The 71213-nt window shown below is 49.3% G+C and overlaps 2 protein-coding genes across 3 annotated transcripts; both read right to left on the reverse strand.

The window, feature by feature from the left end:
- Positions 1 to 4810: 4810 nt before the first annotated feature.
- Positions 4811 to 30305, reverse strand: BIRC2 (baculoviral IAP repeat containing 2). Of its 2 annotated transcripts, XM_080814936.1 has the most exons (10): positions 29956 to 30105; positions 27124 to 29242; positions 26932 to 27031; positions 23026 to 23104; positions 21951 to 21999; positions 7052 to 7294; positions 6353 to 6607; positions 6048 to 6089; positions 5705 to 5938; positions 4931 to 5474 (listed from the first exon to the last, which is right to left on the reverse strand). In XM_080814936.1, exons 2-9 carry the CDS (start codon positions 28019 to 28021, stop codon positions 5745 to 5747), a joined length of 1860 nt encoding a protein of 619 aa, XP_080671062.1. In that variant the 5' UTR covers positions 28022 to 29242; positions 29956 to 30105; the 3' UTR covers positions 4931 to 5474; positions 5705 to 5744. The 2 variants fall into 2 exon arrangements, with proteins under 2 accessions (XP_080671063.1, XP_080671062.1); XM_080814937.1 differs by having other exon boundaries at positions 4811 to 5938; positions 29956 to 30305.
- A 5643-nt stretch (positions 30306 to 35948) lies between these two features.
- On the reverse strand, positions 35949 to 54818 carry LOC308349964 (baculoviral IAP repeat-containing protein 3-like). Its single transcript, XM_080814938.1, has 9 exons — positions 54532 to 54818; positions 48989 to 51255; positions 48803 to 48902; positions 46507 to 46585; positions 43559 to 43607; positions 41751 to 41993; positions 37551 to 37805; positions 37109 to 37150; positions 35949 to 36597 (listed from the first exon to the last, which is right to left on the reverse strand). The coding sequence occupies exons 2-9, from the start codon at positions 49839 to 49841 to the stop codon at positions 36404 to 36406; spliced, it is 1815 nt and encodes a 604-aa protein (XP_080671064.1). The 5' UTR covers positions 49842 to 51255; positions 54532 to 54818; the 3' UTR covers positions 35949 to 36403.
- Positions 54819 to 71213: the final 16395 nt, after the last annotated feature.

Raw genomic sequence — 71213 nt, forward strand, 5'->3', positions numbered from 1 at the left:
TGTCGTGAGTTTGCAGAGAAAAACCCTCAGGTATTTACCTCCGGACTTGGAAACGCAGACCTCCGAGGCCTGCCGTCCAGGCACGGGGTACGTGGAGCGTGAGCGCGCGCACACACTCGCACGGGGCGCGGTCAGCTGGTGGGGTCCCCACTGGAGACGCTGCAGGTCGTGGCGGGGAGCCAACCCCGATGCAGTCTCCGTGTCGATCCACACTCCACCTGCGAGACACGACAGCAGCCCCGCCAGAGGGGCCGCGCAACGGCTCCGGCGACGCGGCTGGGGGACACGACCGCTGCCCCTGCCGTGAGCGGAGCCTGCTGAGGGAGGGGGTCCCACGTGCAGACCCACGTGCGACCCTGCTTACCCGGGAAGGGCCGACACGGGCCCTGAGAGAAAAGCTGAGGGCAGAGGGAGAAAGGGCCCGCCAGGCCCTCCGACTACAGGGAAGGCCCGGCCCTGCTCCCCTCACACCGAGCAGCACTGCCACGCGGCTGGCAAGACGCGACCACGACTGGGTCGTGGACTAAAAGCTCCGAGGACTCTCAGCGTGAGACCTGTCGGACACCATCACCACCAGGAAGACGCCAGGACCCCGCACAGGTATCAAGGGTCGTGGTTCTCCGCTTCTGCTAAGCCAATCGCCCGGACCCGCCCACCAGCCAGACCGGGGGGGGGGGGGGGGGGGGGGGGGGGGCGGCCGCGGGCTCGGGCGGCCCAGTGAGCAACCCCCACGGTACCCGAGCTCAGGACTGAGAAGGGACGAAGAAGTCCTCACACAGACAAGAAAATGTCACCTTTATCACCGAAAAAGACTGGACGACCACAGAGGTGGAAGCCTCCGCACGCCGGATCCCGGGAGACTTTTCTCCTTGGTGACGGAAATACCGACAACCCGAGGCGGGCAGCACCACAGAAGCGCGCGCAAACGGCAGGCCCCTCGCTCCCACAGACACAGAAGGGGAAAGACGGGGCGCAACTCCCCAAGTCTCCCTCCCGAAAGTACTAAACCGCAGCCGGCTGCACCGAGCCGACTTCCCCGACGGAAGGACCGCCGGCAGGACGGCCCGCCCCCCACCCCGCCCGGCCCCGGCTCGACTGCCCGCTACCATTCACGGGCACTCGGGGCTCTGACGACTCGCACGAGTCCCTGCCACCGTCGCCGATGTGCGAAGACCGCACGGTCACGGCCGACGGCTGGCCGGATCTGCATGCGGAGGTCACGGGCGCCCCGCCCGGACTCTGTGAAAAGCGAACACTGTCCCCCGCGTGGCAGAGGACGAAGATGCGGTCAAACTCCTTCATCAAACGGACCCCCAGCGCTCCGGCTGCGGCGTTACGGGCCAGAAAGGGAAGCGCATCGAAGCGCCTCCCTCCACGCCGACCTGCGGGACGGCAGGGCGGGCGCGCAGCACGTGCACTTAGAAGGGGGCGGACACACAGGCAGACACAACCAGCCGTCCGCTTCTGGAAGTGTGAGCAGCACGGGCTGCGGCTGCCACTACTGGTGAAAACCGCTCCGAAGCGAACACGGACACCTCACGGAGCTGCCCCGACCACAGCGATGAGCGGCCCCAGACGGGACTTTTGGGAAGGAGCAAGGAAGTGGGTCAGCAGCAGAGACGGCTGCACGACTCAGTCAAGGGCTATTTTCCAATGACTAAAGCATCATGGTTCGCGATTACACGCGGGTTAAAGATCCATCCAGAGTGCAGGGTTCCCCAAGGAGTCTTAATGCATTTGACCCTTAAACAACACCAGTTTGATTGTCGTGGGTCTACTTACAATGTGGATTTTTTTTCAATGATTACATAAACGTGTAGTATCGATATACTACAATAGTATAACTGTTTTATGGGTTTTTTTTTTTTAAGATTTTATTTATTTATGTGACAGAGCGAGAGCAGGAACACAAGCAAGGGGGTGGCAGAGGGAGAAGCAGACTCTCCGCTGAGCAGGGAGCCCCATGTGGGCCTCGATCCCAGGACCCTGGGACCATGACCTGAGCCGAAGGCAGATGCTTAATGACCATGCCGCCCACGTGCCCCTCCTTATGGTTTTTTAACTGATTCTTTCTTGCTCTAGTATGATTTAAGAATACAGCATGTAATACATAGAACATACACAATGTATGTATTAGTCAACTGTTTATGAGTTATTAGTCAACTAATAGTGGACTCTTAGCAGTTAAATTTTGGGGAAGTCAGTAATTACATACAGATTTTCACCCGTGTTGGGGGACTGGTGCCCATAACCCTCGTGTTGTCTGAAGGGTCAGCGGTGTAAGAGAAAACAAAAGCTCACCGAACAGTGAAAGGCTCGGTGGTTGCTAGGGGTCGGTGGGCAGGAAGGGATGAACAGGAGGCACAATTTTTAAACTTAAATACTTTAAGACCACTGATAAAATTTTACATTCCACACTCCAAATACCTTTCAAAAGTTTTGGTGTAACATCAAAAAGAATATCCACAATGATTGGAAAATTCTCCTTCCTTTCGTAAATACATCCTCTGAGATGCTGAACTTTCTTCATGAACTGCAACAAAAGCCAACACATCACAGAAGATTAGAAGCAGAAGCAGACACAGAGTCCAGGCGTCTCCCATCAGGCCAGACAGCAGAGCTTTGCCAGAATGTAATCGATGCCATTCTTGTGAACTTTATACACAGTGATTTTTCTCGGGAAGTGCTATATTAACATGTAGTGTTCGCTGTTTTTTAAAAGGAATACTTGTTTCATTTTCAATGAAGTATTAGGTATTGTAGAGATCCGCTGTGATCTCACGCGGCAGCTAAGGGCAGGCAGACACAAGCTGCGTGAACACGAGCTCTCGGGGCCCTCGGGACCATCTGGGGCCATGAAGGGATTCGGAGACCAAGATGTTTGAAACCCCCCCTCTGCATCAGGAGGTCTCCTTCATACAGAACGCTTCCAGAAAGCAATGTCCGTCTTCAAAGCTGACAGCCGGCTGTCCTCGGACGTACAGGGCAGCAGCCCACAAGGGAGGGCCGGGGCGGCCGGTGGGGCCGGGAGCGCCCCGCTCCGCTCCGGCACGTGGCTCTCCCCGGCCAGAGCGTGCGGAACGGCGGGGCACCGGCGGGCCAGCGGACGACGGGCTGCGAGCTCCCCCACTTCCATCGAGAAGGTAAAGAAGAGCCGCACGTTACTTTTCAAACGGAAGTGAAATAAGCCGAAGGTGCAGCTGAACGGGAGACGCCGGAAGTCTCGGGCCTCCCCTCCGTCCGGCCCCCGCGGCCGACCCCGCACACGCTCCCCCCGGCGCAGCCGAAGCTGGCAGAGAACCCCGCGCTCCCGCCAACGGCGCACGGCCTCCGGCTGACCAGAAGCCTTCCCGGCGACGTACCACGTAACTTCGTGTCGTCTACGCCGTGTTGCTACCGTAACGCTTCTCTTTTGGTATTTCTAGACTACAGTTGGCAAGGTATTTCAAATTGTCACGAATCTCAAAAAAACCGTCCAGTAAAACCTGAAAACCTGCTTGCGGTGGCCCCACCCAGCCACGCCTGCGCTGCCCGGGGCTCGACCGCAGCCAGACCGCAGCCGCGTGCGCCACGTCACCGAGCCCACGGCTGCCCATGTACCCGACGCGGCTCACTTGCGTGCTCGGGCTTCAGGGACAGAAAACACAGTCAATACGCAGAACGGAGCATGTGACACTGGCCTCTTGGTCCGACGCCACGAGTACTTGCTACGACGGAAGCTCTGCGTGAGGAGCGACAGAGACCGCTGCAGGCTCAGAGGACTCGGCAAGGGGACGAAATACGACATCACCGCTTACCTCTATTTCATGCAGCATTTTCACTGAATGCAAAAACCTAGAAGTTCTTACACATTATGAAAACCCACTATCTAATCTTTCAAATAAACGAAATTCAAATAATTTGAGTTCTTATGTTGGAGGAGAGCTCATGCAATTTTTAAAAACATCAATACGGCTTCCTAGGACAGTCTGTCCACAAAGCACAAGCTAGAGGGCCAGGTAGACCCACGTTCGAATTTCACTTCGTAGCTGCTCAAGGGATCTGGGCTACCGTGCTTAAAGCCGCCAGCACCTGGTACTGTCAGGCCCGCCCAACTCAGCACCAAACTGACTCGAGCAACGGAAATTTCTTTTCTCACCATGTCTGGTGGCCAGGAGTCCGGAGATCCAGATGCTGGGAGACACAGTTTCTTCCGAGGTGCTCCCACGGCTTGCTGACGGCTGCCCCAGCGTCTCCACGGGCTCCTCCCTCTGGATCTGTGACCTGAGCTCTTCTTAGGAAGGTACCAGTCCTCTTACATTTGGACTCAGAGGACCGCATTTTGCCTCAGTTACCTTTAAAGGCCCGATCTAGAAAGGCAGTCATACTCCAAGGTACTAGGGAGATCAGGACTTCAGCATACGGATTTGGGGGACACAATTCAGCCCATAACCACAGTGGACCCTCAATCGAGCAAAAAGAAAAGAAGACAAGTTTCTAAAATGATTTCATTCCCTCTTTAAATTCCTTCTCTAGAGCAGGGAGAAGCCTCTCACCAGCAGGAGGCCGTGGAGACAAGAGCCTGAAGGGTGAGGAGACTCCCACTCCCCCCAGGGTGGCCTGTGCGGAAGGCACCTAAAGGAGCTACCTGACAAGAGGACACATGGCGTGTTCATGGTCTGCTCCTTCCCCGGGGCCTCAGCGGTCTGCCGCAGACCCAGGTCTGGGAAAGCATGGGGATGCTTGGGCCCAAGGAGGAGACAAGGACCCCTGCCTGTGTCCTCCTCTTCCCTCCAACATCTCTGCAACAAAGCCATCACACGATTTCTTTCAAATCCCAATGCAGATCGGCCTCATTTTACTTCATTTTTAACATGGATTTTAATTATAATACACAAAGCAACTAGACAGATACTGTCCTCCTAAAAGAATTTCAAAAATCACATTATTTAAGAACACTTTTTTAAAGATTTTATTTACTTGCGAGAGCAAGAGAACAAGGGAAGGGTCAAAGGGAGAGGGAGAAGCAGGCTCCCCACTGAACAGGAAGCCTGATGCGGGGCTTGGCCCCAGAACCCCACGATCATGCCCTGAGCCAAAGGCGGAGGCTTCACTGACTGAGCCCCCTAGGCGCCCCTAAGAACACTTCTTAGTAATTTGTTTTATGAATTCCACTTTTAACAGCTAATATCTGAGTGCTTACAATGGGACAGATACTACTGTACAGTCACTCATTTAACCCTGATAACCCTATTAAGTCATGGAAAAAATACTTTCTAAGTCAGGAGAAAAAAAATGATGCAGTCTTCTTAAAGAATTTTATTATGAGGTTTCTCAGCAGTTAGGGAAAAGCTTATTTACCAGTAAGAAAAAGTCCTTATTTTAAAACACAAGTGGAAAAACACCGAAAAGAATGTGGCACAGTGACTGTGGTGAACTCCAGCACTCCCCTGTCCACTTCCTGTCAACAGCACTCCCTCGGGTCGCGCTCAGAGCTGCCAGAAAAAACACCAAACACGCCCTTGTCGCGTGACACCTCAGGGCACCAAGGCTCCCCCATAAGCTCTCCCTACACGCACATTAACACAGCCCGTCACGCGCAAACCCCCTCATCCAGACGGAGATTACACGGGACTCAGGATATTCACGTTCTGAAACGAGCACTAGTAGCGAAGCAGAAGACAACACAAACGTCCTAATCTAAGACCCAGTAATTCTTCCAGACCTCAGACGGCTTCCAGCGTCCGGCCGTCTTCCGGAGACTCCTACGAGAGGAAGGTGCGCACGGTGCCCTTAATTATGCCCCTACAGATGGGGCACTTTCTCAGAGACGGGGCGCACTCCTGGCACACGACCAGGTGGCCGCAGGGAATGAACACGACGGACACCTCCTTGTCCATGCACACTTTGCACGTCCTCTCCTCCTGCAGCCGCCGCAGCTGCTCCTCCAGCGAGAGACCTGGTAGGAACAACGCACTCGGTCACACCGGGTTTCTACTTCACCTCCCGATTGAAAAAAAAAAAAGAGTAACATCTCCTTTTGGTCTTAAGTCTTCATTTGGTTTTACCTGAAACGTCTTCTGCTGGAATATACTTCATGTTCTTGTCCACTGAGGAAAGAAACACACCAAAAGGCATTATTCCCCCAAATACCAGAGTGCTTCCCCCACTCCTCATCTCCTGGACCACCACGGAGGCCAGCTACAGACCGGGAATCACCCAGTCACACCACTCGGGCAAGGAGAGGACGTCCCTGTTCTAGAACTAGTTAAACGTACACACTAGAGTCGGCTAATTCCATTTACCTTGTTTGTTAAACAGAAACACAAACATAATCCCACAGATTTCTGAAATAATCTTACCAAAAACTCACCAAATAAGTTCTTGTATAACGGAGAGTCGATTTCTTTTAAGCAACTTTTGAAGATGTTGGCCGCAGCATTTCCTTTAACTAAAACGGTATCAATCAATTCTCTTGCTTGCAAAGGTATCTGTGTTTTTTGTTTAATGATATCATGTTCCTGTTTATTAATTACATTGGCCTTTAAAAGATTATCCAGGATAGGAAGCACACAAGTCAACTGTTGAAAGAGAGCCATTCTATTCCTCCGAATTAGTGACAAATCATCTTCATTTAAAAAAGAAAAAAGAAAAAAAATCCATTAGATTTTAAAGGGCTCCAACTATACACACATAGTCACTAACAACCAAGTCTACAAACAATTTAGGCACTAAATAAAGAGGAGCTTGGAAAAGCAGCATAAAATGACTGGTTTGCACTTAACCTTATGCCTGTCGTTCAGGAAACTTCTGCAAGACTTAGCTAAGGCATATCGTACAGTACATGTAACACAAAGGATCTCTGTTTCTGTCATCTCTAAAAGTCCTCAAACCCTGCTGTTCCCCAGAAAGCAGAACTGTAAAGGACACCGACACTTACAATCCCTGTACCTCCCCCCACGGAACGAACGCCGCCGCCTTCCACTTGCATCCCATCACGTCGGTTCTACAAGCACTTCCGTCAAACTCCCTTATCTGACACCCACGATCTGTCACGAACATTCCCAAGTACCTGACGCCATTTCTTCAGTTTGCTGGTCCTTCTCTTCTTCTCGGGACTCGTCTTCCGCATTAAGCAGCGCTACCACGAGCTCGTTCACGGTTCTGTAATTCTCCCCCGTGCTCAGGATCTTGCTCTGCACGGTCTGCCTCACCAGGCTCCTGCTGAAGCCCATCTCCAAGGCGGCCGTCACCACGGGCGTGTTCATCATGACCGCGTCTTCCGAACAACTTTCACCAGGTCCAAAATGGACAACTATTTGAAAAGACATATACCAATGCTAAATTCCGCAAATGTGAAAATACACAGAAAAATCATGACAATGGCACAGTCTTTACTCTCGTGTGCTCATGTACTGGTAAGGCACACGAGCTTTATGCACCAATTACCTGGAATTCCAACAAAGGTGTGAACACGAGAGGATCGACGAGAGTGGAACAAGGGGATATCCTGTTTCAAATATCACTTCCGACACGCCATCTTGGAACCCACTTAGGGAGAGACTCTCTAAGGACAGGACTTAGGAATCCATGTCTTTTTCAATTCCCAAAATGATTCTGATGTCCGGTCCTTCTGGGGAACGAACACGCTGTAGGACGGCGGGTCTGCCCCCGGAAAGCAGGGGACATCAGCAAAGACTTTGCTAGGCTGGCAGCAGTTGGGACTTGAGGGGAAATGGGACCCAGAGAGGTGGACGGATGACCTGGAGTAACCCGGATGGGAAGGAGGGCGAAGTGGAAGAGAGTTCACGCAAAATACACCTAACACCGCAGTGACAAGACGGGAATGCGCTCACAGCGCAGTCGGGAGGACAGAGAGCTGCGTCGGGCGGTTACAACGAACTGCACGGATGAGGACCACGGACGCGGGCGATCGGGGAAGCACCTTCTGGGAGCAGGGTCGGTGCTGACCCGTATGGCACTTGGGTGGAAATCACAAAAGACGTCATCCTTCAAGACGCTTGACCGCCCTCTGCCGAAGAGTGTTCTAGTAAACACGAGCGCAGCACGCCCGCAGCTCAGAGGCACGCGGCAGCCCGCCAGAGGCGGCACCACCACCACGGGGACAGCGTGTGAATACCGCGAAGGAGGCTCAGGGGAACTTCTGACAGAAACCTTCTGGGCAAGACAGCAGCAGGCCTAAGAGCCCTGAGACAAGTTCCTGACGTTCAAGAACTAGAAAGAGGGGTGCCGGGCGGCTCAGTCGTTCAGTGTCTCCATTCAGCTCAGGTCATGATCCGGGGTCCTGGGAATGAGCCCCTCGTCAGGCTCCCCGCTTAGTGGAGAGCCTGCTTCTCCCTCTCTCTGCCTGCTGCTCCCCCTACTCGTGCTCCCTCTGTCAAATATTTTTTAAAAAATCTTAAAAAGAGGGGCACCTGGGTGGCTCAGTGGGTTAAAGCCTCTGCCTTCAGCTCAGGTCATGATCCCAGGGTCCTGGGATCAAGCCCCACATCGGGCTCTCTGCTCGGCAGGGAGCCTGCTTCCTCCTCTCTCTCTGCCTGCCTCTCTGCCTACTTGTGATCTCTATCTGTCAAATAAATAAAATCTTAAAAAAAAAAAAATCTTAAAAAGAAAATTAAAAAGAACAAGACAGTGGTGGGTAGCAGTGAGGAGGGCAATCCCCAGACCGTGTACAGCCTTGCCAGTTTACCTTGCGCTCTAGGTGTGCTAGAATGTTCGGCAGGCATTTGAGGTAAAGAACGGTAAAACCCGATTTGTGTTTTCAGAAGATGATTCTGGCAGCTTTGTAATAAACGTTCATGAGATTCGATGAGGAGACTAGCCAGGTCATCAGGAAGACAGGGATGGCAGCGTGGACTGGGCTCACAGTACCCTGTGGACATGGGGAGATGCACGAAGATTCTGGGCTGTCAGGAAGGCAGGGATGAAAGGGCATCCGGCGGATGAAACACACCAAGAGAGGAGCGGGGAGGATGCCTGGCTTGAGTCAACTTTCTGACCTCAGCAAGTGGCTACCATTAACTGAGATGGGGAAGACCAGACAAGAATAAATCTGAGGGATCCAAGACGAGAGAAAAGGTCTACTCTGATCATATTAACTCGGAAACACCCATTATAATCAAGTAGAGATTTAAACATGTAGCTGGACATGCCAGCCTAGAGCTCAGGAAATGAAGAAGTGACTCTGGGCCAAGTGTTGAGAAATTCTCCATCATTTCTGGTTCGAAAAAGGAACCACTAAAGGAGACTGTTCATGACCAACCAGAGAAACAGAGGAAAACCGAGAAAGTGGCGTCCAGGAAGCCAAGCGAAGAAGGTGTCTGGAGGAGGATGCAGGAGAGTCACGTGAGCGAGACTACCAAATAAGACGTCCCCCACTTGTACTGTGACTCAACAGCAATTTGGAACCCACCAGCGAGCAACTGCACCTCTGGGAAAGCTTTGAGATCCAGGCAGAAGACTGTGAAACCCCAGCGGAGCCCGATGCCAAGGAGAATGGTTGTAACAAGTCAGGCCTGCACCCAGACGGCTGGCTCGCCAACACTGGGCCTGGCTACAGACCCATGAACAGCTCCACACCCTCAGGATTTGGCTACAGGCCCATAAGACTTGATCCTGTCCCCAGCACCCTACAAAAAAGAATGAGGAGGACCCAGGCCTACCCGCGCTTTGGCATACGGACATACAGACCCCAGTTCTAGCTCTCGACGCTGAAACTGCCTGTGAACTGCATCCCACCATGGTCCGGGAGCCACTGGAGGTAAACCGACTAAGTCCGGTCAGAATGCAGAATCCGACCAACCTATCCCAGCGTCAATCTGCGAACAGTCCTGCTAGCACAGGGACGCAGCAGGAGACGCTGCCCAGTGCACACCTGCAGCTCCTGAAAGGCCTCAGCCTCAGTCCACAGCAGCACAACCAGCGCTGGGACCCAGGGAGGGACGCCCCTGTCTGTACCTCTGGAGATCCTGCAAAGCTCCAGCCTCTCCGAACACCATCAGGAAGCAGTCCTGCCCACCAAGAGACATGGCCAGAGACATGCCCACCTGTGCCTCCAAAGCCAGGTCCGCAGACCTCAATCTTGGCAGTAGAACCAGAAACAGCCCCGGGCTCAGTTCCGACCCCTCTCAGCCAGGGCCCAGGGTCCCGTTCTGCTCCAGAAAGGAGCCCTTCCACAGACCTAGAGGGGGCCACACCCGTCTGCACATCTGGTAATAGCCCTGCCACCTGAGGACCCAACTGCGGACCGTGCAGCAGACCCACATCCCAACATCCTGCAGGACGGTGGACTGTCCTCCATCAGGGGACCACCAGGGGACCAAACAGAATCCACGCCAGCCTGCGCCACTGGCAGTAATCCCACCAACCAGAGATCCCCCCACAGACAAAGCAACAGCGTCACAACTGGTCCCAAGCAGGTACCCGCCAAGGGAACGGACAGGAAAAGGTCTCTGATCTGCCAAAACCAGTCTGTAAAGACGAGAAGAGATGTTTCTTTCCTCCAGTGCTCAGACACCAATGAAAGGCTCCTCAAATCATGCAAAACAGGCCACAGGACAACACCAAAGGAAACCAAGAAATGGAGACCTAGGATTGCCTAACAAACTGAATATTATCATCTTATACTCAACGCCATTCAAGAAAACAAAAGTAGGCAACTAAAAAAAATGAACTACATTTCAAAAGTTTAATACACAGAAACCACAAAAAAGAACCAAAGAGAAATCCTGGAACAGAACTGGAAAACTGAGTCAGGAGCTTCAACAAGTGACTTGACCACACCGAAGAAAAAAATCAGAGAACCTAAAGGGACATTATTTGAAATCAGGCAGTTAGAGGAACAAAAAAGAAAAAAGAATCAGAGAGTGAAGAAAGTCTGTGGAAGTTACAAGACACCAGCAAACAAATGAGCCTCTACATCGCAGGAGTCCCAGAGGAGAAAAATGCATCAGAAGTTTATTTAAAGACAAAACAGCTGAAAACTTCCCAAATCATGGGAGAGATTTTCCAGTTGTTACTGTATTTTCCAGCAACAGTAAAATCAAAGAACCACAAGCACGATCAACCCAAACATCATTCTCAATGTGTAAAAGTGAAAATATGAAAAGACAAAGCTGAAGAGAGAACTTTGAGAACAGCAAGAAAAAAACATCTGCTCACATACAAGGGACACCCTCAGCCTCTCCACACCTTGGTCTGCAGAGACGGTACAGGCCAGCAGAGACAGACTCGGAAAAACAAAACCACACCAAGAACAACGACAAAACCATCCTTCAGAAATGAAGGAAAAAAAAAAAGACAGACGTTCCAGAAAACCAAAGTTGAAGGTGTTATTCAATATTAAACCTGCCCTAAAACCAATGCTAGCAGGTTCTCTGCAAGCTGAAATGGACACTACATAGCAACACGGAAACGCGCGCCAGTGCGCACAGCTTTTTGTAAAGGTAAAAATGGAGTCAATTCAGAATACCCTCTCCTGTTACTGTACCTCTGGCATGGAAGTGAAACAGTAACTTTAGTAACTACAACGGAAATAACTTGTTAGACGGACCCGTATCAGAAGTCGGACATCAACAGTGCAAACGGCGCGGTGAAGAGAAGTGAGCTGTTACCAGCATAAAGCACACGAGTCCGTCTCTTAAGACGCTTTACGTGCACATCCAGGTGAGCACAAAGACAAAACCCAGAGCAGACACACAAGACGAAAAGCAAAGCAACCAAAGCACACTACTACAGACGTCAGTCAAGGATTACAGCGTGAGTGGAAGAAATGAACAAAGAACTGGGGGAAAAATCGTAGTCAGTCTCCAGAGGACCAGTAATTACTTTAAAACGTAAATGGACCACATTCTCTCATCAAAAGACACAGAATGGCTAAATACATTTAAAGAAATGAGACCCAACAATAAGCCTCTAAAGGAGACTCCCTCTGGCAGGATGAAAAGAAAAGGGATGAAAAATTCCATGCAAACGGCAACCAAGAGATGAAGAGTGGCCACCTAACAAGTCAGACTTTTGGTCAAAAATCGTTGGGAGGAGACAGAGAAGCCTGCCACAGAGGGACAAAGGGGTCAGCTCTTCAAGAGGACCTAACAGATGCACAGGTGCGTGTGCATGCACCACCAGAGCGCCTTAGCATTTAAACCAGGGGCAGCCGGGCGGATCTGTCAGTTAAGCCAACTCTTGATTTCAGCTCCCGTCACGATCTCAGGGTTGTGAGATCGAGCCCCGCATCGGGCTCTTGCTCAGGGAGGCGTCTGCTTGACATTCTCCCTCTCTCTCACACACAAATAAGTAAGATCTTAAAAAAAAAAATGTTTAAAGCAAATATTAACAAAACTACAGTGAAGAAAAGACTAATACCTACAAGCAGGAGGCTTTAACAGCCCACTTTCGGCGCCGGCCAGAACACCCAGGCGCAGTGTTCATAAGGAAACCACAGACCTGCACAATACTCCGCCGAGGGGACCTCACCCGGCAGCACCCAACACACACGCTTCTCAAGCTCTCGCCCAGCAGTCCTCAGGCCAGATCTCAGCCTCTCCTCAAAGCTGGCGTTAACAACCCGACAAGATGGAAATCGCATCAAGTATCTTTTCCACCTACGATGGCATCAAACTAAAAATCAGTAACAGAAAGGAAACTAACAAACTAACGGAGTCACAAATACAGGAGATTAAACACACTCCTGAGCCACCGACGGACCCGACGGGGTATCAACCAGCCATCAGCAAGTACCTGAGACGGACAAAACCACGACATACCCAGACTGGGCAGATGCAGCAAAAGCAGTTCTGAGAGGGAAGTTTTTAGCAAGAAATACCAAAATTAGGAACACTGAAAGCTCTCCGGGGCGCCCGGGTGGCAGCTGGATAAGCATCCAACGCTTGGATTTGGCTCAGGTCATAGTCTCAGGGTCATGGGATCGAGCCCCAGTCGGCCTCCCTGTGCAGTGGGGAGAATGCTGGAGATTCTCTCTGCCCCTGCCCTGCCACATGAACTCTCCCATGCACGAAAATAAGCAAATCTTAAAAAGAAAAAGAAGAAAAAAAAAAGGCTTAACTTTGTATGTCCAGAAAGCAGAAAAGTAAGGTGGGGAGAGATGGAGTAAGCAGGGGAAGGGGATTAAAATGCACCCATCTTGATGAGAACTGAGTAACATATGGAATCATTACATCGTACCGTTGAAATTAACGTAACAGTGTATTAACTACCCACGAATTTTAAGAAAACTTACTAGTTTAAAAATTAAAAGTGAAAAATACAAACAAACTAAGCCTATGGTGAGCAGAAGCATGAAAATATTAAAGATTAGAACAGACGTAAGTGCCACAGGAACTGTAAAAACAAAAGCAAAAACAAAACAAAAAACAATGGAACACTAGGATTTTTTGAAAAGATAAATGAAACTGACAAACCTCTAGCTGGACCAACCTGCAGGAGAGAGGAATCGTACACAGTGAGAGACGTTACGGATGGTGCACCAAACATCCAGACGGTCCTAGGAGACTACTGTGAGCGACTACACGCTAAGAGACTGGATGATATATACGAAATGGATGAATTCCTAGCAACCCACAACTTAACCAAGACTAAATCAGGTAAAAATAAAGTATCTGAACAGAGCAGTAACAACTATGATAACTAAATCAGTAATCCAAAATCTCACAACAAAGAAAAATATGGAATCTGATGATTTCCCTGATGAATTCTACCGTTGTTTTTTTTTTAAGATTATTTATTTATTTATTTGACAGAGATCACAAGTAGGCAGAGAGGCAGGCAGAGAGGGAAGGGGGAAGCAGGCTCCCTGCTGAGCAGAGAGCCTGATGCGGGGCTCAATCCCAGGACCCCGAGATCATGACCTGAGCCGAAGGCAGAGGCTTTAACCCACGGAGGCACCCAGGCGCCCCATCTACTGAAGATTTTAAAAAGAATTAACACCAACCCCTCTTAAACTCTTTCAAAATAGTTCAGAGAAGGAAACAATCTCAGAATCATTTCATGAGGCCAGATCACCCTGAAACTAAAAGACAGATTAAGGACATTTCAGGCCAATATCCTTGATGAACACAGTCACGAAATTGGGGCGGGGGTGGTGCGCGGCAGGGACAGCTGAAATGGTGGTGGAGTGGGGGGACCTCAGGCTCACCTCGTCCCTTGAACTCAGCCAGGTAACTATCAAGTCATCCTAAATACCCCAGAAATGACCCTGAAGACTGACAGAACAAACTCCACAGTTACAGGGAGACACGAAGCCACACTGAAGAAGGTACAAGTGTGGAAATGTGGTCTGGGAGAAGAAATGGACACAGGGCTGTGGAGGGGAGGGAGCCCTGGTTGCAAAGAAAGGGGAGAGAGGAGCACACAGGAGAACGCACAAGGAGTGTGTTTCCCCAAAGGCACAGTCTGGGAAGATGACTGGGGCTGAATTTCCTGAGTTCCTGCAACCAGCCAGGATTAAAGCCTGGAGTTTCCAAGGTCGGCAGGCAGGGCTTGAGGCTGGAGGGTGCTGCCCTACCACTGGAGAGGAGGTGGGCAAACAACCTGGAGGTGGACAGTGTGGAAACAGTGACTTGAAAAACCTGAAAAACACCTGGCGTTCACAGCGGGGGAGATTACTTGCTCTTCTTGGAGGCAGCATTACAGAGACGCCTCTCTGGGTCCAAAGGCACCCTCTGGCCCCATTTCCCTCCCCACCCCTCAGCATAAACACAGAACCACCTGCGGTAAACAGCACAGCGCCCACACTGGCTGCGTACCCCGCTTATACCAGGTCCCACACCCCACCCCACACACTGCCGGGAAAGCCCATCCCGGTCAAGCTTGCCTCCGTCGCAGAGCGGCAGGCCCCTCCTCCAGAAGACAAACAGAAACCCCTGCCCACACCGCGGCTCCCCACCAGGGAGTTCTGCAAGGCCTCGGTGCTGGTGGACGCGCTGACACGTCTCATTTCACAGACAGACACGAGCACGCCGCATTAAAACTCACCGCATTCAGGCCAGGGACCAAACGCTGCCCACAGCGGGCAAGGAGAGCCTGTGCAGACCACCGGCCCGAAGGACAGAGCAGCCAAACCACAGCAGCAGAGGGCATGCAGCGCACACCCGAGACACTCCCTGAAGCGCCAGGCCCTGGGCACTGCAGGGCCTCTTCTTCTGAAGGCCGTTGTGTTCAGGAGCAGGAGACGTAACAGGCTTTTCTAACACCGAGAAGGAGGAAGAGACTTGGACGAAATACCAAGACGGAGGAATTTATCCCAAATCAGAGAACAAGATAAGGCCACAGCCAGAGATCTAAGCAAAACAGTTATAAGTAACATCTGATGGAAAATTTAAAGCAACGATCGTAAGCACACTCACTGGGCTTGAGAAATGAATGGCAGACTTCAGGGAAGCCCTTACCACAGACATAAGAGAATAAAACGGAACCAGTGAGAGATGAAGAATGCAATAACTGATCATTGAAACAGGCCTGATGCAAGGCAGAAGCAGCAGAGGAATGAATCAATGATCCAGAAGACAAAGTAATGGAAGATAATGAAGCTGAACAAAAGAGAAAGAATTATGGTGGGGCACCTGGGTGGCTCAGTCAGTTAAGCATCTGCCTTTAGCTTGGGTCATGATCCCATGGTCCTGGGATCAAGTCCCGCATCAGGCCCCCAACTCAGTGAGGGGTCTGCTTCTCCCTCTCCCTCTGCCATGGGCTCAAACTGTCTCTCTCAAATAGATAAAGAAAATCTTAAAAAAAATAAATTATGGAACACAAGAATACACTTGGAGAACTCAGTGACTCCATCAAACACCCTAACACTGGTATGACAGGAGTCCCAGAAGAAGAGAAAAGGGGGCAGAAGATTTATGTGAGGAAATACCAGGAGAAAACTTCCCTAATCTGGGGAAGGAAAGGGATGTCCAGATCCAGGAGGTACAGAGAATTTCCCTAGAAATCAATAAAAGCTGGCCAACACCAAGATTCACTGTAGGAAAATCTGCAAACCATAGTGTCAAAGTCTTAAAAGCAACAGGACAAAAGAAGTCCTTAATTTACAAGGGAAGACCCATAAGGCTAGCTGGAGATTCCCCACACACACTTGGCAGGCCAGAAGGGAATGGCATGATGTATTCAACGTGCTGAATGGGAAAAATCTGCGGCCAAGAACACTCCACCCAGCAAGGCTGTCTTTCAGAATGGAAGGAGAGAGGAAGCGTTTCCCAGACAAAACCGAAGGAGGCCATGATCATTCAGTCAGCCCTGCAAAAAATACTACTGAAAGGGCCTCTGTGAGTGGAACAGATCAAAACGATATACAAGAAAGGAACAGAGAAAATCTCCAGAAACAAACAAAAACCAAATAATAAAAAGCAGTACATTCAAATCTATAAATAATTACTCTGAATATAAACAGACTAAATGCTCCAATCAAAGACATATGGTGGCAGGATGGATTAAAAAACAAAAAACAAAAAAGAAGACCCATCGATATGCTGCCTACGAAAGACACATTTTAGACCTAAAGACACCTGCAGATTGAAAGTCAGGAGGATGGAAAACCATTTATTATGCTAGCAGATGTCAAAAGAGAGCCAGAGTAGCCATACTCATATAAGACAAACTAGACTGTAAACCAAAGACTGTAACAAGAGACGAAGAAGGTTACTATATCTTCATTAGTGCATCTGTCCACCAAGATCTAACAATTGTAAATATCTATGTCCCCAACCTGGGAGCACCCTAATACATAAAACAATTCAGAACTAACAAAGAAACTCAATGATAATGACACAGTGAGAGTAGGAGCTTTAACACCCCACTCACATCAAGGGGCAGATCATCAAAGCAGAAAATAAGGAAACAATGGCTTCGAATGACACACTGGACCAGGTGGACATCACAGACGTATTCAGAATGTTCCATCCTAAAACCACAGAATATATATTCTTCTCGAGTGCACACGGGACATTCTCCAGAACAGATCACATCCTGGGTCACAAATCCGGCCTCAACAAGTACAGAAAGACCAAGATCATACCTGCATATTATCAGACCACAACACTATGAAACTTGAAGTCAACCACAAGAAAAAATTTTGAAAAACCACAAATACATGGAGATTAAACAACATGCAGCTAAGGAATGAATGGGTCAACTGGGAAATCAAAGAAATAAAAGACTCCATGGAAACATGAAAATGAACACAATGGTCCAAAGCCTTTGGGATGAAGCAAAGGCGGTCCTAAGAGGGAAGTAGGTAGCAATACAGGCCTACGTCATGAAACAAGGAAAGTCTCAGATACAAAACCTAATCTTACACCTAAAGGAGCTGGAGAGAAAAGAGGAAGTCTAAAGCCAACAGGGGGAAAATATTAAGATCAGAGCAGAAATAAATGATAGAAAAAGTAAAAACAAAAACAAAAAAACAACACCTAGAACAGATCAATGAAACTGAGAGAATTTGGTAAACCCCTAGCCACACTTACCAAAAAAGAGAAAAGACCCAAATAAATCACAATGAGAAGAATCATACCACCACAGAAATACAGGCAATCCTAAGAGAGTATTATGAAAAACTATATGCCAACACACTGGACAGCCTAGAAGAAATGGATAAACTCCTAGAAACACATAAATTACCAAAACTAAAACAGGAAGAATAGGAAACTTGACCAGACCCGTAACAGCAAAGACATTGAATCGGCAATCAAAAATCCCCTCAACACACACAAGTCCAGGGCCGGATGGCTTCCCAGGGGAATTCTCCCAAACATTTAAAGAGCTAATATCTATTCTTCTCAACCAGTCCAAAAAAAAAAAAGAAAAGGAATGAAAACTTTCAAATTCATTCTATGACGCCAGCATTACCCTGATAGCAAAACCAGACAAAAACCCCACCAGAAAAGAAAACTACAGGTCAAGAGCCCTGATGAACATGGATGTAAAAATCCTCAACACAGTATTAGCAAACTGAATCCAATAGTACATTCAACGACTCATTCACCACAATCAAGTAGCGTTCACTCCTGGGCTGCAAGAGAGGTTCAACATCTGCAAATCAATCAGCGAGATCCTGAAGACGGAGAATAAGACCCATATCACCCTCACAGATGCAGAAAAAGCATCTGACAAAGCACATCACTTGTGATAAAAACCCTCAGCAAAGGTTTAGCGGGAACATACTTCAACATCATAAAGGCCCCGTATGAAAAACCCACAGCTAGTATCCTCAGAGCTTTTTCTCTAAGGTCAGAACAAGACAGCGATGTCTGCTCTCACCATTACTATTCAACACAGAACTGGAAATCGTAGCCTCAGCAGTCGGACAACAAAAAGAAATAAATGGCATCCAAATTAGCATTAAAAAAGTCAAACTTTCACTATTTGCAGGTGACATGATACTCTATATAGAAAACCTGAAAGCCTCCACCAAAAACCTGCTAGAACAGATGTTAAAAAAAAAAAAATCAACATACAGCAATCTGTTACATTTTCATACACCAATAATGGAGCAGAAAGAGAAATCAAGGAACTGATCCCATTTATAATTGCACCAAAACCCGTAAGATATCGAGGAATTAACCTAACCAAAGGGATAAAGGATCTGTACTCTAGAAACTACAAAACACTCATGAGAGACACTGAGGAAGACACAGAGATGAAAAAACATTCCATTCTCAGGGACTGGAAAAACAAATATTGTGAAAATGTCTATGCTACCCAAAGCAATCTACACTTTCAATGCCATCCCTATCAAAATACCACCAGCATTTTTTACAGAGCTAGAACAACCAACCCTAAAATTTGTATAGAACCAGAAAAGAGGGGTGCCTGGGTGCCTCAGTGGGTTAAGCCTCTGCCTTCGGCTCAGGTCATGATCTCAGGGTCCTGGGATCGAGCCCCGCATTGCGTTCTCTGCTGGGAGGGGAGTCTGCTTCTCCCTCTCTCTGCCTACTTGTGCTCTCTCTGTCAAACAAATAAATAAAATCTTAAAAATAAAAAAAGAAGAAGAACCAGAAACGACCCCAAATAGCCAAAGGATTGTTGAAAAAGAAAACCAAATCTGGTGGCATCCCAATTCTGGACTTCAAGCTGTATCACAATCATCAAGACGGTATGGTACTGGCACAAAAACAGACACACAGATCAATGGAACAGAATAGAGAGCCTGGAAATGGACCCTCAACTCTATGGTCAGCTAACCTTCAACAAACCAGGAAACAATGTCCAATGGAAAAAAGACAGACTCTTCAATAAATGGTGCTGGGAACACTGACAGCCACATGCAGAAGAATGAAACTGGACCATTCTCTGACACCGCACATGAAAATAGACTCAAAATCGATGAAAGGCCTCAATGTGAGACAGGAATCCATCAAGGTCCTAGAAGAGAACACAGGCAGCCACCTCTCTGACATCAGCCACAGCAACTTCTTACTAGAAATGTCATTGGAAGCACCCTTGCTTCCAGTGACAAAAGCAAAAATGAACTACTGGGACTTCAGCAAGATATAAAACTTCCGCAGAGCAAAGGAACCAATCTACAAAACTAAAGGCAACCTTCACAATGGGAGAAGATATCTGCAAATGACTTACCTGATTAAGGGTTAGTAACAAAAATATATAAAAAACTTCTAAAACTCAACTCTCCAAAAATCCAATAACCCAACTAAACAATGGAGAGAAAACATGAACATTTTCCTAAAGAAGACATACGAATAGCCAAAACACATGAAAAGATGTTCAACGTCACGTCACGTCACTCATCATCAGAAAAACACAAATCAAAACCACAATGAGAAACTATACCTGACACCTGTCAGAACGGCTAGAATCAACAGCCCAAGAAACAAGCGCTGACAAGGAAGCAGAAGGGGACGCCTCTTCAACCACTGGGAGGCATGTAAAGTAATGCAGCCGCTGCGGAAAACAGTATGGACACTCCTCAAAACATTAACACTAGAACTTCCCCGGGCACCTGGGTTGCTCAGTCAGTTCAGCATCTGATTCTTGGTTTCACCTTAGGTCATAATCTCAGGGTCGTGAGATCAAGCCCAGTGTCAGGCTATGCACTGGGCAGGAGCCTGCTTGAGAGTCTCCGCCTCTCCCTCTTCCTCTGTACCCCCTCCTGCTTATGAACGCATGCTAAAATAAATCTAAAAATTTTTTTAAAGAAAAAAAAAAAAAAAAAAACTTCCCTACGATCCAGCAATCTCACTTCTGTGTATTTATCAGAAGGAAACAAAACTACTTTCTGAAAGCTTTCCTGCGTTCCCCTGTTCACTGCAGCATGACTCACCACAGCCAACCATGAGAACAACCCCTAGTGTTCATCAGCAGACCTGGATAAAGAAAATGTGGTAATATGTGCAGAATACTATTTACCCATAAAAAAAGAAGGAAACCCTGTCATTTGCAATAACATGGACGGACTTTATCAGAGGAGTAAGTTCTGAGAATCTAATATCCAGTGTGCTGGGCACAGATTACCGTATTGGATCACACACCTGGAAGTTACAAAGAGTAAATCTTACTACACAAAAAAAGTAAAATTATGTGAGGCGACTGATGTGGTAATCTTAACATGATAATCATTTAGCAATATATGTGTATCAATCACGTCACTTCTTAAAGTTATACAGCATCATACGAGAATTCTATCCTAATAAAGCTGGGGGAGGACGAGATAAAGACTCAACTGTCTGTGGGTACCAGGTCAAGCAGTGGCTTTACAAAGGTGGTGGGTTCTTGGTGACCCTGACAGGAGCAGTTTTTAGTAAAGTAAGTTCAAGAAAGAATAGAAAAGAAATAGGAAAGCAAGCACAGATAAATCTTTCTACACATTTTACTGTAAAAGGAAGCAAGGAAGTGAGACAACAGCTGGAAAATGACATGGGCTCAAGGAAGCGTCTTTTGGGGACTGGCTACGGTGCATCAGGTTCATACAGTGAAATAAATATTCTGGAGACTGAAAACCTGATGCTATGGAAACAGAAGGGGCCGAGCACTGCCAACGCAATATTCTGATGCCGGCAGGAGGCTTGAGGTTCCGAGGACGAAGGACAAGGAGAAAAGCTGGCCTTAGCTCCTTCATGAAGCCAACAGAAAGGCGAGTGGTACGGACACGCCTCAGACTGGTGGCTTTGCTGGGAGGAAATGGGAGCAACCCTCTTCTGACTGTGTCTGTTTCCTCGGTGATGCAAGATTATGAGCTGTGAGTTACGGAAGAGACCACAGAAACTATCAAAGAGAAAAAATGTGACAGTCTCTGTATTAGGGAGCTGCACAGGGTGGTCCATGGGAAACCTGGTTATACATTTAGATCAAGGGCGGTGAGCCCTGCTGTCTTTTCCAGTTCCATCACACAGGAGAGAGTTATCATGTCAAAACCAATTCCAAATCCCAACACCACTCCTGACTCATCTGAGTCATGGGGTATGCCAACAAATGGTGCACTGTCATCTCACTTTGGACACCCAACACATGTCAATGACATACATTAACTATAGGCCAGATGTGGCCAGAACGAAGTTCTAACCAGATCTATTTCCTATTCTTGCACAAATAGTACACACCTAATGAACAGCTAACACCTAGCCCAATTCTTAAATCATCCATCAACCAGCCCTTTCCAAACATACTGGCTTATAGAAAACTCTTTGGACAGCTTACTGTTCACACTTCTCATCTGGTATTCTCTGAGCTATCTGTGATGATTACTTCTCTTCTGCATATGTCCTGTTCCCCAGTTGGAAGGTCAGTATTGAAGAAGAAAGTTTAGCAGACTTGCTAAAACGCTGTATAAGCCTCCTGAGTCTTCGGAGACACATAATATTAGTTAACTTCCCAGCACTTTTTCCTATGTCCTCAGAAATCAAACCCTCTGTTTACATACTTTTATGCTTAACATTCTTATAAAAATTCCCATTCTACATCTGGAATACTTTCATACGTACTTGGCGGATCAGCATTCTCATCTCCAGGAGTATCTGATGTTGACAAAAGCTATGAAACAGGAGAAAAATTAATAGGTAAAGTAAAAAATCCCAACCTTAAACAGAGCAACAGGGTAAGTTTACCTCCAGTAACACACACACTCTTCGGAAAACCAGGCGATTTATATACTTACTTTGCTCTGTTTTACCTTCATCATCAAAAAATCCCCTTAAACTTTACCTACTTCCAAAGAGAGTTCAAGTATTTCTCTAGTTTCAGGGAAGGGGGGAAAATTAATGGTTCCTCATTCCATTTAAAAGATATTTCAGCTGGATCACTCCCAGAGGCTCCAAAGTCCTAACAAGTTGTTTTTGTTTGTTTATTTTTCTGAAAAAGATGGAGACACTACCGATCCTCCAAGCCCACCACCAATTTGTACACTGGGAAACTGATTTTTCAGAACCCTGAAAGCAAGAAATCTTTTTTTTTTTTTAATTTATTCATTTAGAGAGAGCAAGTGAGCATGAGCAGGGGGAGGGGCAAGGGGGAGAGAGAGTCTCAAATACACTCCCCATGAGCAGGGAGCCCAGCATGGGGCTCAATCCCAGAACCCTGAGATCATGACTTGAGCAGAAACCAAAACTGGATGCTCAATAAGCCACCCGGCGCCCCCTAAAAAATTTTTAAAAAGCCCTGCATAAGCAAGATAGTTATAAAAGTAAAAATTGGGGCGCCTGGGTGGCTCAGTGGGTTAAAGCCTCTGCCTTCGGCTCAGGTCATGATCCCAGGGTCCTGGGATCGAGCCCCACATCGGGCTCTCTGCTCGGCGGGAAGCCTGCTTCCTCCTCTCGCTCTGCCTGCCTCTCTGCCTACTTGTGATCTCTCTGTCAAATAAATAAATAAAATCTTTAAAAAAAAAAAAAAGTAAAAATTAAAGGTCTCATTAATTGGATATAAAGCAATTAACCATACTTAATAAGAAAACACAATGTTAAGAAAATAAGAAAACACACATGTGAATATTACTCTTAATAATATTCTTTGTCATTATCATTTAGGAGAATTCAGCGGTGACAAGTATAAAAACTTACTCACCTGCTCAAGAAGGTGAGGGTATCGAGCTTGAATCTCATCAACAAAGTCCTGCCCTTTCATGCGTATCAAGAACTCACACCTATAACAGAAGATGAAAATTACTTGTAAAGTGTTTTACACCTAAAAAAAAAAAAAAAATCACCTGATTTTCTAAAAAAGTGGGTTTCAAACTCTGTGCCCACGGTATTAACATTTTACATCACAACCTAGTACACATATGTAATGAGCAGGAAAAAAATCCTTAAAAACCCTCATAAAACACTAACTCTTACTATGTATTGATGCATTCTGCCATTTTCTATTTAATCACATTAACAAGTAACAATAAAAGGGTTTAGACCTCAAAGGAGCACAAGCTAAGACTTGAAAAATGCTGTTCTGGACAATTTACTTTTGGGGTTTCACATAGTTTCAAAAGCTGTAATTAGTATTCCTAAAATGGGATCTTTCACAACAGAACTGCTTATCTTTCTCAGGGATCCCTCTTCCATTACCAATGAAGCACAAACCCTCCTTCCAAAACATAGAGAAATATTTTCATCTCTATGCATTATGACGGTGTTTCCCAAACACTTGTTCGCCAACTCCCAGAGCCGCTTGAAAGCCTTCCAAGAAGCTCACTGATCGGCCAACTTCCATTTTATCCCTTCGGTAGCTCATTAACCTGCTGCTAACCACAGCTCAGCACCAACCCGCAAAAACGAGCCTCCACCTACGCCCGGCCATGTGCAGAAACTAAGAATGAATCAGAGCTGATGTTCAACATCACACAGTGCAACTTCTAGAAGACAGCAGAAAATCTTTTCTTCCTTAGATCACTCAGCTAAGAGACCAGAAGCATAATCCATACAAAATAAAACTAATAAAATGACATCCTCAAAAGCCACTGTTAAAACAATGAAAAGACAAGCCACAAACTCAAAGGTAGCAAAACACCTGTTAAAGAACGTGTACCCAGAATGTTCTAAGAACTCTCAAAACTTAGTAATTAAAAAAACTTTAAAATGGGCCAAAGAGGGGCGCCTGGGTGGCTCAGTGGGTTAAAGCCTCTGCCTTCAGCTCGGGTCATGATCCCGGCGTCCTGGGATCGAGCCCCGCATTGGGCTCTCTGCTCAGCAGGGAGCCTGCTTCCTCCTCTCTCTCTGCCTGCCTCTGCCTACTTGTGATCTCTGTCAAATAAATAAATAAAATCTTTAAAAAAAAAAAATGGGCCAAAGATTTGGACACTTTACCAAAGAAGGTATGTAGAAGGCAAATAAGCTGCTCACCGTCATTACTCATTAAGGAAATGCTACTTAAAAGCGCAGAGAAGTGTGAAGGCACACCTTCTGGGATGGCCACACTAAAATGATGATCCCAGTTACAGTTAAGGATGTGGAACACGGGGAGAGCTCACGGGCTGCCGGCAGAAACCTACAACAGCACAGCCACTTAAGAAAACAACACAGCACTTCGTAGGAAGTGAAAACTTGCCACACAACCCATCCATCCCACGTCTAGCTGGTCTTCCAAGCCAAATGAAAACATCTGTCACAAATGTTTATTAATGTTTACAGTGGCTCTATGCTTATCGCTCCAAGCTGGAAACAATCCAAATGCTCTTCAACCACTGACTGGCCAGAATCAGCAGGGACCACGGAAGCTCATGACTTCAGTCTGTCACGGAGATAAACAGCTCATTCTCACGATGTTCTCAGTCGTCATACAGTTTTTAGTTATTTTTGCTCTGGGACGGATTAATTTACATTCATTATGATTAAAGCAAGTACAATGAGCCCTGGCTCATATATCACCCCTCCTCTAAGACGTTCAGTAAGAACAGAGATCACTGCCGTCATCACTGTTCCATCTCCAGCATCTAAAACATTCTCCAGTCGGCCCTCAGACACATGACAAGTAAATACACCGATAACAATTATCCATTCTGGTTTTCCATTTACTGAGATTAAAGATTATCCACAATTAAAATTTGCGGCTTTCCGAAGTGTTCACACAAAGCACCCTAAGCCTTTTTCCCTTATTTAACCATTTCAACAAAACACAAATGATGGAAATAAACCAAAATTTTGTTTTCTTTTGTTTTACAAAGGACAAAATGCAGTAATTCCAACCCCGGAACTGAAAAGCTATTTTTGTCTTTCTAATACTGTTATTAAATTTCAAATTTTATGCAACTAATCCCATAGAGCCAAGCATAATCTAGTCATTTAAAATTCTGACAAAATACACTTTCCTAAGTAATCTAAACAATATGTCACTTTCAAGAATTAGAAGGTCAAATTTTACCTTGTTATATCATGAATATTAAACATAAAATTTTAAAACACAACTTTTAACAATGTACTGACCCATAATAAAATATTTCAAGTTTATATTAAAAAAACCGACATAGGGACGCCTGGGTGGCTCAGTGGATTAAGCCTCTGCCTTCGGCTCGGGTCCTGATCTCGGGGTCTTGGGATCGAGTCCCGCATGGGACTCTCTGCTTGACGGGGAGCCTGCTTCCTCCTCTGCGTCTCTCTGCCTGCCTCTCTGCCTGCTTGTGATCTCTGTCTGTCAAATAAATAAATAAAATCTTAAAAAAAAAAAAAAACAACAAAAATATGTTTTAATTTCCTGAAGGGGTTCAAGAGATTCCTCGTCATTATAAAAGGCGCTCACAGGTCAAAACACTGCCCTGTATGATCCCACCGATGGGAGATACCTAGTCAGACTCAGACAGGAGAACCGTGGCTGCAGGGCTGGGGTGGGGGGCAGGTATGGGGAGTTCCTGTGATGAGTATAAGCTTGGGAAGATGAGAAAGTCTGCTGGTAAAGACGGAGGAACAATGTGAATGTACTTAATGCCACAGAACTATAAGCTTAGAAATGGTTAAAATGGTAAATTTTGTTATTTTTTTCACAATTTAAAAAAAACTATCTAGTCCAACACCCCCACTATACAGATAAGGACAGTTTCAAATAGGTCACACAACTACTCCAAGTTCACACAGCTCCTCAAAAATGAAGCATTTCTAATTCTATTTCCACGAACAATACTGCCTCTCAATTCTTTGCAGGCTTCAAAAGAAAACAGGACATACTGCTAGAAACACAGTGACTAAGATATCAGAAGATCTTATCACAAGATAAACTGTACAGAAAAAAATAATTTACAATTATAATCAGATTTAATCAGCTTTCCTTATATGCATTTTTGTATTTGCCTTTTTCTAGATCACTTTATGTCCCTTCTTATTCTCCTTTTCTCTTAAATTTTTTCCAATATATGTTCTTTTGTGCAATTTTATACATCTTTGTAACCCTTAAGATTTCTTTAAAGCAAAAATGGGAATTCTACAGATAAAACATATGGCCATAATGATAAATGAATCCTCAAGAATAAACTAAAATTAGGGGCACCTGGTGGCTCAGGTGATTAGGCATCTGACAATGATCAGGTCATGGTCTCAGTCCTGGGATCCAGCCCAAGATCAAGCCCAGCACCCAGTCTGCTCGTCTTCTCCCCTCCCTGCCCATCCCACTGCTAGCATTCTCTCCCTCTCTCAAATAAGTAAATCTTTTTTAAAAAAATCACAGCAAGTTATATTATATCCTGAATACATGGCTTACAAAAGAAAAGAGAACATTCTAAAACATTTTTATCAAAACAATTAACGTGAAAATTCGGGTGTATTTTAAGTTATTAAGCAAACTCTACACCCAACGTGCAGTTCAACGGTCCCCAGACTGAGAGTCACATGCTCCCCCGGCTGAGCCAGAGGCCTTCGATTTAGTGCTTTAAAAGACCAATTTCCCAACAACATAAAGGCAGCTTTGTTATACCAAAATGTAACCTAAATTCTGCAAGCACACCTGCCTCTTGTAAGCACAGTCTGGGGCAGTAATACCTTTCAAAATAGTTACCTTGGAAACCACTTGGCGTGCTCCACCCATGCGTCGTCTCCAGACTCCCAACACCTTAAGCCACCATCACAACAAAAGCATTTAACATCATCATTGCGACCTAAAGAAAACGAGACTGAACTTAAACACACATCCTAATACGTAAAACAAAGTGAACCTGATAAAACATACCACCACGTGAGAGTTTCTTACCCACGTAATAGAAACCAGCACTTGCCAGCTGCTCGGGCCGAACCGGTACGCTGGGCGGCCAGTACATGAACGTTCTCAGTCGAGCCGCGTGTGTCTGCATGCTCAGATTTGAAATGCTAAACCGCAGTGTCTCCAGAGAGTTTTCCAAAAACGGGCAGTCGGGGAAATGTCTGCGGTGTTCTGACATCGCATCATCCTTTGGTTCCCAGTTACTCAGGGTCCCGCCACAGGCAAAGCAGGCGACTTTGTCTCCAGGTCCTATATAGTAAAAGCCAGCTCTTGCCAGGTCTGATGGTGACAGAAAGGTTAACGGCCACATATGGTAAGTGAGAAATCTGGCCTCCTCGGTACTCATTGCATAACTGTAGGGGTTAGTCCTCAATGCGGAGAAGTCTTCTACGGCTCTAGGATTAGCTGGGCTTGGTGCGAGGCTGGCACGAGAACCACTGAAGGAGCCACCATGTTCCGAAGTGGGAGATAATGAATGTGGAGAACTGTGTCTCACTGGAGAAGTCGTCTTAAAGGTGGAATCCCGGCTCGTGAGAGTGACCAGACTGTGAATAAAACTGCAGCTAGGATAGAGCTGTTTGTGCTTTTCAACAGGATTGTCCCCAGGTTTCCAGTTGTCCAGCATCAGGCCACAACAGAAGCATTTGACCTTGTCATTCACACCAGTGTAGTAAAAACCAGCCCGGGCCAGACTCCTCTCGGAAACGGGAACGCCGCTGGGGAACGTTGAGTATGTAGACATTCTATAGAGTTCACATGAAAAGTCGTATTTTATTTTCTGTTTCTCGCCAGTGGTCTGATTTGGTAAGATCGTGCTATCTTCCATGGTACTCTTAATTCTCTGCCATGAAGAACCTGGGACAAGTCTTTGGGAAGTAGTTTTGTGCATGAGCGATTTTACGTTTTAATGGCCAAAAACCTTCAGATGAAATTTCTCCTCTCTTCACGTGAAATTAGTTCCTTTACCACACAGAAGAATCAAACAATAGGCTCCTACTTAATGTAAAATTCACTACACCTTCTTTATGGGATTTATGCCTGAGTTTACACTCAGGTGGGATGAATATCTATCGTAAATTACCACGATAACATCTAGTTCTGTTTCAGGTTAACTCCTATTAACTCAACAGCTAACTGCTCATTGCTTGGTGTAATACTAATATAAGGCGTGAAAGAAATTGGCACAGTTACGGAAATGTGCTAAAACTTGATATTTTGAGGGTGATATTCCCAAAATTCTAAAAAATTATAGGGTACCTAAATTATGCTTTCAATATGCTTTTAGTTACAATCTACAAAGCCTATTCATCAAGCCAATTACTGATTATGCTACAAGTGGGAAAAACTATATGCAGGTTTCTTTGAAGCCCTTTAATATGATATATTTTTTTTAAATCTCGTTTTATTCTAGCAAACAAGAATTAAAGTCTTCTTAGGGTCAGATTATTTATCTGAAGGCTAGTTTCACACAGGTTATCACCACGGTATTAAGCGGGTTGGACTAGCTACAAGGACAGCTTCTGGGGACATCAACACCCACAAGCTTTGCTGAACCTACACCTGTTTTAGTGTGCATGTCAAACAGATTCTGCTTAAAGCTAAGTGCTAACTCTTCCATCTCTGTTAAATACTGTATCTGTTCCCACTTCCGGCTGCATCATGGTCTGTCCTCCTCACTCTGCACACCGGTTAGACTTGCTCGACTGAAGGTATGGTCTTCATAAACCATTTAACCATAAAATTTCCACAACAGGAACTTTAACACTGCCTTTAATGATTAAATAGCCTGTCTTTAAACATCATGTATCTAAGTCATTCATTTTGTAAAGAGAAATCAACTTAACATGACACAGCGCATCCTTCCCAGTGTGTCATCACATATGAGTAACTATTACGAACAGAATCGTTTACGCACAACAAACCAACAGTTAACCCTACTGGCCTCCTTTCTTTAGACACCTGACCCTTTCAAACTATACTTCGTACACAAAATTACACTCCACAGCATTCCAGCTATATCCCTTTACAAAGTTTCTGGGTCTCCATAATAGGGTTTATCACTGCCGGGGAAAGAAATGAGGGGAAAGACGGGCTCTTCCAGGCTGTGAATCTGAAAAGAAAAAGAAGGCCGCTTCAGAAAGCCGCGCTTTCCCGGTAACGAGAACGAACCCCCGCGTACTCAGTGCCGTCCACGGCGACTTACGTTCAGAGACGGGTCAGCACAACCTTCTCTAAGCCGATGCACCGCGGCCCCAGCGGCAGTCACGGCACGTTTTAAAGCCGTCCACCTCCGCGGGCAGCCCGACACGCCCTCCCCGGCAGCGCCCTCGCTCCCGCCCCCCTCGCTGGCGACTCGGCCCGGCGGTCAGCGGGCAGGAGCGCCGCGTGCGCACCGCAAGTGGGCCCAGCAGCGGGCAAGTGACCAGGAGCGACGGGCGTCAGCCGCTCACCAACGCGAAGCCCCGGGCGCCGCGACGAGCCAGCGCGCACGCCCGCCTCGGCCACGGGCCCCAGGCGGTGAGGCCCGGGCGGTGGGCCCCGGGGTCGACCGGCCGGCGGCGCAGGGCTCCTCCGACCCCTCCCCCGCCCGGGACCCGGCTGCACGCCTTGCGGGGACGCGGCGAGAGCGGGGTCCAGCGCGCGCGCCGGGCCGGCCCCCGCACAGCTCGGCCCTGAAACCCCGACGAGAAACGTCCGCGACCGGGGGAGCCCGCAGCCCGCCGCGCCCCTGCCCCCGCGTCCGGCCGAAGGGCCGCGACCTCCCCCCGTCCCTCCCCGCCCGCCAGCGCCGCTGACCCGCGCCCGCAAGGGGCCCACACTCACCGCGGGGCCGGGGCAGCACACGCGGACACGGCGCGACAGCCGGCGGCCTCCCCCGAGCCCGAACCGCGGCGCCCCTCGGAGATGCTGCGGGTCGGCGCGGCTCCGGCGTCCCGAGCCCCCGCCCAAGCGGGGCACGCGCTGACGCACGCTGACGTCCGCTGACGTCAGCGCCGCGCCAGGGCGCCGAGATGCTGCGTCCCGGAGCGACCGGACGCGCCTTCCTCGGCCGGCGGGGCCGTCCCGTGGCCCGCGCAGCAGCTGTCTTTCTGCCTCCGCGCCTCACATCCTCCTGGGGCGGCGGGGTCGGACCGTCGGGCAGCCGGCGGGAGCGCCGCGCTCCGCCCCGCCTCGCGGACTCCCTCCGGGGCGGTGCCGGCGTCTGCGCCCGCGCCTGCGCCCTGGGCACCTGCGGGCGGCGAGGGCTGCGGCCGGCGAGGGCTGCGGCCGGCCGGCGGCGCTGGGCAAAGTCGGTTACAGCCCGGCCTGCGTCGTGTCCGGAGAACCACGTCGCTCTGCCGGCGCTCGGCGGAGGCCGTTCCGGGGGCGGCGGCGGCGGGGGCGGCCCCGCGGGGAGCGGCAGCGACGAGCGCCGTGCTCGGGGCAGGGGAAGTCCGGGGTCGACGCCTCAGAAATTTCCAGACCGCCGGGCGCTTGGCGGGGCGGCCCGGGGAACTCCGTGCCGGCTTCCGGCCCCTGCCCGCCGAGCCCGAGGGCCCGCGCCGGTCGCTGCTGCGCGGGGGGCGGCTCCGGGGCTAGACCGGGAGGCCGCCGGGCGCTCGGCGCTGCTGCTCGGGAAGTTCCAGAACCTTCCATGCGGGGATACACGGAGAAAGCGGTTCGCTGTGGAGTCGGGGCCGTCTGGCGTGTTCAGCTCTGGTCGCGACCAGGAAGGTCCGAGGACGGAGACAGCCTCGTGCCGCGGATGTTCCGCGCTGCGGAGCCGCGAACACTTCCCCAGCCACGTAGTGATCCGGGCGTCCCGAGCTCCGCTCTGCGGCCTTGGGTCGCGCACGGCCGTGGACTCGGTGTCCGCTCGCTCGGCCTCGCGTCTGCAGGCCCGGGGCGCGCGCGGCTGCGGAGGTCGCGTTGCGGCGCTTGGCGCGGTTCTGGGGAAGGACGCGGTCCAGGACGGACAGGGGAGACGGCCGGGCTGGAAGGGACTTGTCCGCCAGATGCTTCCGAGATGCAGCCGCAGCGGCAGAAGCGGCCCCGCGTGAGCGCGCGGACGGGGGCTGCAGCCGCGGGAGCCCGGCAGGCGGACCTGCGTGGCGCGAGTGTGTTTGCTAGGACGTGGGTATCACCTATTAGGGAGAAAAGGATTAAATGGCCAGTGAGTAGTCCTAAACGTAGTTACTCCAAAGGAAAATAAAATTAGACTGTGACCTATTAAAAAAGTAAAGAAATTCTGTGGATGAAAGCCGTGAAAGGAAACAGCTGTTGTTACGAATCTGGGGATTAAACCTATTTCCTGACTTCTAGTCCACTGCAGTTCTCACTACTGGTGCTGCAGGGTACAAAAAGTAATTTTCCTCTACCCTCCTAGGTTCTTGGCTGAGACCGCCCTCCCGTAGAAAGATCAACCGCAGAAACACACAAGTTTAAGGACATGTATGCCTCGTGTATACACACATGGAGAGGCCAGAATACGGAGGAACTCCACGAAATGGCCCAAGCCATCATCTTGAACTCCACCTTCAGCTAAAGACAAAAGATGTTGGGGGTGAGGAGTCAGTTATGGGAAGTTACCAGAAAAGCACAGTTAAACAAGGGTAAAACTGCTATACTGATTTAAGTCCTTGCCTTCTCCATTGATAAGAACTTCTAGGGATCTGGTCATCCCCCTCTTCCTGGTACAGCCAGGAAGACTCCCTTACAAATGGGGATTTCCCTTATATAGAGAAACGTCTCTTTGGGGTGGGGGGAACCTACTCAGTTTTCAGAGTTTATCCTTAGTTTGACAATACCCTGGTCTCCAAATTACATTTATCTAGACCAGGGCTATCCAACAGAAGTTTAATGTCCTCTACCAAAGTAATTTTAAAATTTCTAGTAACCATATTGGGTAAAAAGAAACAAGTGAAATTATTTTTAGTATTGATAAAAGCCAATGTATCCGAAATACTACTTCAACATGCGATCAATATAAATTATTGAGATACTTGACATTCTTCTGTACTAGGTCTTTGACATATATCCTAGTTAGCATACATCTCAATTCAGAGGAGGGGACATTTTAAGTGCTCAGTAGCTTGGCTAGGGACTACCTCTTCAGACCCCACAAATCTACTTTCCACCAGAATTCCCAATATTTTCAAGTATGAAGACCTCTCAAAATGTTTAAAGGATAACCACAGTATAGTTTGACACTTTTTAAAGATTTATTTATTTTGGAGAAAGAGCGTGGGAGGAAGGGAATGTCCAGCAGACTCCACACTGAGTGCAGAGCCCGACGTGGGGCTCCATCCTGGGACGCTGAGATCCAGAACTGAGCTGAAATCAAGAGTCAGATGCTTAACTGACTGAGTCACCCAGGTGCCCCTATAGTTCGGCACTTTTAATATCCACTGACTGATACATCACTGAAAAAGTTCTTACAAATACATTTAACAATGCTTTTCCATGTATGTTTCTTTTGCACATGGGTGTCAACTGTTAAGAAACAAAATTCACCAAGTAAATCTGAAGATGTAGCTGGCTTCATTAAAGGGTTCGTGGAATGGGCAGCATCCCTTCTAGCACATGGAGGGGAGCGCTGAGGAGCTGTACAAAACAGAAGGTTTTATAGGAAGGAGGATGGGGAAGAAAGTTATTGGCAAAAGAAAAGGATTGTTCAGGTGGGGGAAACTGGGGGTCTATGAAGACGACCTCATCTTCCTGTGGGGGAGGGGATAGAGAGGACCCGCGATGCTGACTCAGTGGTCCTGACTGGCCGGTAAAGACTAGCTCCTGGGGGGCTGAAACTGTGGTTTCATTAGATATTAAGCCCTGGTGTGGTTTCCTCCCTAACACCCTCTTTATGTGGAGAATGGTGCGGCATGGTGGTACTTCGCACCATATTACGTTACGTACGACATGCTATCATGCTATTTGCTCAGGCTACTGTGGATTGGACTTTGACCCAGTGAACTACACGGATCGCTCTTTTCAGGCATGACCTAAGCTTTGTCGCCAACACAAACCCACCAGATGACCCCTTTCTGAGGGCTCCTTGCAGAAGGGACTCTGATGTCCTGCCTGCAGAATGACCACTAAACTAAAGGGTCCCAAAGTCGCCCAGGTCTTCTCCTGCCTCTCACTCACCAGCTGGAGACCTCAGGAGACACACTTAAGACTCTCTTAAGCTTAGTTTCTGTGTCTTTACGAAACAAGAGCAGTGGGGTCCTTGGGGGGGCTCAGTCTGGCTGAGTGACCGACTCTTGGATTCAGCTCAGGTCCTGATCTCGGGGTGGGGAGATCCAGCCCCGCATCCAGCTCTGTGCTCAGCGTGGAGTCAGCTTGAACATTCTCTCTCTCTCCCCCTTCCCCGTAATTGGGTGTTTGCACTCTCCCTTTTTCTCAAATAACTAAATCTTAAACAAAACAAGCAGTATCTACTTGATAACTTCATGTGAGCATTCCAAGCACCTGACGCGTTAACTCACTGAATGCTCAGCACGGCTCCTCGAGAGGCTGTTATACCATCTGCATCCCACGCAGATGCACAGAAGCACGGACATGCTAAGTATGTAGCCCGGGGTCACACAGGGTCACTCAGCAGCGATTTGAACCCAGAGCCTGCAGGGTCAGTCCCTGGGCTACACGGCCTTTCTAAAATTGCAGCACGTCTCCGGTAACGTGTGTAGATACTGAGGACGCGCGAGTCCTGTAAACGTCTGTTACCACTGCTATTGCCAGGACTCTAACGCCCGTGTTGGGGTGTTCAGGGAAGGCTCTTTCCAAGTTGAAATGCCTTGCTTCCTCATTCAGAACAGAGCTCTACATCCCAACCTGCACATCAATCTTTAACTGGGTTGAGCTTTCCTCTCTAAAAATTCCTTTTGACCTCTAAAGGAGAGCAGTATTTGGCCCATGGCTCTGAATCTGAGTTTTGATGACCAACAGCGGCAATTCAGGGAGAAGAAATCCTTCTCCCCACCCCCACTCAGAGAACATCACGAGCTCAGAAAGGACTTGTTCTCTGTCAGGCTCTCTGCTAGGTGGGGTCCTACACTGGTGAACAAAACACATGGCTCTGGGTGCCTGGGGACTCTGTGGGTGAAGCGTCCGCCTTTGGTTCAGGTCATGGTCTCAGGTCCCAAGACTGAGTCCTGCATCTGCCTCTGACTTGGCGGGGAGCCAGCTTCTCCCCCTCCTCCCTGCTCGTGCTCTCTCTCGCTATCTCTGCCTCTCTCAAATAAGTAGAATCTTTAAAAAAACAAAACACCAAAAACACATGGTTGTTCTTCTCCTGGAAATGTTGACAATGGAGTATGACATTAAAGAAGTCTATAAATACAAACCACATTGCACAGTGTTATAAAGAGCGAGAACGAACAGGCCATTGGAAAGACAGTACGAGAGACGATTTAGGTGACGGAAGTCCGAGGACACCTCTCAGAGGAGGTAACATCCAGGGAAGTAGACCTGAGAGATGAGTAGGAATTTCCCAGGTAAAGAGTGAATGAAAGAACATTCCAGGCAAAGACTTGAAGCAAAAAGAGCGTGTCATGCTTAGAAAGTGTGGGATGTTGTAAGGGGAAAGGGGTAGAAAATGAGGCCGAAAACCACGCTACGAGCACCGCGTAACTGTCAGAGGCTGACAAGAGAGGCGTGTCGTGAGCACGACCCAAGTACAGAATTATGCTTGGTGCCGCACTCTGAACTCCAGCACGGATCATAGACCTTGTACACTGAGTTTTAAACCACCGATTCAGGGCACCGCAGACCAGACTGGATTGGGACAGAGGGGATAAGGCTGGAGAGGATCGAATGAACGCAGGTCAAGCCTTCCACAACGGTGCCTGACCGTCAGCACACTGAGCTACCATTGTTATCTACAGTGATTTATTTTTTCTAAAACAGGTTTTCAAGTCAAAGAACACTTGAGGGAATAACAAAACATTTGGATAAACAAGTTGGCTATGTTGGCTGTGTATTACCAAAATGACCAATGTACAAGAGTTTCACAGTGGAGAAGGCAAAATTAAAACAGTAAGTGTAGTATGCAGTAAGATCCCGATTTTTAAAAAACGTTGCAAGAAGGGAATGTCCTTTGTAAATATTCATCCTGTAACAATGTTAGGTTACGACGGGCGTCAGCAATAAAACACAGTTGCAACAATTTTGGGAGCCCCAGGAGGAAGCTGGTGCCACGTGGCCAGCCAGAAGAGCCTCTTCACAGGGAGCCAAAGTCAGCGGCTGCCCAAAGGAGTAAGTGTCCCTGCACCGAGAGATGGACCCTCTTGTCCTTGCTGGGTTCCTAACCTGTCTCTGTAGGACCCCAGCACACATCTAGAAGTGCTTTAGTGGATGGACCTTTGCTTTTCCCCTGACAATATCCCCCACTCCAGTGTTCTTCTGCTTTTAAAGCCCCAGTGAGTCTACAGAAAACAAAGGATAGAGAATGATGAGTTGGGCGTGCTGAGTACTAAAAAGTAATGCGACCAAGGCAAATGTCCTGCCCGGACAGTACAGAATAAATTCATTTCCCAGAATGGGCTGCTAACATGTAGGCCGAGTCCCGGATCTCAGAGCACAGTGGTGAGGACAACAAGGAACGTTTCCTGATGGGTAGGGCAGGCACGAGACTTCCTGAATGAACAAGCAAGCTTGCTGATCTTGACTCACGCATCCCACCTGCCGAGGAAAGCCGGGTGCGGTTCCGCCCAACCCCGGGATCTTCGGTGGGGATGAAAAACCATCTTCGAGAAAGGGATCTAAAGATCGTTCACCCACGGGGTCTTAAGGAAGACGGAGGAGGAGCCTGGGAGTAGATGGATCCAGAAATAGAGACGTAAAGAACAACACTCTGACGGCTTTATTAAAATGTTGGTCACAGCTCTCTTTACAAAACCGCCAAGTCCCCAGAGTCATTTGGCGAGTATCAAGACCTTCTCCTGGCAGGAAGTGTGTACAGAAAGGCAGGTCATCCAGGCTCCTGTTTCTCAATACAACTCCAAAGTATTTAAAATTTTGGAAGCTTCATTCACCCAGCATTTCAGTAGCGCTGCAATTCTGACTTAGCATCGTGCTTGTAATGCTGTGTCTTTGTTCACACGAACAAAAGCCTATTGTTCTCCCCTCTCTTAGGTGCCCATAGCTCACAGGGTTTGGAAAGATATTTATATAAACCAGTTTTGAGCAGCAAAGAGGTAAAAAGTGTTAGCAAAACAAACCAGTATAGTAGTCAAAGTTACAATACGTTTCATCCATTATTTTTAAAAAGTGTAGACAGAGCTTAGGATTGCTTTCATGAAAGAAACGTACGCACTGTGCCCTTGACTGCGCCCCGACAGATAGGACACCTTCTCAGAGACGGGGCGCACTCCTGGCACACGACCAGGTGGCCGCAGGGAATGAACACGACGGACACCTCCTTGTCCATGCACACTTTGCACGTCCTCTCCTCCTGCAGCCGCCGCAGCTGCTCCTCCACAGGTAAATCTGGCAAGAGGGAAAATTTTTTTTTTTTTAAGATTTTATTTATTTATTTGACAGACAGAGATCACAAGTAGGCAGAGAGGCAGGCAGAGAGAGAGGAGGAAGCAGGATCCCCGCTGAGCAGAGAGCCGGATGCGGAGCTCGATCCCAGGACCCTGGGATCATGACCTGAGCTAAAGGCAGAGGCTTTAACCCACGGAGCCACCCAGGCGCCCCCAAAATTTTTTATTTTTAAAGATTTTATTTATTTACTTGACAGACGGAGATCACAAGTAGGCAGATCACAGGCAGAGAGAGAGGAGGAAGCAGGCTCCCCGCTGAGCAGAGAGCCCGATGTGGGGCTCGATCCCAGGACCCTGAAGGCAGAGCTGAAGGCAGAGGCTTAACCCACTGAGCCACCCAGGCACCCCAAGAGGGAAAAATTTTTGATGAAAGGCAACTTGCTTCTCCAATGAAAAGCTGAGAAAATAAAACCCATGATTTCTATGGGTTTAAATCATGAGTACTATGTTACCTGAGACATTTTCCGGGGGAATATACTTTAGGTCCTGTTGCACTAAGGGAGAAACACAAAAGGGCATTATTAGTAACAAGTACGGTTAATATTTAGCCACAAAGTATCCATTTTTAAGCGAACCGCTTAGACTCCGGCCAAATGCTATCAAGAGTTGTCACAACGTCAAGGGCAACACAACTCCTTCATCTTGTGGTGCAAGTTTATACATTAGACTGAATCATTTCCAGGATCCCAAAGTATTGCTAAAAGCCTATTTTCTTTTTTTAAATTGAACTGACTTGAATTTTAAGTACCCATGAGTTAACGTACGGTGTAATACTCGTTTCGGGGGTGCAGAATTGGGATTCGACACTTCCACGCCCTGCCCGCTGCTGGTCACATTACCAGTGTGTTTCCAACTAACCTAGAAAGTTCCCCAGAGTCACCGAGCAGCACTCACCAAAGATACGCTTGTATAGCATGGGGTCCATTTCTTGCAGAGAGTTTTTAAATACGGTGGCGGCCAAGCTGCCCCTCCCTAACACGGTGTCGACCAGCTCCCTTGCCTGCAGAGACGTCTGCGCCGTGTGCGCGATGGCTCCGTGCTCGGGCTCACTGATCACTCCGGCCGTCAGCAGGCTGTCCAGGATCGGAAGCACCTGAGTCAAACGCTGGAGAAGCACGGTTCTGTTCTTCCGGATCAACGCTGCATCGTCTTTATAAAACAGAAAACACAGACACGTTCCAGCTCCTCTCAGACCTCCTTCCACACGGACACACGACTTAAGTCATGCCCTGTTCGCACCGCAGGGGACTGCTGGGCCCGGGGGACCCTGCCACCCGGCGTCGGGACCTGCGCCCTGTGAGGGCAGCACTGCATGTCACGGGTCCCCTCCAGTCGTGCTCCCAGCAGTGCCCGCGGGAGATGCTGGTGCCCCCACCTGGCAGCGGACAAAGAGAAAGCAAGCACATGCTGCGGGACACGCCGGGAACGGGAACGGTGGCAGACTGGCATCTGGCCGCCTCCCGTGCACTCCGCACAGCCACTCAGCCCCTCACCAAATCCAGCTCGGAACTTAAGAACGCTGAAATTCCAATTCAATTGGAGAGACAGAAGCAAGAGATTAAAATGATAGAAGTTGGGCGCCCGGGTGGCTCAGTGGGTTAAAGCCTCTGCCTTCAGCTCGGGTCATGATCTCAGGGTCCTGGAATCGAGCCCCACATCGGGCTCTCTGCTCAGCGGGGAGCCTGCTTCCTCGTCTCTCTGCCTGCCTCTCTGCCTACTTGTAATCTCTGTCTGTCAAATAAATAAATAAAATCTTTAAAAAAAAATGACAAGTTTATTTCTTAAATTAACATTCACCTGGGAAGTATCTCCAAAATTCCCTGTTGGGATAAAGTTTTAATTATTTCCCCAAATTAGACATGATATTGCCATTACCCAAATCTTTTATAGTAAGTGGGGAAAGACACTAACAGCCTTTTAAAAATTAAATCGTACTTGTCAATGATACCGTCCTGTCTATAGGATGATTCTGTTCTCCATTGAGATCCAGATTTTGTATCTATCGATGTAGTATTTTATATTTTGAAATTCTGCAATTTTATTATCCCCTTGGAATACACCTTGTGAATCTAAGTTTACTCATTACTACACAATATTACCTTGATCCATAAGGCTCTTTCTATAAAATAACCAACGAAAGAAGTCGGGCTGTCTAAAAAAATTATTTGAAGGAAGAGAGCTGTTGGATTTTAGAAACACTGACTCTGTCAAGTAATAGGACATAAAAATAGAACCATTCAATAAAAAATAGTGCTTAGTAAAAGTCAAGGCCAGAGAGACCCATTTTGAAGGTAACTGGAGCTCTGGGCATAACCGGGAGGGAGGACGCGGGCCTGGCTCGGTGTCTGGGACTAAGCACACGCCCCACCCACACCTGAGGGCAGCCGGGAAGGCAAGTCTTAGTGATCCAGACAGCCACGGGGACAGAGACGTCACGGCCAGGGGGCTAAGAATTAGCACCTAATCTACTTGGTTAAATCATCTGGTGCGAAGGCAGTGATACCCCAGAAAATTAACGTTAATTCATACCACATGTTGACATATATTCATTCTTCCATCTAAAATTTCTGGTCCTTTTTTTAAAAGATTTATTAGAGAGAGAGCATGGGTGAGGCGAGGAGGAGGAGGAGGGGCAGAGGGACAAGAGGACTCCCCAGCACGGGGCTGGACCTCACCACCCTGAGACCGTGACGGAGCTGAATCAATCATCAGATGCTCAACTGACTGAGTGACCCGCGCGCCCCTAAGGTTTACTTCTTTATTTAACTTAGACTAATGTAACAAGTTTTCTGAAATTTTAAGACTTCTTTCTTTTTAGTATTTTATGTATTTATTTGTCAGAGAGAGCGAGCGCGCACAAGCCATGGGAGTGGCAGGCAGACAGAGAAGCAGGTTCCCCACTGAGCAGGGAGCCCGATGCGGGGCTCCATCCCAGGACCCTGGGATCATGACCTGAGCCGAAGGCAGACGCTTCACCGACTGGCCACCCAGGCATCGCAAGATTTCTAAAATTGTATTGCTAGTGGTTGAGGAAAAAAGACTCATTTCAAAGTCGAAGACTGTCTTCTGGCTTCTAAGAGGTAAAGACTTGAATACACCTTTGAAGTCTATTATTCTTTCGCTCTGGAAATAATATCCTAAATTGTCTCTTTATTTACACACCTGTCAAGAAATCACTGACCTACTGCTCTTGGGAAATTGTAAAGTCCTCAGTGACCTAAGTGGAAATACTTTCATCTGCTCATTCCAACAGCCTCTCTGAGCACAGAGCACGGGCAGCCACACAGCACAGTGCACACAGCACACGCAGCACACGCGGCACACGCGGCGCACGCGGCGCACGCGGCGCACGCAGCACACGCAGCGGAGACGCTCGAGATCTGACGATGCAAATTACAGTATATTGTTGACGGTGGTCATCTCAGCACACTGGTGATTTTCTTTGAAAGAAACGCAGAGGTTTCACAGCTGGCGTCCACAAACAGTTGTGGAGGGGGGTGTTCTTGTCTTTGGAAGATGACCACCAGCTAAGACGGAGACGACCCCTGCAGGGACACACACCGCTGCGGGGCTGGTGGTTTGCGGAAGCGAGGAAGTCACACTTTGGTAAAGGCAGGATCAGATGTACTCGCCCAGGCTGGCCAGAAGACAAACCCTCCTACGGAGCAGGCTTCGTGAAGCCTGGCGGACAACCTTCCAATCACCCGGGGCAGAAAGAGATTCCAGATCATGCTGGACAACCACGAGGGGCAGACCCTTTTCCCTTTCTGGGCTGTGGGCATACCCGGGGGCGAGAGCTCTCCTAAGGGAAAACACCTGGGACTCTCCGAGTCATTTATGTAAAACGGCCAGAGCTACACAGCAGTGAGCCTGAGCAGAAGCTGGACTGAGAGACTCATGAGGACAGGCTCAGGGACACCAAGAGAGCCCAACAGCTGTAGCTGCCGACTCCCATCGGCGACAGACCGTGCTTCCGGGACCCCGAGACCGCTAGTGAGAGCTCGTGGAGAGTTGCCGTCTGCTCCTAATGTTGGAAAGACTTCTGGGTCTGGTCCACGCTTGGCAAAGGGCAGCAGAGCAGAGATGAACACCTCTGCCTGTCAGGGTCCGAGTGTGGACGGCGTTCAGAGTGGCCAGATGGGAAGGCACGTGCTCGGGGGAAGACAGCGTCTGTCAAGGGCCGCAGAGCAGAGGCCGCAGGGCAGCCGACAAGGCAGGGAGGGGCGTGGCCTCCCGGTCTTGAGAGAACGTGCACCAGTGTCCTCTCCCTCCCCTCCAGAACAGAAGGGCCCCTGAGGGGGCTCTGGTCCCGTGTGTGCAGCAGGACACTCAGTCACGCTTCGTACGTTACTGGGATATTAGTGCTGTGGCAGTGTCCCTGGGCTGAGATGCTCTGTGATGCGAGTACTAAAGGGACCGTCCCTGATCCCACCCCAATTTACAGGCCAACAACCCAGAGCACAAGTATAAATTAAGAATGTGCTTTCAGGGGCGCCTGGGTGGCTCAGTGGGTTAAGTCTCTGCCTTCCGCTCAGGTCATGATCCCAGGGTCCTGGGATCGAGCCCCGCATCGGGCTCCCTGCTCAGCGGGGAGCCTGCTTCCTCCTCTCTCTCTGCCTGCCTCTCTGCCTACTTGTGATTTCCATCTGTCAAATAAATAAAATATCTTTAAAAAAAAAAAAAAAAGAACGTGCTTTCACTCAACACACACATTTTCAATCAACTGATGGGCAATTCAAATACATTGTAACGTAAAAACTTTCCAGAGTTCAAATTGAGAACACTGAACAGAACTGCCCTGAGTTTCTGTGACTGACTGACACACAGTGACATCGCACTCACATGGCAACATCACACCTGCAGTGACCTCACACCTGCACAGTGACATCACATGGCACAGTGACCTCACACCCACAGCGACATCACACCCACACGGGGACCTCACACCCGCAGCGACATCACACCCACACGGGGACCTCACACCCGCAGTGACATCATACCCGAAAGGGGACCTCACATGGCATGGTGACCTCACACCCGCACAGTGATGTCACGCCCACACAGGGGACGACACTGGTCAGTGTGGGTACGTACCTGAGTCTCTGTTCTCAGCTGCTCGCTCTTTCTCCTCTTCCCTGAGCTCGTCTTCCGCGTGCAGTAAGTCCGACACAATCTCGTTCACGGTTCTGTAATTCTCCCCCGTGCTCAGGATCTTGCTCTGCACGGTCTGCCTCACCAGGCTCCTGCTGAAGCCCATCTCCAAGGCGGCCATCACCACGGGCGTGTTCATCATGACCGCGTCCTCTGAGCGGATTTCTCCAGGTCCAAAATGGACAACTACGAGAAATAAAGGATTTCGCCATGCTGGGAGGGTCTGTGTATCTTTTGAATTGGAAGTTATTACAGTTTCAAGACCGTAAAGCCCAGAAACATACAGGCGCTGTTTCATATTAACTCTGTTGAAGTTAAAATCACCATGTACGTGTCCAGTCACTAAAATAAGAACATGGAAAACCGTACTGCCATACAAAATATGCATTATTGGGCATAACTATGAGTGGGAGGAACAGAATGTAGGGGATCCCCGTCCACTGAGCATTCTTTACTCCCTACGATGAATGAACAAATGAGCTTTCTAAGTCCAGTATGTTTCCCGTGTTTTTCAAAGAGGCCACTGTCCTCACTCACCCCACCCCTGTGGGCCTCCCAGAGCGCCTCTCCTGTCTAGTGCCTTCTCAGCAATGCCACCACAGTGTCTTTTCATAAACACAAACCCGGCTGTGTCGCCCTCCTTCAGAAATCCCAGCAACAATCCCACTGTTCCCACAAACGCTCCACTGTGGCTCACAAGAGGCCGCCGATCCGGGCCCGCTCGCCTCTTCAGTCTCATCACCTGCCACTTTCTCATTCCCAGGCGACACTCTAGCCCAGAAGTCACAGACGGATGGTGCACGGGTCACGCTCGGCCTGGCTGATTACTCTGAGCGTGGGCCTGCCTCCTTCATTTGCCTGTTTGCAAATCCCACTCTGGCCGTATGGAATTTTGTTCCGTTCTGCAAATGTCCCTGTTTTGTTTTTGTCACTTAAGCCTTCCATGCACTGTTCTCTCGGCCCGGAATATTCTTTTTCTCCCTTTGTCACCTGCTTAACTCCTACCCTTCCCTTCGATTCTGTGCCAAGGCAAATACGTCCTCTGGAAAGCCTTTCTCATCTTCCAACATCGGGTGCACAGCCCCTCAGGGGCTCCCACAGTACAGCACCCTTTACTTTTCCAACCATATCCCTTCCTCCTACCTGCGTCCTTGTCTGTACCCCCTGGACTGTTCACTCACGAGAGCAAGGGTTCTGTTCACCCTGTTCCGTGTTCTTTCCTCAGAGGACCAGACACACAGAATATTTATTGAACTGAATTAAACCCTAGAGGATAGAGTAGAATAGCTTGCTCAAATCCTGGCTCTGTCACCTTTTAGGGTTAGCCTCAAAAGACAGGAAATTCAGCCTCTCTGAGCCACAGGGTCCCTGCTGAGGAATGGGAGTAGTATTTTCTACCCTTTTCATGTTACAGAAAGAGTATGTGACCAATCGCATGTCATCGCACCCCTGTCCCCACAGGGTCTGAGAACCAGGGCAAGGCTGGGTACCTGGTGTCTATTAGACCTACAGACACTCAGGTCCCACCATTAGATGACACTAGTCAGTACGGTAGGTTCAAAGTGGAGACCAGAAATCTGGTTCCTTAGGCAATTACGATGCATGCTAAAGTCTGAGAAATACCAGCTTATGCACTGAGAGCGCATAACACAGAGCATCGTACAAGTAAACCTTGTGACCCTTACCAGCTTTTGAACTCTGCAGTACCTGTGGTTCTGTTTAAATGCAATAATTATCGTCATTATACGTACTTGGTGATTCAGCATTTTCGTCTTCCGTGTTGTCTGAAGTAGATAACAGCTATAGGAAAAAAAAAAAGTTTGTAAATTAAAATACAAGTCTTAGCCTGTTACAATATAAATGAGTCAAGAGATCTATTTTATTGAACTTATTGCAAATTGACGTGCTTGTAGGCAAAATGATTTTTTATCTTGAAAGCAATGTATCATTTACATTCAAGAGCTATTCTCGACACCAGAAACTCTTCTTCATGGACTCTATATTCATGACAGCAAGAAAAGTGCCACACCTTCCAGTGAGCTAGGAGACAATCGCTGTTTGCATTTCATCCCCAACATCTTACATTTCCTGGGTCCTCGTTTGGGGTAAGTTCTACTGACTGTGGCTAAAAAGGGTTTGACCCTCAAACTATTATATAGGCGCTTATCTGCTTTTCCAAGATTATTTTCCATTCAGCACTTTGACTCTCTCCTGCCACACCCTTCTGGCCTGCCAAATTTCTGCTGAAAAACCTCTGCTAGGGTTATGGGGTTTCCCTTATATGTAACTGTCTTTTTTCCACCTTGCTTTTTAGATTCTCTCTTTATCATTACTTTTTGCGATTTTAATTACTGTGTGTCTTGGTGTGGGCCTCCTTGGGTTGATTTTGTTGGGGGCTCTCTCTGCCCCCTGGATCTGGATATCTGTTTCCTTCCCCAGATTCAGGAAGTTTTCAGCTATTAATTCATCAAATAAATTTTCTGCCCCCTTTCCTCTCTTTTCTTCTTCTGAGATCCGTATTATGCGAGTATTTTTATGCTTGATGGAATCAATGAATTCCCTAAGTCTATTCTCATTTTGCATAATTTTTTTCTCTCTCCTGCTCAGCTTGTTAACTGTCCATTACTCTGTCTTCTACTTCATCCATTCATTCCTCCACGTCTTCCTGTCTGCTGTTCAATTCATCAAGAGTGTTTCTTGGGGCTCCTGCATGGCTCAGTCATTAAGCATCTGCCTTCGGCTCAGGTCATGATCCCAGGGTCCTGGGATCCAGCCCCGCATCAGGTTCCCTGTTTGGCGGGCACCCTGCTTTTCCCTCTCCCACTCCCCCTGCTTGTGTTCCCTCTCTCGCTGTCTCTCTGTCAAACGAATAAATAAGTTTTTTTAAAAATTAAAAAAATTTTTTTAAAGAGTGTTTCTCACTCATGTCTGCTGTGTTATTCTTTACCTCTGTGTTACAGGCCTACTCACGTCTTTTCTCAAGTCCAGTGAGCATCCTTCTGATCACTGCTTGAAATTCTCCATTGGGCATGTTACTTACATCTGATTCACCTGGGTCTCCTGGTGCGATTTTGTTCTGTTCTTTCCTTTGGGGTGTATTCCTGTCTCCTCATTGTGTCTAACTCTGTGTGTGTTCTGTGTGTGAGCAAAGGCAGCTCCATATTCTGCTCCTGAGAGCAGTGGCCGTATGAAGAGGTGGTCCTGTGGTCCCCCGCGGTGCCACGTCCCCCACTCCCCAGCAGCCAGCACTCCAGGGCTGTCTCCCGAGTGTGCTGGGCATGTCCTGCTGCTGTGGCTGAGCCTCTTTTGCCTTCAGTGCAGGCGTCTGCAGGGGCTGTCTTGGCCTGTTGTGGGCAGGATTTCGTCCCTGAGTCATTTGTGGGCCAGTCTCGGGTCACCTTGGGTATGAGCTGAGTGAGACCAGAGATGCAGTAGCCCCGAACCACAGGCACCGTCTCTGTGTTGTTCCTGAGAAGCTCTCACTGGTGGGCGGGGCCCGCAGGCCGATCAGCGGTCTGCTCCCAGCCCGCTGCCGGGGTGGGACGGGTGCCGGCCCGTCGGGTTGCCGGCGTGCTGCCAGGCTCGTGGCCCTGGTTTGGATGAGCTCTGACCAAAAACGCCTCAGATGGAGTGGATCCACAAAGTACCCGGTGTTGGCAAGGTTCGTGCCCATCTTCTGGTAGGAGGGCGGCCCGGGCACCAGCACTGAGGCCGGCCCAGGGGAGGAGGTGGTGTGGTGTAAGCAAGGGAGGTGGTGAGAGTCAGTACCATCCTGGTTCCCACAGGAGGCCGTGTGTTTACGCCGAGGGGCAGAGGCAGGGAGCGGTGCCGGCTCCTGCCGTCCTCAGGGACCTCCAAGACCACGAGGAACTCTGCCTCCCATGGCCCAGGTGTGCTCTTCAATCTGCTGCTTCTCACCCTGTGTCTCCATGGGCTGTTTCTCGTGCCGTGTCTCTAAGGGCAGGGACTCAGTTTCCTCTCACCCACCAGCTGCCCCAGAGCCAAGCCTGGTGATTTTTTAAAATACCAGTTTTCAGTCCTGCTGGTTGTAAAAACTCACAAAATTCGGCCCCTCTGGTCTTCAAAGCCAAATGTCATGGGGATTCGTCTTCCCCGGGGGGGCTCCCCGGAGTGTGGCTGTGTTTCTCTCCCCCTCTGGGCTGTGGCTCCCTCCCACAGGCGGACACAGTCTCCGCCCTCCCTGCCCTCTCCCCTGTGGCCTGCTCTCCACAGTTAGCTGTGGAGAGTCTGCTCTGCCAGTCTCCAGGTCATCTTCTGGGTTATGTATGCTGACGGGGGCATTATCTAGTTGTCTTCATGGGACGGGCAGGTGAGCCTAGGGTCCTCCCGCTCTGCCATCTTCTCAGCAATCTCCTTCCAGGAAGATTAGAAGGAGCAGTAACATTCTCTTTCTCAAGTCTTTTAAACAAAAATTAGTATTTTAAATGCTACCATCCCTGCCAATGTTTTCCTCAAATAATTTAACTGATTGTGACCTTATTATAGCAATTTTTCAGCAAGTCTCTAATTCTGAATGTTTTTATCCAAAGAATAATTCTAAGATCATGTTGAGTATTTTTTTAAAAATGGGATGTACTTTTAAAGCCACTCTTGTCTTTTCACTAAAGTACCGCACTCTGTAATTACCAGAAAATAATTTACCTGTTGTTAACCAATGATCTCAAAAAGCCATCCCTACCTGTTCGAGTAGATGAGGGTAACTGGCTTGAATCCGACTGATGAACTCCTGTCCTTTGATGCGTATCAGGTACTCGCACCTAAAATGTAAACAACATTAAGCTCGGGGGTTATTTTAACCGTTCATAGCCTGTTCAGTATTTCCGGTGACTGTGGACATACATGGAACCCCTGACACTCATTTGGCCTCCCACAGCAGAGGCGAGACGCCGTAAGCGAGGCAGGCTGCACGGGGCACGGGGCTCCCAGGGCCCGGGGCGAGGCAGGCTGTCTCGCTCCGAGCCCCCAGCGGCTCTCTCCCAAAGTCCGACAAAGGCCACCCACGGTCCGCACGCCGAGAAGACAGCCAAGGGGACAGGTAGGAAGCTCTCTCACGGACGACCCTGCTCATGCACGGGTCTGTCGCTTGAAAGTTCACAACATATGAAGAGGGACAGGGAAGTAACGAGGAAGGTGAGCGCGTCTCCCGGTGAGTCCGATCCCGCGCATCTGGCAACCCCTCGACAGCACACGTCGCGGTCCGACTCAAGCACAAGACGGACCCCTCACCCCACCGAAGCGAACCCGCCCTTCGTCTCACAGGCTCGCAAAACGGCCGCCGCGAAAGGCTAGCAGCGCTGCTCAAAAACCCGTGGGTAAGCTATTCTTAATCTCTGTAACTTCCGAAATCTCAAACATCTGGGCGTGTAAAGGGGCTACAAATGAGAGCGTCGCACTGAACAAGAAGGAAGGTAAGTCATTATGAGCTTAGTAAGCAACACTAAAATCACGAAGAGTTTTGAGCCTGGAAACTATATTCATAAACCACCTGGTCTCAGTGAGAAAAGGAGAGTGTGAATCAGGACGGAACCATCAGAAGCGCAGGAACGGACGACCAAGGGTTCTGTCGTGACGAAAACACACATGCTGGGTCCCTCTTTACCCTGACAACCGATTTAACATCGCGACTTGGCTCTGATTCTTCTTGCCCAGCTCTGTTTTCTCTTTCTATCCCTGGAAACTACCATCTTCCGACGTGCTACGTAACTCATTTATTAAGTTGGTTTTTTTAAGATTTTATTTATTTACTTGAGAGAGAGAGAGAGAGACAGAGAGCATGAGAGGGGAGAAGGTCAGAGGGAGAAGCAGACTCCCTGTGGAGCTGGGAGCCTGACGCAGGACTCGATCCCGGGACTCCAGGATCATGAGCTGAGCCAAAGGCGGACACTTAACCAACTGAGCCACCTACACACCCTAGTAAGTTGTTAACTGTCTGCCTCTCCTGCTATTAAATTAATGTATGAGACCAAGGGTCGTGGTTTTGTTCAGCTGAGTATTCTGACCATGGAGACGGTGCCTGGCAATAAACAATTGATTAATATTAAATACTGAAAGAACAGAAATATGTCCGAGACATAAGATTGACTGGAAAAGGTTTCAAAACAGCATCTATAACACCTAATTCATCTAGAATTATATATGTTTATCTGTATATGTATACAGGCATGAAAAAAATGTCTGCAGAGATATTCACTAAAACGCTAACTGATCCTCTTTATTTTTCTCAAATGTTAAAATAACTTCATTTTTTAAAAATTTAAATTCAATTAATTAACACAGGGTGTATTATTGGCTTCAGAGGTAGAGGTCAGTGGCTCATCAGCTGCATACAACACCCAGTGTTCATCACATCGCGTACCCTCCTTCATGCCCACCCCCCAGTTACCCCATCCCCCATCTCCCTCCCCTCCAGCAACCGTTTGTTTCCTTTGATTAAGAGTCTCTTATGGTTTGTCTCCCTCTCTGATTCCGACTTATGGTCCTCTGTTTTGTTTCTTAAATTCCACGTGAGTGAGATCATATGGTAACGGTCTTTCTCTGATTTATTCTCCTCAGCATAATACCCTCTAGTTCTGTCCATGTCATTGCAAATGGCCAGATTTCCTTTTTTATGGCTGAGTAATATTCCATCCCATGTTTGTGCCACACCTTCTTTATCTATTCATCAAACAGGTCCTCTTGAGATAGTGAGATTTCTGGACACTTACATTTTTTTCTCTGTACTTTTCTACAAGGTGTGATTTTGGTTTTCTAATAAACATATATTATTTTAAAACATATATATTTTTTGTCATACGCAAAAACACCCTAAGCCTCTATCTTCCACTAAAACAGGTTATTTTTCTAAGTCATCTGTCCTAAATTTATTCAAAAGTGTCTTTTTGAAACAGAGTCAAGTAAGAGCGGATTCTAAGGGGATACGTTCAGCCCAGCTCACAACCACCACCACCATCTGCAAAGAGAGTTTCACAAGTCACCTTGGAAACCACTTGGCGTGTTCCACCCACGGGTCGTCTCCAGACTCCCAACACCGCAGTCCGCCGTCACAGCAAAAGCATTTGACGTCGTCACTGTGACCTAAAATTAATTTTGGACCAAAACATATGAATTCCTGTAACGTGCCCACCCCGCCCGTGTAAGGTGCAGCCCAGGGGTGTCCTTACCCATGTAATAGAAGCCGGCGGTGGCGAGCTGCTCAGGATGGACAGGCACGTGCGAGGGCCAGCTGCAGAAGGTCTGCAGGCGGGCCGCGTGGGTCTGCATGCTCGCGTTGGACACGGTGCTCTGCAGCGCGTCCTGGAGCTGCCGGTCCACGAACGGGCAGTCGGGGAAGTGTCTCAGGTGCTCGGACAGGGCGCTGTCGCTCGGCTCCCAGTTGCTCAGCTTCCCGCCACAGGCGAAGCAGGCCACTCTGTCCCCGGGTCCCACATAGTAGAAGCCGGCTCGGGCCAGATCCTGCGCTGGCGGGGAGGCCAAGGGCCAGGTCTGGAAGGTGAGCAGCCTGTCCTCCGCGGTTTTCAGGGCTCCCTCGCAGGCGCTGGGCCTCCGGGGAGCAAACTCCCGGTTCGCTCTGAAGTTTACGGGACTCGATGGGAAGCTGGCATAAGACCCGCTGAAATAGCCCGTGGTCTCCAAGCTGGGCCGCAGCGGGTGCGTGGAGCTCGCGGCGGAAGGAGGCTGCCGTGGCGGACAGCGGGCTCCGGGCTCGGAGGCTGCGCTTAGACTCCGAACGAAGGCGCAGCTGGGGTACAGCTGCCGGTGCTTCTCCGCGGGACGGTCTCCCGGTTTCCAGTTGTCCAGCATCAGGCCGCAGCAGAAGCACCTGACCTTGTCGTTGACGCCGGTGTAGTAGAACCCCGCCCGCGCCAGGCTCCTCTCGGAGACGGGGACGCCAGCCGGGAACGCCGAGAACGTGGACATGCGGTACAGCTCGCACGAGTGGTCGTACCTCAGCTCAAGCGCGGGGGCGCTTTTCAGCAGGCCGGACAGGCAGAGGCTCTCCTGGACCAGGTCCATAGTGAAGGGGGCAGGGAGGGAAAGGGACTAGCCTTTCTCGGGGGAGGTAGTTTTGTGCACAGCTCTTGGTTTGGGTTCATTTTGGTTCGGGGCGGGGCTCGACACGGGCACCTGTGCTGTCCTCCTCCTGTCTGTGCGCTCCGTGTGTCGGCTCGCTGGCACTCTGCCTTCCACACGCACGCATTTCAAGGGACCATTACGGACACGGCCCCTTCGCATCATCCTTACACCCACAGCGTAAACGTGATGCCACACAGCTCCTCCTGAAGACAACCAAAACCCTTCGGGAAGGCACAGGGCACTGTGGGGCATCAGAGGACACTCCGCACCTGGTCCCCCTGGCATGGGGCAGCACGCAGCCAGCCCGCAGGTCAAACGTGGGACGTTCTCAGCTGGCTTGTTTGCAGGGGAAACCGCACTCAGTAAGTGCTCTACAGAAACTAAACTCAAACTAGCTTCATCTTGCTTTTTTTTAATGACGAAATTTAGTAGCCAGAAAGAAGGATAAGACCTACCTTAAAAGGAGAGTGCACGGCTCTATTTCACTGATTCTAGAATGCATCTTTTCAGTGTCTTTGTTATCGAGAGGTACCTCACAACTAATAACATCAGATTTTAATTAGCAGCATTTTTATTTCCCAAAAGGATTTAAATTGACAGTGTGTCCTACAATCAGTGACATCTCAGATGCCACGAAATACAGCATATCCCAAATCTTGCTCAAATTAAGTAATTTTTCTTTCTATAATAATTTTAATAGGGCACACAGAACAATCTAGAACTTTCTTACAAATGAGACCTTAAATGGGAATAGAATTGGCTGATGGGTCTTAAGGTCTGTTTCAAAATTTATTAAATAAGAATCACTTCCCATAGTCAGGAGCTTGGTTGCTGAATCACAGTGATTCTATTTCAATTAAATTATCAGGACGGATGCATTCCTGACTGCCACCCGTCAGAGGTCTCTCTGGCACATCTCTCTACTTTAGTGGAGGGCCGAGCGTTTACTCTCTGTTCTAGATAACTGCCACTCATTTTTAGATCTTTACCAAACACGAGTTCCTTTTTCCTATGCTGCACAGCCGCCAGGGGTCCAACAATACGTTCCAGCAAAAATCACTTCCCCTTTATGCCCACAAGTCAGATTCAAATCAAGATTATCATCACTTTAGGGTTAGAACTCACAGGACTAGATTCGGTCATATGAGCTAGGCTTTTTTAAATTAACATTCTTTGGATACCAAAAACTCCAGTTCACTATTGAATTTGTGTATTCATGCACAAAACTACCTCCCGGAGATTAGACTAAGTCCCTTTTAAGGGGTTTAGGCCTCCATTTTGAGATGTTGTGACGTATAAAAGAAACTGGAAAAAAATCTAGAAGTCGTCGAATGGCTTGCTTCTTTTGTAAAACCTGTTTTAAAAAAAGAAAGACAGTTTTCAAAGTCAAATAATTCATAGCTGTAACACAGTGCTCTCTTCAAACGTTTTCCCCAGCACAGAGGGCTGCTCACGCAGGACTGTGTGCCGTACCCACAAGGTCCTGCAGGACTGAGAAATCCTGGGGGACCCACTGGCTCAAGCCGGTGCTGGCAGGAACACGAGGAGGTCCGGCTCACGCTGAATTAGACCTCGGGTGCTTGACTCATTCCTGTAACTTGCTATTTTGAAATTTATAGAGAAGAGTTACAGAAACAACAGAATTCCCACGCACATGGTGGGGGACTTCCCTGGGGGAAGGGAAGGGACAGAGGGAGAAGCAGTCTCCCCCACTGAGCAGGGAGCCCTATGTGGGGCTTGATCTCAGGACCCCGGGACCATGACCGGAGCCAAAGGCAGATGCTTAACCGACTGAGCCACCCAGATGCCCCAGGATCACAGGTTTTCTTCTTTAATGTTGTAATTAATTACCAACATTTTTTAAAAGTAAGAGACTTCCCAGACATTCTAGACCCCAAGCTCCTCTTGAAAAACCCAAAGGGCAACAGGGCAGTCCCCACACGGCGACAGGGAGCTGGTCACTGTTCCCAGCGGGCATGCTGACTCTGACACTCAGACTGTCCAGGGCACATGTCACTGAACGGGCACCACGGTTCTTCTGATGGGGCCGTTATTAAGAAAGTGAAATTGTCCTAATACCTGTATCTGTCGAAAGTGACAGAAATGCAAAGTGGACCAAGAGAGACAAGTTGGGAAAAAAATGAAGGTGCCATATTTCTTCGTGGAAAAGGAGACTATTCCTACACATTAAGATATGCACATAAAGTATGTTTTGTTTAAAAGAGACGCCTGCCTCCGTTCATTTATGCCGCCTGCCTGGCCTGTCCACACTCGAGGCCCTGCACCCCGGCCCTGTGCTCCAGAAAACCAGCTGTGCACACACGGCGCACAGACTCCTGTGGACAGGCAGGCAACCATTTATGATCAGAGGACGAGAACACTCCAAGACGCCCGTCCCGCATCCATGCAAACTCCCCCAGCCGCTTCTGCACACAGACCTCTGAGAGCTCTGGGGGACGCCCGCCACCTCACGGGCTGGGGCCACCACCCCGGCACAGCTGTCCGTGGCCCGAGGCAGCACCCTAGCCCACTGCCCCCTGCAACCCTGAAGCCTTCGGGATCCTTCCAAAGTTCTCCCTGCTCCCCTTTGGAAGACTGCTTTGCCTTCTGCGTCCCTAAGAGACCTCACTGAGCAGTAACCCTTTCATGCCCCCAAATCCACACCTTTCTCCCCACAACCCACCTGCTGCTTCCGAAATCCCGCCCCCAGCCCTCCCCTCCTCCTCTCTCCCTGTTCTTCCTTCGAGAGAGCAGGCACGCGGAAGTCTGTCTTGGTTTCCGAATGAGAACAGCAACGGAAGTCCTCTTTCAACCCCACTTTCCATTCTAGCAACTACAGTCGGTTCTTGAACAATGCAGGGGTCGGGGTGCCCACACCTCCTCCCCACACTGCTGAAAATCTGACTCTGTTCACTCCCAGAAACTTTGTAATAAACTCTACTTGACCAAAGTGTTACTGGTAACAGTCAATGAATGCGTATTTTGGATACTGTATGTATCACATACTGTATTTTTACAAGAAAGTCAGCAAAGGAGAATGTTAAGACAATCAAAGGAAAATGCATTTACAGCACTGTACCACACTGATCGAAACCGCGCGCGTGTAAACGGACGTGAGAGGTTGGAACCCAGCTGTTCAAGGGTCAGCTGGGTGGCGTCTCACTTTCCCTTCACAGCCCGCGAATGCGAAAGCATCTGCAGCCGAGGCCTCCCAGAACAACTCGGTTTGGCCAACATGCCTTAAACCACCGTCAGCATTAGTGACACCAGAGCCTTCTTGCCCAAAACCTACGGAAATGTTTGCATCTGACGGTGGGGCCCACTTCCTCTTAGAAATGTCCCACCCCACGGGCAACTGGGGGGGCTCAGGGTAAAGCGTCTGCCTTCAGCTCAGGTCTGGATCTCGGGGTCCTGGGATGGAGTCCCACATCAGGCTCCTTGCTCAGCGGGGAACCTGCTTCTCTGTCTCACTCTGCCCTTCTCCCCACCCACAGCTCGCTTGCTCTCTCTCACAAATAAATAAATAAATCTTAGAAAAGAAATGTTCTCCTTCCTTGGCCTCTTGATGCCACTCTGGGGTTCCTGTCTCTTTTCTAGTGGTTCCCTCGCCGAATGGGTCAAGGTCTCAGCCTCTTCTCTTCTATTAGCAGCTCTGGCAGGCAACCTTCTCAATCCCAGGGCTGGTGGGGGTGTCCCCCCTCCAGGGCACCTGGCAGGCCCACAGCTCTGAGGCCGGAGGGAGAGTGTGCCTTCCCTTCCCGCCTCCCCCAGACCGTGAGGTCCTTCAGAGAGAACCAGCTTTCAGCTCTGGACCAGTCCTCCCACTGCCAACATCCACCGGGCTCTGCACAAAACGGAGAACATTCTCCATAGCTGCTGAACAAGGGAAGGTCAGCAGACTTGCCCCAGCACCCTGTGACCACAACACGCTCACTTGTATGGTATTAAGAACATCAACTCTACATTAGTGACAACAAAGTCTGCTGCCCCATGGCTTAATATCAGGGTTTGAGGTCACAGATCCATTCGGGCCCCCCTAGCAGAGGGCGGGACCTTTGGCAAGGAAACCTCCCTGAGCCCGAGCATGACCCACGGAGATGGTCACGGCAACTCCCTGGAACGCAGCCTGAAACGTGCTGGGAGGGTGTCCCTGCACACAGCGGCGCTTAGCAGCAGCCGGGCCTGGGATGACCACTGGCAAACCCAGTTCATCAGCGTCGGCCGGGTGCCCCCAACACGGGTATACCTAGACCAACCGCACCGTCGGCTTCCCGAGCTGCCCCCCAGGGTCAGCTCGGCGGTGGCGACCGCAAATCTCCTCTCCGCGCCAACGCGCGCCAGCGCTGGCTCCTCCACGGGGCCTTCTGGGGCGAACAGCCGGGAAGCGCGGGGGGCACCGTCCACGGCACGGACCAGCACCGGGCCCTGGGGGCCACCCCAGCCACGAGGGCCTCCCGCCCACGGGCTCACCGCCGACCCGCGCGCGGGTGCACACAGGCCAGGGGGTCCCCGCAGCGACGCCTGGCCCTCCCGCCTCCCGGCCGGCCCTCGCCCTCCACGGCGCTCCCCCGCGGGCCGCACCCGCGCCAGGGAGGTCGGCACACGCGCACCCCGACGGCCCGTCACCCACCTGCCGGCCCGAGGCCCCGCGCGCCAGCGTCTGCCGCCGGCCGCGTCCTGGGGTGGCCGCGGGCGCCCTGCTCTCCGGGGCGGGCAGGAGGCCTACGCGGCTTTTAGCGGCCCCGCCGCCCCCATCCGTGCGGCCCGCGGCCGGTGCTTTCCTCGCAGGCCGTGGGGGAAGTCCGCGGCGGTAACCACACGCACTTCCCCTGGGCCGCGGCCTGGCAAGCTCCCCGGGGGATTTCCGCGACCCCGGGGCGCCGCTGTGCCGGCCGCGGCCTTTCCGCCCGCGCGGCTGCGGCCCGGGTCCCCGCGCCCCGCTTCCCGACAGCGGTGACGCGCGCGGCGGCCGGGGGCGCGGGGGGCAGGGCGCTCCGCCGGCGTCTTCCCCGGGCCCAGCGCGGAGCCGACCCTCCGGCCTCGGGCCTCGGAGCGTCGTCGCTCAGCGGGGCCGGCCGACCTAGAGCTGGGCGCCGCGGCACAGCCCCGTCCCCCGGCCTGCGGCCCCGGGCGGTCTCCGCGCGGGCGGGGCTCTCGCTGGAGGCCCGGCCCCGCCCCGCCCCGCCCCGCGCCCCCCGCCCCGCGCCCGCGTCCCCCGCCCCGCCCCGCCCCGCGCCCCCCGCCCCGCCCCCGCCCCGCGCCCGCGCCCCGCGCCCCCCGCCCCGCCCCCGCCCCGCGCCCGCGCCCCGCCCCCGCCCCGCGCCCGCGCCCCCCGCCCCGCCCCCGCCCCGCGTCCGCGCCCCGCGCCCCCCGCCCCGCCCCCGCCCCGCGCCCGCGCCCCCCGCCCCGCCCCCGCCCCGCGCCCGCGCGCCGCCCCCCGCCCCCCGCGCGCCCGGCCCCAAGGGCCCCGCCAGGGCGGCGACGGGCTGCGCCGGCCGCCCACCCGGCCTGCGCTCCCGAGAGAAGGCCCGCCGCGCCCCCAGCCCCTCCTGCCGCTCCTCCGGGTCGCGGGAGCGCGCGCACCTCCAGGGCCCCGCGGTTAGGGCCCCCGCGGGAACCGAGCCGGGATGACGGCGTTCGTCCGCCACGTGGAAAGCGCGGTCCTCTCCTGGGCCCGCTTCGTTCAAAGCTCGACGAGACGTTTTCCGAAAACCTCTCTGTGGGCCTTACACACTGCGGACCATGCGCCCGCCCGAGGAATTTTGAAAAACGCTTCTCCTCGGCCCATTTTTAACCTCGCATTACAAGGTGAGAAGCTGTCCCAGTTACAAAGCAGCCGCCCAACGCAGACCAGGCGTTTTAGAAGGAAACGGATGCAGCACTCTTTGCAGAGAATTCAGGGAAATGTAAGTATCTAACCATTCAATGCCCAGCGTCACCACAACCCATCAGCTCACCTTCAGTAACTGCAAATATTGCATCACTGCCTTTCGTCCTGAACAATCGACTTCCCTCACAATTTCATTGACTTTTAATTTTGATTCCAATATAGTTAACAGCATTATACGACTTTCAGGTGCCCCCACAGAATTTTAATGTACGCTTACAAGAGACATCTCTATACTCGTATTTCTGAAATAAATATGCGCATGAGCCAATTTAATTTTTTCCTTGTGATCATAAAGCTCCAAGTGTTAAAAATGTCTCCCTGATCGCATCACTGATACACTAGTTTCAGTACATTAGTTACACAGTTGATCAAAACAATATAGATCATAAATACTGATAATTACTAAAGTTAAAAAGTAAAATTCTACTACAAACGCAATCTTAATGGGGGCTTCAGCTCATATCTGAGCAGCCTGTTCAAACGTGTGTTTGTTGGTATTACCTATTATTAGAGCATGACCAGTTCAGCACAGGTTCTGCTCCGTTTTTCCACATCCAAAGGTAAGTGCTGAAAACCTTCTCTACATAAGTAAATATAGATAGGACCAGAAAAATGTTTTTATGTCAATTTTCCACAATTTTCTGAACTTCTGTTTTATACCCCCCCTAATACTTAATGATCTTTAATTGCAATTTAGTTATCAGGAGACCACTCAATTTTGTTGAAATCAGTGGCCTGGAAACCATGGGCCTTGTGTTGCCAGAGTTAGGAAACTAAAATACAGGTTATGGGGCACTTGGGTGGCTCAGTCCGTGAAGGTTCTGCCTACAGCTCAGGGCATGATCTCAGGGTCCTGGGACTGAGCCCTGCATTGGGCTCCCTGCTCAGTGGGGAATCTGCTTCTCCCTCTGCCCCTCATCCCACTCACTTGTGCGCGCGCTCTCTCTCTCTCAAATGAATGAGTAAAATATTTTTAAAATAAAATACAGGATACCCGGTTAAATCTAAACTTGAGATAAATAACTTTTTGGTGTAAATTTGTCCCATGCAATACATTATTCATTGATTATCTTACATTCAAATTTAACTGGATGTCTCATAGTCCACTGGGCACTTCTGTAGGCAGATACCATTTTTTGAACACTAACAGCAATTATTTCTAATTGTCCAGGAAGATTTTACACTGAGGGGCAATATACTAGTTTAAAACCCAAGATGGGTGAGAGGTGCGCCTGTCCTTTTCAGTAGAGCAGGGCTGATGAGAAGACAGGAGCGGCCTGGTCCCATGAGCAGCTCTTGTTTCCAGGCTGATCCGTTTCAGGAAGAGCTACATGAGGAAATTAAGGGTCAGGCTGTCAGTTCCCTTTGAACGGTTTGAGTTCCCTTTTGCCCATGACTAAGTCTTTGCGAGGACCCAGTGACCCTGCACAAGGGAGCACCTACCCCAATTTAAACACGGGGCCTGGGACAGCTGGGTGGCTCTGTGAGGTAAGTGTCCGACTCCTGACCTCAGCTCAGGTCTTCATCTCAGGGTCGTGAGTTCAAGCCCTGCACTGGGCTCCATGCTGGGTGTGGGGTCTACTCAAAAAAAAAAGAAAAAAAAAAAAAAAGAAAAGAAAGAAAAGAAAAAGAAAAAAGGAAGAAAATAAAAGTAGAGAAAAAAAAAAAAAAAAACCCTGGGCCATGCACCTCAGACTCTATGAGAGCTGAGATCAGACCCGCCAGGGCCTGGAGGAGATCACTGTGTCTCCTCTGCCACATTTCACCCAATTTTAATGGTTGATTTTTTTCTTAAAGATTCATTTACTTATTTTAGAGTGTGTGAACGGGGCGGGGTGGGGGAGGATGCAGAGTGAGAGGGAGGGAGAGAATCCCAAGAAGGTACCCGATGCGGGGCTCGATCTCACGACCCTGAGACCATGATCTGGGCCAAACCAAGAGCTGGTCACTCAACCGACTGCGCCCCCAGGGAGCTCTAAGTGTGGATTTCCTGCAAGAACTGCTTTCCTGTAACAGTGCTGAGCTGCATGTGAGCAAGGCCTGCCTGTGTTTTGCTCACAGTATCCCAGCACCAGCAGGCACCTGTGAGGAGCAGGTGTTCAACAGACCCTGCTGCCGACTGACAGACACAGGCCAGTCTCACCTCCTGGGCCTTCTACATTCTAAACCTGCACCCAGTTTTTTAGTATTGTGACTTACCTTGTATTTTCCCTCTAACCCTGTGACTATCCCAACTATTTTATATAAAAACTCCATTTTTTCCTTCCAGCACTCACATATAACCTATTTTCTCTCCAATACCCTTTTAGACACAGAAGCAAGCAAGGAAATGCTTGAGGACAGTGACAGAATGACACATGGGGCCATTTCTATCTGATTTACATGCTTTCCTCTGCTGTCCGTGTGTAAGCAAGCTGTGAGAAGCACGCTCACCCCGTTCCTGGTTTGGAAACTTGGTAACATTCACCTCTGGTGTGTCCTCAATATCCAATTATTAAATAACCAGTTTTAAAATATTTTTTTCCCTTCGGGTAATCAGGACAAACACACACTCTTTCTCCGGAAGGAGTCCCCCAGGTAGAAAGGCTCTAACAACTTCAGTCCCAGCTCTTTCACTCTAAGTTCTTACATTTTCAGCTGAAGAGATCCTTTCCGCCCGGGACTCTAGAAAGGAAAGCAAAAGTGAAACTGAGCAAAGGGGACATGCTGTTCTGACTCCAAAGTAAATATGAAAGTCCTCATGAGTGCGGGGGAATTCCTGGTCTGCTGGCAACTGGATGACTTGCAAATGAAACAATGCTATCAGCCTGAACAAGTGCTAATGAAGAAATCCCCAGGAAGTCCTGTCACAGAGCGGTCCTCTAGGTGACGTCCACCCGGTGACTTCTTTGTCCTGAGAGTGTTTTGTGGACATCGCTGACACAGGCTGAAGTCACCCAGATGGAGATCAAGAATGCCTTCCATCAGCCCAGGAAATTCCTTCATGCCTCTTTCCAGTGGACGCTTATACAGACACCCCACCCTGGCCTCAAACACTCCTGGGATGGGTCTCATGGCAGCTTCGGCCTGTCTGCTCTGACTTCACATACGTGGACTTGTATGGCTTCTCTCCCTCACCTCCCTCCTTTCATCCACATGAGAGCGCATGCCCGCGGCTTCTTGTCTTTGCCAACAAACAGTATCCCACCGGATAAATATAGCCTAGTGATGCGGGGCTCCATCCTGGGACCCCACGGTCTCCTGTTCTCCTGCTGATGGGCATGGGGTTACTTCCTGTGTGGCCCCATAAGCAGAGAGAAGCTAGGGGTGTTCTGGCTCAAGTGTTTTTGTCAGTCTCTGGATTCATGTCTGTTTTATAAGAACCTGATAGGTAGGTTTGTATTTATTTTCATGAGAAGTTGCCAAAGACTGTGACAAGGTGCTTGCAGCATTTTACACTCCCACCAGTGATATATCACAATTCTAGCTGCTGAACACCCCTCCGAGGACTACGTTTGATCTCTTGAGTATGCACTGGTATCTCATTATGCTTCTAATTTTTATTTCCTGGTAATTAATGATGTCGAATATATTTTCCTGTATTCTTTCTTGACTTAGACATCAACCTCTCTGAAGCGACTGTTCAAATCTTTAGTTTAAAACCAAACAGATTGGCTTATTATTTTTTAAGATATATTTATTTATTTTAGAGAGAGGTAGAGAGCGTGTGTGTGCACACTCATACAAGCAGGAGGAGGGGCAGAGGGAGAGAGAGAGAATCCCAAGCAGACCCCACACTCAGCATGGAGCCCAGTGCAGGGCTCAGTCTCACACCCCTGAGTTTGTGACCTAAGCAGAAGTCAAGAGTCAGATGCTTAACTGACTGAGCCACCCTGGTGCCCCCAACTTTTTATTATTGACTTAAGGGAGCTCTTTACATATTCTGGATATGAGACCTGTTATATACATTGTGACTTTTTTCGCCAAGTTGGTGGCTTGTCTTTTGCTTTTACTAACACTTTCTTTTTTTTTTTTTAAAGATTTTATTTATTTATTTGACAGAGAGAGATCAGAGTAGGCAGAGAGGCAGGCAGAGAGAAAGGGAGAGAGGGAAGCAGGCTCCCCGCCGAGCAGAGAGCCCGACGCGGGACTCGATCCCAGGACCCTGAGATCATGACCTGAGCCGAAGGCAGCGGCTTAACCCACTGAGCCACCCAGGCGCCCCTAACAGTTTCTTTTAATGAGCAGAATATATTAATTCTGATGGAGCCTAAGTTAACAATATTTTCTTTCATGTAGAATGCATTTTATACCCCATCTCACATACCTCAAGGTCATAAGAAATCTCACTTACCTCAAGGTCATAAAGATTTTCTTCTATGGTTTCTCTAAGAAGCTATGGTATTAACTTTTGCACTTAGGACTATGATTCATCTCAGATTAAACTTTGCACGTGGCGTGAGTGGAGAGGCAAGGTTCATTTTTTTCTCTAAACATTGTTCCAACTCACTTTATTGAAAGTTCCTTTCCTCATTGAATGCTTTATTGTCTTTGTCAAAACTTATATGTGGAGGTTTCTTTTTGAACTCCATATTCTGTCCTGTTCATCTCTTTCTCTATCCTTATCATTGATCACTGTATTTTTAAAGCAAGCGTTGATATCAAACAGCATTATTTGAACTCTGTTTTTCTTCAAAATTGTCTTGGCTGTGTCCTTTAAGTTTTCATATAATTTTTAGAATTGTGAATATATTTTTAAAAGTTGCTGGGAGTCTGATTAGCATTACGTTTAATCTGTGGATCGGTTTTAGAAGTATTGACATTTCATTGTTCTGAGCCTTCTAATCCACGAGTGAATACAGCCCTCCGTCTAGTTGCCTTCTTTAACTTCCTTGTTTTCAGTACAAAGATCTTTTTAAAAAAAAAAAGATTTTATTTATTTGAGAGAGAGAAAGAGAGAGAGCACAAGCTGGGGGAGCAGCAGAGGGAGAGAAAGAAGCAGGTGCTGCCCTGAGCAGGGAGCCCGATGCGGGGCTCGATCCTGGGACCCCAGGATCATGGCCGGAGCCGAAGGCAGAGGCTTAACTGACTGAGCCACTAAGGTGCCCCCCGTTTTGTTTTGTTTTGCTTTTTATTGGTAATCTCGACTTGGGTTTTGGGGCCCTGGGAGAGAGAGCAGGCTCACTCCTGACTGGAGGCTGGAGAACGGAGGCGTCCGCCTCGGACCAGACCGGCCCCTACAGGAGGCAGCGCCGGACTGACCGCACTGGCTCGGACGGAGCTCTCCGGCGAGGGAAGCTGGTTCCGAGCGAAAGGCCGGGCGGAAGCAGACGAAGATGGAGGGAAGGTGCGAGAGGGAGAGCATATCCAGACAGGTGCCCGCCCGCGGGGAGGCTCCGGTGAGGACGGCTGTCCTGCTCCCAGAGCTTCCCAGACCCCCTGACTGTGCAGCTGTGAGTGTCTGAGACCCAGAAGCTCTAAACGCTGAGGCGCTCGGCTCCAGACGCCTGTGTGCCTCATTCCACCATCTCCCCCACTGACAAGAGGCAGGAGGGTAACCGAGGGACACGCCGGGGTTCTCGGGGCCACGCCGCTCTGCCGTGGAGGGAGGCTGTCGATCCCGCCCTTCTCGGAGCGGCGCTGGGCAAAGCCCGAGAGACGGGTTCGTCCTCAGACTCAAGAGACGCTGACTTGCAGGCTTGTGGACCTCGGTCCTGGCCTTGAGCAAATGCAAAATGGGCACGGACAGGCCTCCCCAAACCGGGGGCAACCACGAAACAAGGGGGTGGTTGTTGAAACCGTCTTACAACCTCTGCATTGAATGGGCACAAAATCTTCCCCAAACAAACCAACTTAAACTGTCTGGGAAAGCACAGGCATCCTTGGATCGGCGAGTCGGGGGCTTGAGGTAAATGGAGGAAGCTGGCGCCGAGGTCAGGCCGGGCAACCTGCAGCTGGCTAGTCCGGCCTGGAGCTCTGCTTCCCCCCTCCCAGCTATGTGGCTGTGACAGACACTGCCGGCGCCCACCCCAGTCCCTGTCCCTCCCTGTGCACCCGACTCCCGCTGCCGCTCTGGAGCCTGAGCATGACCTCGGAGGACGGGAGTCTGCGACCACTCCTACAGCTGCCCGCACTGCCCTCCCCTGCGCCTCCGCCTGGATCCCGTGAGGCTAGACGCCTTCCTTGTTCAGCTCAGTCTCCCCGCTGGATCCCACTGCCCTGCTTGGCCACAGGCTCTCCCGAAGGGCAGGACACGCTCAACAGATCACGTGGTCCTGAGCCCAGGACAGCTTCTGCTTCGAGAGAGCCCGGCAGAGCGACACCTGCAGCCAGTTGCCTGATCGGCACCTGTCCATACTCAGCTGCAAAATGGGCCCACGCCCCCGGGAGCGCTGCCAGGATTCACGGAGCTGAGACCCGTGCGGCACTTAGGAGAGTGTCTGGCACATAGAAGGAGCTCAGCGACGTCAGCGCTTATCACCGGTGCCACTGGATACAAAGTTACGGCAGCGCTTATCATCACTGCCACTGGATACAAAGTTACAGCAGTTCTTCACAGTAACTTTCAAACGCCTGATTACTACAGTGGTTCTAGGAGTGCTGCTTCTCGGGCTCAGTGTCTTTTACCGTTAGTCACAGGGAACAGGGGACGTAGTGTCAGAGTCTCACAGCAGCTGCGAGCACAGCTGCGACAAAGCCGCTCCCAGCCTGGTCCCCTTGTTCGTACTGAGGACAGGAAGCACACACTTCAGGTCCCTCCCCCATGCCCGGCCGCAGAGCAATAATTCCGTAAATCATGCCTGGACCACTGAGCACCAGACAGCTGTCAAAACTAATAGGATGTTGCCAACAGAGCAAATTTAAATTCTTTCCGGAGGAACGCGTCCTCAAAAGGGGTTTCAAAAACACACTGACAGCGTCCCCAGTGGACATGAGCTCCCAGGTAAGGGTCACAAGACATCCAGAATCATCAAATATAAAAGAAGGACATCTAGTATGCTTATAGAAATAAAAGAACTGACTAAAGCCAGATGAAATCAGAGAGGGAGACAAACTACAAGACTCTTCACTTGAGGAAACAAACTGAGGGTAGTTGGAGGGGAGGAGGTGGGGGGATGGGAAGGCTGGGGGATGGGCAAGACAAAGGGCACGTGGTGATGAGCACTGGGGGTTGTATGCAGCTGATGATCACTGACCTCTACCCGTGAAGCCAATTTTACACTGTATGTTAATTAACTGAATTTAAAATTAAATTAAATTAAAAAAAAGAAATAAAAGAAGGAATTGAAAATAAACAGGCAGATTTGTAAAAGGACAGAATAGACTGGAAACTGGAAAATAATCACTGAAACTAAAACCTCAATGAGATAATTAAACTGCTAACAAAGAGAGAGGGAGCTGGTTAATGAGTTTGATCCACAACCTGTAGAGAGTGCCAGACTGCAGCACAGAGATGAACCAACGGGAAAGCGGAAACCTTAGTTACGGAGGGTTTGTCCAACTCCAGACACACGAGTAGATGATAAAGAGACGAGAAAATTCAGTAAAAAGGAGTAGTGACTGAGACCTTCCCAGAAACTGAAAGACTGAGAGTCAGTAATTCAAGGCAGCAACTGCTTCATTAAGCCACAAACCGAAACCACCAGTGAATATTCTAGAACAGAGGGGTTCCCAGACAGATTTGAAAAGCCCTTTACAACGGCCAATTAGAACTCTGATTTCTTAGGGATATTCTCAGAGGTACCTAGGCGACTCACCTTGCTGGTAAATGTCATCTCTCGTAAGGCAGAGGAAGAGGTTAACACTGACCCTCACTGTCACCAATGGAAAAAACGGCTGATGAACTAAACAACAACAGGACCTTGAGAGAAGAGAGCAAAGGTATCGTTTATTTTTCTTAATATGGCTGTTGTAGGTTGCATTCTCCGGCAAACTGACCCTCAGGGGGAGACTGTGTGCATATGCCGGTGGGTCATGGGACGTCGCTGTCAGAGATGCCGCCCTTTGGCTCCACGGGCCCCACAGAGCGCCTCCGCCGAGCGCCACCAGCAAGCAGGCCTCCCTCAGCTGGGGCGGCAAGTGAGTGCCCTGGACATGGATCGGGACAGGTTCCCCGCGAGGGCGCCGGGGACAACGCTGGCTGCAGTCACACGTCCACCCTCGGCTGGAGGAACACACATTCCAGAACGGCTAAAGGATCCAGAGAAAACTGCAGCAACACGGGAAGGGCAGCGGGCAGAGCATGCATCCGATCAACAAATATTTCGGCCAGACTTACCGTTGTCAGACGTGGCACAAGGACGCCAGAAAGAGTGAGGGATGACAGACAGTCATGACAAGCGGGGTGCCGGAGACGGCCGCGGCCTGCTGGCGAGGTCCATCCTAAGCACTCCTCCCCTACTCCCAGGGATGTCCAGTTGGTAGCCTGAACTGGGCCTCAGTTCAGGAGACTGGAGAAAGCTACAAAACAGAGATTTTACCCCCAAGGAGCCAACTGTTAAACATGCACCAGCACAGTACGGCACCTGACTTCGGAGCTGATAATCCCACAGAATGCGAAGGTGAAAGCTGTCCGCTTGCCTCTGGTTACACACACCTGTGTACACCTGACAAGTGGGTTACAGACACTCCTAGATCGTCCCAGGCAAGAGCCTCAGACTCGTGCGGCCCAGTGGAAATCTGTGAGCCACATACATAACTTAAAATTGTCTAGCAGCCCTATTTTTTAAAAAGTAAAAAGAGTGAAATTGTCATTATATATTTTATTTAACCCAAAATATCTAGATTATGATCATTTCAACATGTAATCAATACAAAAATATTTTGCTTTTTACTACATTTTCAAGATCCAGATGTATGTTACCTTTAATGGCACATCTCCATCCAGGTGCTCAGTTTAGGAGTTGGGAAGATGGCGGGGTAGGAGGACCCTAGACTCACCTCATCCCATGAACACAACTAGATAATGAACAAATCATCCTAAATACCCCCGAAATCGACCTGAAGCCTGAAAGAAAAATGTCCCCCACTAACAAGAGAGATGAGGCCACAATGAAGAAGGTAGGAAGTGCAGAGACACAGTTTGGGGAAGAAAGAGACTGTGGCCACCACAGTAGGGAGGGAGCCACGGTCAGGGAGAAGAGTAAGACAGACTAGTACCCAGGGCAACACAAGGGAAAACGAGTCCCCAAAGCCATTTGCTGGGGGAGACGGAGGGGCTGCTTTCTGTGAGTTCCTGCACCCAGTGGGGCTTCAAGCTTAGAGTTCTAAGGACAGCGGGCTGGGCTTAGGGGGAGCCCCGAGGGCACTGAGCTGCTCCCGGAGAGAAGACAGAGCCAACAGCCTGCCGACATACGGTGTAGAAACAGCGATCTGAAGACTGCCTGGGGCACACAGTTGGGAGGTTAGGTGCTCATCTCCGAGAGTCCCAGAGAGACAGCATTCACACAGAGACCACTGTATAAACCAACACCCCGACCTCCCCAACTGCAGTGGAACCACTCCACTCCGTCACCCTTGCCTCAGTCCCAGCAGCAGGCCCCTCCCTCAGAAGACTGGCCCAAACCCGTACTTCTACCATGTCTCCCAGCCTAGGAGTTCTGCTGGGCTTCCCTCCAGTGGTGGTGCCAACAGGCCTCGCTTCACAGCAGACCGGAGCACACTTAGTTAAAACTTGCCACATTCAGGTCAAGGACCAGACACTGTCCACAACATGCAAACAGCCTCTGAAAATGACTGGCTTGATGGACGAAGTGGCCAGGACAAAACAGAAGAGCACGTGCAGCACATACTAGAGACACTCCCGGAAGGGCCAGACCCTAGGGAACAGGGGACATGACACAGCAGGCAGGGCCTCCTCTTCGTAAGGTCATTACCCTCAAGTGCAGAAGCAGCTCACCTTCCTAACACAAAGAAACAGACACAGAGAGGCAGACAAAATGAGGAAACAGAGAAACTTATAAACTGAAAGACAAGGTCACAGCCAGAGATCCAAGAGAAACAGATCTGAGTAACATGCTTGATAGAGAATTTAAGTAATGATAAGGATACTCACTGGACTTGAGAGAAGAGCTGAAGACATAAGTGAGACCCTTAACACACAGATAGGGAATAATGTAGCAGAGATAAAGGGCTTAGTAGATGAAATGAGAAACATGCCTGGAGAAATGAACGTCAGGCCGGAAGAAGCAGAGGAACGAATTCATGACCGAGAAGAAAGAGTAATGGAAAGTTATCAAGCTGAACAAAAGGGAGAAAAAAGAACTGAGCAAAATGAGCACAGACGTAGGGAACTCAGTGACTCCATCCGATGTAGTAACAATTGTATAACCTGAGTCCCAGAAGAAGAGACAAAGGGGCAGAAAATTACACGAAGAAATAATAGCTGAAAACGTCCCTAATCTGGGGAAGGAAACAGAAATCTAGATCCAGGAGGCACAGAGAACCCCCATGAAAATCAACAAAAGCAGATTCACATGAAGACATATGTAATTAAAATGGCCAAAAAAAGTAGTGATAAAGAAAAAATTTTAAAAGCAGCAAGAGAAGACAGTTACATACCAGGGGAACCCCATTAGCCTAGCAGGGGACCTTTCTGCGGACACTCGGCGGGCCAGAAGAAAGTGGCAGAGATATTCACTGTGCTGAAAGGGAAAAATCTGCAGCCAAGAATATCCGACCCAGCAAGGCTGTCATTCAGAACAGAAGGAGAGAGAAAGTGTTTCCCAGATGCAAAATTTACATCAACATACTTGAACTGTATTAGATTTCAAAAAATTCACAGTTGAAAAAGTAGATTTACATACCCAAGTTGCTCCAAACATACTTAAAATTTTCAAATAACTAAACCAAATATGAAGTTTATTTTAATATTTGTATTCACACTGAAAAAACTCGTCTTTTCTAAAAATTGATTTGAGGGACGCCTGGGTGGCTCAGTTGGTTAAGCAGCTGCCTTCAGCTCAGGTCATGATCCCAGCGTCCTGGGATCGAGTCCCACATCGGGCTCCTTGCTCGGCAGGGAGCCTGCTTCTCCCTCTGCCTGTGCCTACCACTCTGTCTGCCTGTGCTTGCTCTCTCTCTCTCTCTAACAAATAAATAAATTTAAAAAAATAAATAAATAAATAAATAAATAAATAAAAATTGATTTGACTTTGAAGGAAAAGCATAGCCAGTGGCCATCAGGCTTTGCAGTTCAGTCTGGGGGTCCGTCGGGCCAACACCAAACAGGGAATTGCATTCTCCACAATATTTGGATACGTACTTCATATGTGAGTGAATTTACAGGGGGCTCGGCAGTATGCCACAGTTTTTAGGATTATATAAGAAAACTGGCAAATTGGTATTTTTTTGGATTGTTTAATGTGAGGAAACAACATTGCCACATATGCTAAAAGATGGCAGACTTGTGCAGCACGTCACAGCGGTGGCTCCCACTTCAGAGAACTAGCCATGGCCGGCGCGACCGTCACACCTTCCAACCCGGGTGGACGTGTCGAGCGGAGGCGCGTGTAAGAACGACCTTCCTGCTCTTCTGCAGGGTGGCGCAGGCCACGGAAGCCTGCTAGAACCGAAGGAATGTGATTCACTGATGACAGAGGGAACCGCTGCTGATGTGCCTACAGGGATTCTCGGGAGTGAGATCAACAGACAGGAAGCCGTCAGTAAAGAGAGATTATGGAAGATGTTTGGTTTACATGATCAGACAACAGGCAAGGCTCACGTACCCTCAGATGGAACCGAATGCCCAGTCTTTACAAGTCTCCGTGCGCAGTGTGTTCAAAAGACAAGGTTGCGGAGAAGGCGTCTGCCGGATGGCGTGCGCCTTGACGCTTACCGCCTTAGTTCCCGGTCTGGCCAACTGGTCTACTCAGAGATTTGATCTCATGGACAACTTGAATTCCATAGATTTTTGGTGGCAACAAAACATGTTTTATAGATTATGAACGTTATATCAAACTTATTCTAAGTGAGAACTGAATACTGGTTCAAGTGAGTTTGAATATCATCCTGTTAGCTTTCTAATCCCAGGAAAATAGTTTTTACAGTTTATGACCTAACATTACCCCTAGCAACATATAAAGAGCAACTTTCTGACAGTACGTTTGAAACACGTTGAACAACACAAAACTACAAATATAAACCATCCCATTCGAATTTGTATGTACTCTCTTTGAACTGGTTTTTAAATTTAGGTTATATGTGCACCCATCTTAAGCACACCATTAATAATTAGTGTGACTGAGGGGGACGCCGTCGGTTAAGCCTACGACTCCTGGTTTGGGCTCAGCTTGCAATCACAGGGTTGTGAGACTGAGCCCCCTTGTTGGGCTCGTGCTCAGCACGAGACTCTGCCCCTCCCTCTGCCCCTCACCCCTGCACGCACACACTGTCTCTTTCAATAAATAAACGAATCTTTAGATAATAATAATGATGATGATTTGATTGACTATTGCACAAGGTCTTACGGTTCTCAATAGTACTTTTTTCTTAAGCAAATGTCATGCACTAAAACAAACTCTCCTGTTTGGCACCCCTAAGAGAAAAAGGGTATCAGTTTCAAAACGATGTCTGTCAAAACTCAGTAAATTCAGTAACGTGACAGTTCATTACATACATGGGAAAGGAATTCCACACTGGTGCAAGGGTATGAACTTCCAGTTATAAAATGATTAAATTCTAAGGATCTGATGCGCAGTGTGGGATCACAGGTAACAATACCATATTGTTGAGGTGTCTCTGTTCGTCGAGCGCCTAACCCTTGATTTCGGCTCAGGCCACAATCTCAGGGTTGTGGGACTGAGCCCTCTATCGGCCTCCTCACTCAGCACAGAATCTGTTTGTCCTTCTCCCTCTGCTCCTCCCCCGACTCGCGCTCTCTCTCAAATAAATAAAATCTTAAGAAAAAAGTACTGTATATTTGCAAGTCCCTATGAGAGTAGATCTTCAATTTTTCTCAACAAATACCCCCTCTAAAAAGGAAGTCAGGAAAGCAATGGATGTGTTAACTAACCTTCTTGTGCACAATCATCACGTACACCTTAAACTTACACAATATTACATGTCCAGTACATCTCAATAAAGCCAGGGGTAAAACAAAAGAAAAGCAACTCTAAGTTTATTACTAATAACAATGTGTTTAAATTTTTTTTTTTTTTTTTTTTTGGAGCCCAGCATGGGGCTTGAACTCATGACCCTGAGATCAAGACTTGAGCAAGATCAAGAATCAAGACACTTAACCAACTGAGCCATCCAGACGCCCCTTTCTGGTTTCCCTCCACCCCGGGGAATTACATAACACTGTTGATTATGGTTAAAATACTCCATATCTTAATTCATGTTAGAAAAATGTGTCATGAATTACTGACTCGTACTATGAACAATCTCAGTATGTATGTTAATTCTCACACCGACAGAGCCAGGTTACAAATAAGCTTTTCTGTTGTTTGGAGCTTCCCGTATGCTTGCTCACATGTGGTGTGAGATGAGTGAGAACACAGAGCACGCTGCCAGGTTTTGTCTTTGATAACTGAAAATTCAGCCAACATTCTTTTGTTTCAAGAAAACTTGAACTGGCCATGGGACTAAAAGGCACAGCACAAGAAACACAGTGATGTTCTAATAGCATTGGGACAGACGGTAGTCACTCTGAGGTGAGCACAGAGCCTTGTCTCAACATGTCCAGTCACTGCGTTGCACACCGGAAACTAGAGTAACACGTGTCTACTACGTTCAAATTAAAAAATTATTTTAAAGAAGAAAATCTTGAACTGGAGTTAACAATAATGTAAGTCTTTGTAAAAATCTTTTATAAGTCAACCAATGAACATTGGTAAACAACACAAGAAAGACCGTCCTACTCAATGTTTTCTACTTCCTTATCAAGTGGGGCTGATTCGTAGCATTTGCACGCACAGACTGAACAATTTTTTTTAAAGATTATATTTATTTATCTGACAGACAGAGATCACAAGTAGGCAGAGAGGCAGGCAGAGCGGGGGGAAGCAGGCTCCCTGCGGAGCAGAGAGCCCGATGTGGGACTCGATCCCAGGACCCTGAGATCATGACCTAAGCTGAAGGCAGACGCTGAACTGACCGAGCCACCTGGGAGCCCTAGAGATTACTTTAAAAATAATAATAAATAAACTTTAAAAATGATTTTCTTTCCTGGGCAAGAATCTAAGGCATTTAACATCCAACTAAGCTGCAAGCTCAGATCTGGTTAAACACCATTTTTAAAGATTGTATTGGATATTTATTTCTCATTTGGTCCAGCCCGACCCACCCCCCCCCCCCCGCCAGGTCTCCACGGGGAAAGTGTAAGAACTCAGAGGTTAGGACCAATAAGGGAGCTGTGAGAAGCCAATAACAACTCTAAAAACATCTTGTTTCTTGTCTGGAGTGAATGACTTCTAAACGAAAAAGACACTATTTCATCGACATCGTTGTTTGTAAAAATCACGCAGACTAACAGAAAAACTGAAAATGAGCCGTCATTCTTTTTAAAAAAATGAAAGGAAGGAAATTTTGCAGACAGTTCAGAGTAAATAACCATTTCGAGCAAGAGTCTATCAGGAATTAGTCAAAGGGGAGTAGCGAGCTTTCAGGAGAGGAAGCTGGACGCAGCCACCGGGCCTGACACACCCACCTCCTGCGGAAGGTGCCGACGCCCAAGGTGCTTAGAGCACCTGGCCGCGCCTCCCGCTCTCCTTTGGCAGAATGGACACAAACCGCCTCGACGGTGGCCTTGAGTGGCATCGATTTTTTTTTGTTTTTTTAAGTAAACACTACCTCCAGCGAGGGGCTCCCACGTAGGCCCCCGCGACCACGGGCGCCTGCCGCACCCCGCAGCGCACCGGGCGCCCCGCAGCGCACTCGGCGCATCCGATGTTCGCTCCACCAGACGCGCCTGGAGGAGTCTCCTCCCCTGCAGAGTTTCACAATGTCTCTGAAGAGGTGATGCCCCGGGTCTGACCTCACACACGTCTTTGCAGTATTCCAGCGCGCCGACGTTGAGATCCCGGGAGTGAGCAGGAAGACGCTGCTCATCCCTTCTTCCGAGTCGCAGAAATCCCGATGGAGCCGGGAAGACAGATCGCACTCAGAGCGCAAGCCCGCGCAGCTGAGACCTGCGGTCTACACTGGCCTCACCGAGGCAACACACAGCTCAGCACGGAGCCGCACGGACAGGATTCACAGCGTGGCCCGTGCAACGTGCTCACGGTGTCAGCGGTCTCTGCTTCCTCTAATTACTGGAACTCTATCCCCATGCAAATCCCTTTTCCTGGGCCACAGCCTGCCAGCTTCCCCTCGTCCTCGTGGCCAGGACAGGTCTCTGCGGGGGCTGGCACCAACCTGGCGCCGTGGCCTGTCCCCCTGTGGCGGGTGCTGGCTGCTCCTCCCGCCTCCCCTGCCTGGCGCAGCCCCTGCAGTGCCCCTGACCC

The sequence above is a fragment of the Martes martes genome (genome assembly GCF_963455335.1).
Source record: "Martes martes genome assembly, chromosome: 10".
NCBI lineage: Eukaryota > Metazoa > Chordata > Mammalia > Carnivora > Mustelidae > Martes > Martes martes.

What these genes read in the sequence shown, in the direction of transcription:
- BIRC2 (XM_080814937.1), bottom strand. Translation starts at nt 28,021, where the DNA reads ATGCACAAAACTACTTCCCAAAGACTTGTCCCAGGTTCTTCATGGCAG. An exon ending in CACGCCAAGTGGTTTCCAAG is followed by an intron (nt 23,105 to 26,931) that starts GTAACTATTTTG and finishes CTTCTGTTATAG; the next exon opens with GTGTGAGTTCTTGATACGCA. An exon ending in GTTATACAAGAACTTATTTG is followed by an intron (nt 6,090 to 6,352) that starts GTGAGTTTTTGG and finishes TTCTTTCCTCAG; the next exon opens with TGGACAAGAACATGAAGTAT.
- LOC308349964 (XM_080814938.1), bottom strand. Translation starts at nt 49,841, where the DNA reads ATGGACCTGGTCCAGGAGAGCCTCTGCCTGTCCGGCCTGCTGAAAAGC. An exon ending in CGAAAATGCTGAATCACCAA is followed by an intron (nt 41,994 to 43,558) that starts GTACGTATAATG and finishes TATTTCTCGTAG; the next exon opens with TTGTCCATTTTGGACCTGGA. An exon ending in AGCTGAGAACAGAGACTCAG is followed by an intron (nt 37,806 to 41,750) that starts GTACGTACCCAC and finishes TGTTTTATAAAG; the next exon opens with ACGATGCAGCGTTGATCCGG.